Genomic DNA, 72,089 nt, shown 5'->3' on the forward strand with positions numbered 1-72,089 from the left:
AAAGAGATGTGATGGCAACTAGAAAAAAAAATGCACACTCAAGAGAATTTATTTTGTTTTATTTTGCTTTGTTTCTAGGAAAGTATGAGTCCCGAGCCTACTTGTAAGCTGAAAAGAAAGAGCCCATAGATTGAGAGATGCCAAAGATGTATGTAGGAGAGAGAATACCTGATAGAACAGGGTACCAAAATAGTCTGATGGATGTGAATTCCAAGAGCACAGATACATAAAATTTGAAATAAGACTATCCTTTGATCCAGCTTCTAGAAATTTATCTTACAGAAAGAAGTCTTACCAAAAAAACTTATAAAAATCCTCAATAAGAGGAAAAAATATACAAGATTACAAGATTCTTTAAAAGCAAAGAGATAATGTACAAGAGTGCTCAACATGGAAAATTTGAAACAATTGACATGTCTATCAGCAAAGGATTAATTAAATTCTGGAGTTGAGAGTAGCTTTAAACATGGAAAAATTTCCCCATATATGATATGATCCAGACTTCATAAATAAAAGTGTTACAGAATTGATACAAAGCAAACAGCTTCTATAGACCCCATAAACAAATAAAGACTAGAAAAAATATTTCCAGTCTACTTATTATATAAAGAATTCCTTCAAATTCATTTTTTAAAGTGACAACCTAATAGAAAAATGAACAAAAGTTATACTGGCATTTCATAGAAGACAAAAATCAAATAGTTAATAAGTACATATTTTTAATGTTTATTATTTATTTTTCAGAGAGAGAGAGAGCAAACTTGGAGGTGGAAGGAAGGGATAGAGAGAGAGAAAGACACAGAATCTGAAGCAGTTTCCAGACTCCTAGCTGTTAGCTGTCAGCTCAGGTCTTGAGCTCAGGGTCATGAATCTAAGCCCCGCTTTGGGCTCCTCACACAGCGTGGAGCCTACTTAAAAAAATAATAATGATAAAATAAAAATAAAATAATATCTTTGAGAGAGAGAATAACAGTGAATTACATTACATAGCAAGTACATGATGTAATATTCTGAAGCCAAGAAAAAGAATTAGATCTGGATCTGATAAATTATGTGAAGTAGGGTTATACTATTTAAGTAAACAAACAAACAAATACATACATATATGTGTATATAGCTAAATTCTAGGTATAGCAGGATTTCATATTTGGAAACAAAAGTTATTTCTGGTACTAGACAAAATAAGGACTGGTTAACACATCAACATGGATGAATCTCAGATGCATTAGGCTAAGTAAAAGAAGACACCGTCAAAAGGCTACACGCAGTGTAATTCCATTTATATGACCCTCTTGAAAAAGCAAAACGGGGAGCCTGGGTAGCTCAGTCGGTTGAGCGAACGACTTCGGCTCAGGTCACGATCTCGTGGTCCGTGAGTTCGAGCCCCGCGTCGGGCTCTGTGCTGACAGCTCAGAGCCTGGAGCCTGTTTCAGATTCTGTGTCTCCCTCTCTCTGACCCTCCCCCGTTCATGCTCTGTCTCTCTCTGTCTCAAAAATAAACAAACGTTAAGAAAAAAAAAAGAAAAGAAAAAGAAAAAGAAAAACCGTAGGAACAGAAAATGGATCAGTGGTTGCCAGGGCTGGAGGTCAGGAAGGAGGTCACCGTAAGGGACACAAGGGAAGTTTTTTGTGATGAAAATGTTCCATAACTTAGTTGTGGTGTTGGTTCCACAACTACATACATTTATACACTGCACAAGGCAAAGTTTACTCTATGAATTATACTTCAACATATCTTTTTTAAAAGTTTCTAAAGATTCCCAATAAACTGCCAATACTAATTACCCCTGGAAGAATGGGAGAAGAGGATCATGGGGCAGAAAGAATCTTTCACTTGTTACACTTCTGTATAATTTGGTTTATTTTTAGTAAGAATACACTACCAATTTTTGAAGAAGTTTGAATAAGTATGACATGCTCAAACAATGGAACATTAAAAAGGTAATGTTTACATGTAACTAACACATAAAGGCATTTACAATCACTGTTAAGTAGAAAAAAAAACAAATTGTATGAAATACGCAATCATAGGGTTGGAAAAATATAATAGAACAATGTGTATACATATATATTTAAGTTTATATGTGGTTGTAACTGTGTATGCAAATCAGAAGGATACCTGTCATATATTTAACAGTAATTTAACAGCATTTACTTTTGGAGAATAGTATCATTGTGGGTTTGTGGAAGGGACTACTTTTATTTTTAACTTTGGTTGAACAGTTAGGAGAGTATGTCATTTCTATAATCATAAAAAACATTATGGTTTTTACTTATTTATTTATTTTTGCCTACTTTTTTTTTAATTAGATTTTTTTTAAGTAGGCTCAACTCCCAACACGGGGCTTGAACTCACAACCCCAAGATTAAGAGTTGCATGCTTTAACCAACTGAGTCAGCCAGGCACCCCTACATTATGGTTTTCAAATAGCATAACTGAAGAGGTTGCATTGACCAAAAGGAAGACTATCCATCCTGAGAGTGGAGGCAAGACCAACAGGGATATAGAGAACTTTGTAGGTTGGGCAGCAGCTAGAAGAGTCAGTAATTCTGGCCTCAATTTTCTCAACAAAATAGGCCATCTGGTGCAGGGGAGTGGGCTTGGGGGAGAGTAAGGAGTTTAAGGAAGGTACAAAGTTCTAGAATAACTTAAGAGGTACAACAGGAAGGATTGAGGCTGAAAATTGCTACTGAGGGCGGAAGTTACAAATGCCCTCTGGGGCTTGGCCAGGAGGGGAATGTGCAAGGGGCGCTGAACAGGAGCTTCAACAAACTGGGGTGGGCAGCCTTGACCTCTGGGGCAGGCCAGATCCTGGTGACTGCCACAGCCCAAGGTCACCATGACTCCAAGAAAAGGCAGAAATACAGCTTTTTATATTAAATCATCCAACTGAAAATATCGCCAACTAGTTGAATGTTTTATTTTATTTTATTTTATTTTATTTTAATTTTTTTTCCAACGTTTATTTATTTTTGGGACAGAGAGAGACAGAGCATGAACGGGGGAGGGGCAGAGAGAGAGGGAGACACAGAATCGGAAACAGGCTCCAGGCTCCGAGCCATCAGCCCAGAGCCTGACGCGGGGCTCGAACTCACGGACCGCGAGATCGTGACCTGGCTGAAGTCGGACGCTTATCCGACTGCGCCACCCAGGCGCCCCATTAGTTGAATGTTTTAAATGCTGGCCAGGCCAAAACAAGATCTAATAGCCCATGGCGGTGGGGGGGCTATGTGTGCATGGTTTTGTGTTTTTTTCCAAATATTACCCAACGTATTTTTTTATTCCCCTATTTCTTTACAGTCTAATCCCTTTTAACTCAATAAAGCTTGTTTCAGCGGGAGGTGAGATACAGTTCAGAACAACAACAACAAAATCTCTGCTCAGTTGTGATGTTCAGTACCTACCTTTTAAAGGAACCAGCAGAAACAAGAGTTTTGAAATTCAAGCTTTCAGAGCCAAGAGCCAAACCCTTTTGAGAGAGAAAAGGGTTTCGGTATTTTAAAAACTTCCTCTCAGATATCTAGAGCAGGAGTCAGGCTTTTACAGAACTGGTGGGAGAAGGAATTCTACAAGATGTAAGAAGAGCTTACCCTCCAGGAAAGAATTTGATCACTTGGTTGGCAGGAGCACTCAGAGAGGAGAGGAGAGTGACTCCTAAATCCAGATAGGTCTGAAGGGAGGGAGAGGAGGCCAGGGGTCACTCATGTCCCGCTTCCCTCTTGGACCCCTGGGAAGAAGCCTCTTCCGAGCCACCACTGGGCAGCTGTATTAGAGTAGCAACTTGAGTAGGACAAGTCTAAACAGACAGAAGGACAGAGCTAGCCTCTCCTTTGACAAGCTTCCCTAAGAGGCTTGGATGGTACCAGAATTTCCCTCAGGCCTCAGAGAAGATGGAGAAATGAGAAGAGAGGTCTGGCCTGCAAGCCGCAGAGTCACCATGGCGAGGGCAGATCCGACCCTGTAGCTAAGAGCTTTGGAGTGAGCAGTCCACGTCACGGCAGGCCCCTGGGAGGTCCGCACGGCCAGTGGGAGCTGAGGTGGGCCATGACCCCGTCTTATTTGCAACAGGCAATGAGAGTGAGCATCGCAGGAGATTCTGAGGCATGCTAAAATGAGAGCACAATGAACTAGTGAACTGGCTGGGCAGTGGAGGACTAGTGTGCAAAAGGGATAAGAATACTCGTAAAATGATTCCAGTTACCCAATTAGCAGACTAAATCATACTTGAAGTACTGGCAATGCGGGAACACCCAGAAATCAAAAAAAAAGTTTTTTCTAAGAATATTCTTCCCTCACTTCCTCCCTACCCCTTCTCCAAAATAAACAAATCAACGAACACTAATGTAGTCACCACGAGAAACAAATCAGAGTTCCTTTTTTAATTACATCTAGGACAAGGGCACCATCACTTTTTCATTGCCTTGGGCACTAATGTGGCCCTGATTTTCAGGTGAGTACCTGAGAGATCTTATCTGTATGCGCTGAGGCGCGAGAGATACTCACAATAGAAGAACAAAAAGGGGTCAGGGTTAGAGAGGTCTCCTTAGGGTCAAGAGCTGGTGGGTGTCGTTAGAGCCCCTGTGGGCAGCCTTGGGCTGTGGCCATGGAGGTGGATAGCTAAGTGGAGGACAGGTTGAGGGGTAGAGAAGGGGACAGGTTGCTCTCAAGGTCACCAGGATAAGGAGGTTGTAGGATGGAGGAGTGAGGTGCCAGTCTTCAGTGAAAGCTGGAGAACCTCCCAACTGTGAACAGATGCCCAATGCCCTCATTTCCATAACTGGACCTTCATCTAATGTGGCCCATAGGCATGTTATATTGAATAATAGGTTTACATGGAATACTAACATAATTACACATTGATTCATAGCATCGATTATTTTTCTCAGGTTTGTCAGACTTTAGCAAAATTAGGATCCATATGTGCAACATTAGCTCTATTGTACTGCTTACTTTTTTTTTTTAATTAAACACACATATAAAAGTCTCCTTCTTCTGGAATTTTTGATTGACAAAAGGAAACACATTATCATTTGAAAATTTTGTTTTTAGGCAGTTAAAGGTGGACCTGAGCTACCAGGGCCACCTCTTCTGTGCATTTTCATTTGACATTCACAGTGAGATTGCAGAGGCAATTTTTAATTTCCCTTTTTTTTTTTTTAAGTCTCCAGAGAAAATTACTATCCAGGAATGATGGTTTTTTTTTTAACTTGTTTTCATTTTCCCTGTGCCAGACTAAGCATTCCTGAGAGAAAACAGACCTTCTCAGGGAATCCATACTCAGCACATGATCTCCAATTCTGAGTGAATAAACATTTTTCCTACCGAAATGAGTAGAACACAGGCTAGAAGGGAATCTAAGTTGACTCCTCGTTGATCTTTAGTTTTACAGCACATTAGGCTGGTCTCTTCTCCTTAATGATTTAAGTATCTGATGCTAAGCTTTCTTATCAAATAAACTCAAAGTCTGGCTTTATTCGATCTTCAAGTTTGTAGCTAAATATTTAACTAGGGTCTGAAGAAAGAGGAAAAAGTCAAGTTGGTTGTTGCAAAGGGTGATCTAATTCCTGCCATTTTAAACGCTCTGCTCTGCCAAGTAAGGGAGGTTCTTTTTGTTTTGCAGCAATGCTCACCTAACTTTCTCCAATGTGTATTTCACCTTGCTACTTGAGGCTTCTGTAAGACCTGAGGCAGCACTAGATCCAGTCTAGGAATCAGTAGGGTTAGGGAGGTCCTTGTGAAAATCAAAGTAAGCAGTGTGATGTCCTTGATGCCATGGACTACATTTTCAACTATCCATGCAGAGAGAAGGAGAAATTTTAGTGAGGAAAACGCAGATAATATGGAAATCCTTTGTATTTACTTTGGACCCTTGTCCCAGTGCGCACACATTTCTGTCAAGTGACCATGCGCCATGATTGCAAATGTACACAAGATATGGTGGGAGATACTGACTGAGTTGCTTTTGTATCTCCTTGGAATCTTAAAAATGGTAGGGAAGGCTGTGTCATGGGATGGAGACTCTTGAGGAAAAACTCTGAGATCTACTGGTCTCCTGAGTCAGAAGGTTTCTATTATACGTTATGCCAGCTGCATGATTTTCCGACTGCTGCTGTAACAGATTGCCACCAATTCAGTGGCTTTAAAAAACAAACAAAAAGACCCCACATTCGACTATCTTATAGTCCTGGAAATCAGATGTCCCAAACGGCTCTCATGGGCCAAAATAAAGGTGTTGGCAGGGCTTTGTTCCTTTCTGAAGGCTCTAGAGGAGAATCCATTTCTTTGCCTCTTCCAGTTTCTAGAACCACCATACTCCTCCATCTTCTTCTGTTGTCACATCTCCTTTCTCTGACTTGGATCCACTTGTCTCCTTCTTACAAGGAGCCTGTGAATACACTGTCCCCATGCAAAACTCCAGGTTCATCTTCGCATCTCAAGATCTAGAATTGTATCAGCAATGTCCTCTTTGCCTTGTAAGGTGACACATTCATAGGTCTCGGGGATTAGGACGTTGTTCAGCCTACCACACCAGGGCGGGCCCCGTTTCCTCAAACCTAGCACTGATCCCAGTCTTCAGTTACCACAGTAGGCTTCATCTGGGCCAGGGCTCTGCAACACCCACAGTCAGTGATCCTTCTGCTGGATCCCTCACCTACTCCATGACCTACTTCTGCTGTAATACATCCAAGCCCCCAGGAGGACTCTTGGATCACTGCACAGAGCCCACAAAATCATTTCAACCCAAATGAAATGGATATGGTGAATAAGCATGAATGATGAATTATGATATAATCAAAATACACTTTTATCTTTGTCTTCCACTGTCTTTTAAAATTTTGCTCAGGAAAGAGATGCTCCTGTCCTTGCTTCTATGAGTGTATCTCAATGCGGACACTGTTAGCATTTCAAGCAGGGCAATTTTCAGGATTTTTAGCATCCCGGGCTCTAACCTTCTAAATGCCAATAGCACTTTCTTCGCTAATTATTGTGATAATCAAAACATGCTCCCACATACTTCCTTTCTTTTTTAGTCTATTTATTTATTTTGAGAAAGAGAGCACAAGAATGAGCTGGGGAAGGGCAGAGAGAGAGAAAGGGACAGAGGATCTGAAGCAGACTCTGCACTATTAGCACAGAGCTCCATGTAGGGCTCAAACTTATGAACCATGAGATCATGACCTGAGCCAAAGTCAGACGCTTAACTGACTGAACCACCCAGGCCCCCCACTCCCATGGACTTCCTAAGGATCTTCAGGACGTGGAACTGCCCCAAACTCAGGCAGACCCCTGGCTTATCAATTCACTCTCAGGTCTCAGGAACTAATTTTTTATGGCCCCTTTAGGGCACATACTCAGTCTCTATTCGGTAATTATGATGCCTGATTAATGCAAAAAAACAAAACTCTGATAGACTTTTTTTTTTAATGTTCATTTATTTTTGAGACAGGGAGAGAGACAGAGCATGAACAGGGGAGAGGCAGAGAGCGAGGGAGACAGAGAATCCGAAGCAGGCTCCAGGCTCTGAGCTGTCAGCACAGAGCCCAATGCAGGGCTTGAAGTCACAAACCATGAGATTGTGACCGGAGCCGAAGTCGGACACTTAACCGACTGAGCCACCCAGGCGCCCCAAAACTCTGATAGACTTAAGGCTGCTGCCAGGGAAAATCTACAATAGGGGAGGGGATTTTGGTCAACTTCTCCCTTACCCCATTCAGGGCCCCAGTTTATTAATGTGACTGGGGAAGTTTCCAAGTTTCTTGTCAAAGGCTTAATCACAACCGACTTTTCCTCTTGGGGAGCTTTTGTGGGTTTTTCAAAGTTTGCCATCCAGGAATCATTTGTACAACTCTCAGGAAGTATAGAATGCATTCCATTCTCAAGGCCACACCCCCTCAGTGCCTGCACTGGTGGAGCCCCTAGGGCTCACCTCTCTCTGGGTAAAGTGTCAGGGGTCCAGCAAACTCTTCATTTTGCTTATGGTGACAAGGCCTCCCTTTGGAGTGTCAAATCTATGGTATCTTAGTATCCAGTTGAAATTTCCATTGTAACATTTTATTGTGATAAAGAAATAAGAGGATAACTTCAAAACAAATAATTCAAAAAAAATTTTTTAAGCAGGCTTCATACTCAGCCCAGAGCCCAAGGTGGGCCTTGAACTCATGACCCTGAAATCAAGACCTGAGCTGATATCAAGAGTCAGAAGCTTGGGACACCTAGGTGCTCGGTTGGTTAAGCATACGACTTTAGCTTAGGTCATGATCTTGTGGTCAGTGTGTTCAAGCCCTGCATCAGGCTCCATGCTGACAGCTCAGAGCCTGGAGCCTGCTTCAGATTCTGTGTCTCCCTCTCTCTCTGCCCATTCATGCTCTGTCTCTCCAGCTCTCAAAAATGAATAAACGTTAAAAAAAAAAAAACAAAACTTTTTTTTAAGAGTCAGAAGCTTAACCAGGTGAGTCACCCAGGTGCCCCTCAAACAAACAATTTAGAGCCAATCCCTCAACACCTGAGAGCCTCTTGGTCTCTGAGATTCTACAACATTGTAGACTACATACAATTCATTTTCATAATCCAATAGGTTTTCGAGCTGAATTTGGAAAATAGTCCTCTAAATGTCCTTTAGTCTAGAGGAATGTTTAGGCATTTCCCCCCTCCTATTAAAATGCTCTTCTTCTATTTTCTACTAATTCTTAAAGCTCTTAACCCTGATACTTTATATTCCAGCACCTTCAAAATGGAGGTTTGGGGACAGACAGATAACTTCTCATGCATGTTCTGTATTGACATTAAGGAATATCTGGAAGACAAAGGAGTGACTGACTCAAATATGATGAAAACACAATGACCTGTTTCACAATAACTACCACATGGAGAACCTCACAACCTACGAAGTGTCTACATGTACATGTTCTCCTTTGATCCTTACGAGGCAAATCCTACTTTATAGATGAAGTAAATGAAGCCCAGACACAAAAGGAAGTAGAACTAACATTTAATAAGTGTTATTATATGCTGGGTGGCTTTTTATATATTTGTCACCTCATTTAATGTCCATAATGAATATATAAGATAGGCATTATTATCATCCCAGGACACCGAGGCTCAGGAAGATGAAGTAATTTACCCCAAATCACACAGCCAGTAAGGACAACTTTTTGCTGTACCATACATTAAAAAAAAAAAGTTTAATGTTTATTCATTTTTGAGAGAGAGAGAGAGAGAGAGAGTGTGTGTGAGCAGGAGAAGGGCAGAGAGGGAGGGAGACACAGATCTGAAGCGGGCTTCAGGCTCTAAGCTGCCAGCACAGAGCCTGATGTGGGGCCTGAACTCACCAATGGTGAGATTATGACCTGAGACGAAGTCTGATGTTTAACCAACTGAGCCAGCCAGGCACCCCTGCTGTCCTGTACATTTAGTCTCCTCTGTTGAACTAGAACTTGTTCAGTTACCCATAAAATGCTTTGACATTCACCCCATACTGGCAAAAAGGGTTTAGGGTGTTTTTGTCTGGTCTGTTTTATTGGATTTTAATGCCAGTGGAAAGTCAGATGACCAAAAATAGTAGCCTTTTACAGTTCCCAATTTGGGCATTTAAGAGTGAATGAAAAGGAACGTGAATTTGAGGAAATAGCAGTACAAGGCATTGCACATCTTTGTAAAACGATTATTTTGAGACCAATCAAGCCAAGATAAACACTGAATCATTTCAAGTGAGAGCAACACCATCTTGCTCATTAGGAGCCCAGAACACAAAACTCAGGAAGCTGGTGATGGAAGGTTAAACTCTGGAGCACTCCTGTAAACATTTCCAGGACCTCCTTTACCCTTTGTCAGCTGCACATTAAACAGCGCCACGTGGGGGGCAGGGCAGCGGGGCGGGGGGGGGGGGCTTTATTGCAGACCTCCCACTGAGGGCAGGGCCTCCACCTTTGAGTTTACTCTTCACCTATTATTTTAGGAAAGCCCCGTTTGCTCCCTTTGTTGCAGTGTTCTGTACTGCCCAGAGTACTCAGGCTTCCCCAAGCACTTTGTCCCCTGAAGATTATAGAAGATCATCACTCTTCTACCTAGTGTAGCACTCACGGTGCATGGTATTCCTTGTTGCCATTATGCACATTCAAGTATTCCTATGATCATGACCTTATAAATCATTGAGTTGTGGCAAAGAACTGTGTAATACAAGTTCAGATAATGATGTTTTACTGGACACAGGAGATTCTTAAGATAAAAATGTACATAAATATTTAGAAGTGGCGATGTGGCTATCCATACCATACCACCCAAATTGAGAAAGACTGGCCAGCAAGGTTCAGAGGGCCCTATCTGAGAGGTGGTTATTGTGTGTAAATAATACATGTGAATAATGAGGGAGAATTAAGAAAAGGATAAGGCAAGCCTCAAATCTGAGTGACTCCCCAGAAAGAAACCTCTCTTCTCTAAACTCTATAACCTCACTTCAAAGCAATTTTATGGTGCCAATGATTGTATAGCTGGTCAGTAGGGTCACGATGAATTTCTTGTCTTTAGAGCAACTGGTGATGGCATAAAGCACTCTGGCATCATCCTCAGAGGCTGTTTACCATCTAAGTGGTTAAAGCACCATTGTAAGTTTACAGAAGTAGGTCTGCCCTGCCCAGGGTTGCAGTTCATGGCTGCCTCAATGAGGCTCTTTCAGGTTGTCAGGAAAAAAAGGCTCAGATGCACAGCCTTCAATGATGGGGATTATGATTAACACAGAAGGGTAAAAACCAAAAGGCTAGTATATGGCTAAAACCTCAGGCTCTGGAAATGGGCTGAATGATTCAGATACTGCCTCTCCCATCCCTATACTGTGTAGACACTACCTAACCTCATTCAGTCTTCATGTTTTTATCTGTAAAATGGGAAGATTAATATCTAACTTACAAAAATTTTGAGATCAAGTGCGGTAATGCTGATAAAGCACTTAATACAGTGCCTTCTACCCAAAACAATGTTAGTTCTTTCATCAAAAAACACCCATAAGAAAAAATTTTAACTTTTTTTTTTTTAAAGTAGGCTCCATGACCAACATGGGGCTTGAACTCACGATCCTGAGATCCAGAGTCATGTGCTCTACTGACTGAGCCAGCCAGGTACCCCAAAACAGCCATAAGAAAATTAATAGGTAAGCCACAGACTGACAAAAAAAAATATTTACAGAATATTTGTCTCAAAAAGTGTCCATATCCAGAATATAGAAAGGACTACAAGTCAACAAGGAATAGATGAACAACTCAATTTTCTTTTAATGGGCAAAAATGTTGGACAGATACTTCAAAAAAGGTGTGCTAATGGATACTAGCACATGAAACTGTGCTCAACATCACTGATGCTCAGAGAAATGCATGTTAAAACTATAATAACAACGCCTGGATGGCTCAGTTGGTTAAATGTCTGACTCTTGATTTTGGCACAGGTCACGATCTTATGGATTGTGGGATCGAGCCCCGTGTTGGGGTCCTTGCTGACAGCATGCAGCCTGTTTGGGATTCTCTCCCTCTCTCTCTGCTTTTCCCCTGCTTGCACTTTTCTCTCCCTCTCTCTCTCTCTCTCTCTCAAAATAAATAAACTTTAAAAAAAAAAAAAAAAAAAGGATTGACTGGAAAGGACCACAAGAGAACTTTCTGGATTCATGTTTTGCTTGGTGGTGACATGGGTATATACAATTTCCAAGATTCATAGAACTGAACATTTAAGATCTGTGCATATGATTGTGTTCAATTGTATATCAGCAAAAATATATATAAGAATGTTACTATTCTTGTATGATTATTACAACAATCAACCCATCAGCCACACCACAAGCCTCATGGAGAACAGGGACGTGATTTGCAGCTCTCCAGGATACACCAGCAACTCTGTGGCTCCAGCATTTTGTGGTCACATCAGAACATAGCAGCTGGTGTTCCCTAGGCACTCTGCACTCTGGTGACTCAGATTCCCCCTCAGCATCCAGTCATTTCTACTGCTGCTCTCTCTTTACTTCTCTTGGTTTTTACTGTTATTTTCTTCCTTCTTCCCTCTCTCACGCCCAAAGAGAATAAGATTGGGTGAGTTACCATTCTATCTGGGGATCTTTATTCATCTAATTTTTCATATTCAGCTACCTCAGAAACCTCTCTTCTCTTTACTTATGACATATAGAGGTGCCTTTGTCAGAACTCTATTTCTGGGTCAGTCTGTATGGCCAGGTTGACAGGGTCTGATAACACACTTCACGGGACCTTGGATGCAAGGGGCTGCGGGTGTTTGGGGACTTGGAGGTCCCTGAGCCAGACATTGTAATGACCATGTTCTACCACAGGGAAGCAGTCCCTCTGGGAATCCCCAGTTGAGAAGTCTCAAGCTCTAGTTTTGGAGCACAGGTCACTGCAGCAGGAAGGATCCACATGCATGTGTCTTACACGCATAAGACTGTTCTAAGACTGGGTCATCTTACTGATAAGGTCACAATGTCACCTCAGCTATATAGTTAAATATATGCTTAATGTCAACTGTTAACTCCAGAAAAACAGATTGATAAACACCACCTTGTAGGGCAGAATAGGTTCAGGTTTTCAAGGACCTGGGCTAAGTGATTTTTTAGGGAGATCTTGCAAGGTGAGGAAATGACTGGAATTAAGCAGAGTTTATGACACAATGGTTTTGCATACATGGGTTCAGTGAGGCAAGGGTCTTGAGGAACATTTTTGATGCACAAGTTGTTATTCTTGATTGGGAAGCTGTTTAGTGGTTTCAACTCTTATTTTCCAGGGGTAGGAATTTCCCGAGCAAGCAACTAACTTATTTTTCCTTTATCCCAGCTTTGGTTAATACAAGAACAGAGAATTCTCTTTTTCAGTTCTCGTTAATTTGCTTGTAAATTGTTAAGGCAATTTCTCATGTATTGTACTAATCTCCTGCCTTCAAATCCATCAATCACCAAACAAGTTTGCTACTGTTGGGAGACCTTGGGCAACCAGAGCACGTTGTGACAGGGTGGTTATTGTTTCTTTAATCCCGATGAGACACTAGGATGCTTTCGATATTGTATCCGTTGTTTTCATTTGATTAAGTTTATGAGCCAGGGCACTCCTGAATTTCCTCATTTATAAAATAGAGATAACAAACATGTCTACTTCACAGAATTGTTGTGAAGATTAAACGTGTTACCGAAGTGTAAAGAACCTGGAAATGATTATTATTACTGTTTCCTCTTTTCTCAGCCTGGATTCTGCAGCAATCTGTCATGCCTTGAACATATACATCCTGGCAAGTCCTTCTGTGTCCCAAGTCTTCTGCCCGCTCGCTGCTCACCCTCAGCAACCAGGAACACATGTATGGCCACAGCTATTTAATATTCTGCAAACTTCCATGCAGGTGTACAAGTCCCTCGAGCATCTCCCACCACCACCATTACCACCACCAACTCTTCTGGGACACTCCCATTTCTCTGTCAGGTAACCAAAAGGTAAACACGTTTACTGGGTTTCCAGGAAGGGACTCTGAGACCCTGCTCAGCAAAGCTGTTCCTCTACTCCCTGCCTCTGCTCTTGGTTCTAGCCCCCTGAAGACCCTTTTTGCTCTCCTGTCTCCCAGTGTTAACCTGTCCGGATAATAATCTGCAGCTTTAAAAAAAAAAAAAAAAAAAAAGTTTCTACAAGCCTCCCCCAGGCTATATTCAGCTATACAATTATAAGAATTTCAGTAGGCTAATCACTTGAGTTTGATTCCATTTAAGAATCATTTACTGAACTTGGCATTACACTGAGCTGGGGACTACCAAGCAGGAAAGTCTTCTCAAATCCTCAGCTAAAAGTGTCCTCAGCCGGTAAGGCTGCGGGAGCCCAACAGCTCAGGGTCCAGTAGGTCATCTCATCCTCTGGAGGTCAGCCAACTCTCTGGCCACAGGCCCCTGCCTGTTCCTGCAGAAATAGGCAGCAACCTTGGGGTTCACACTAATGTGACCTCTTGGTATCCAGCCGCTGCCAAAATAAAGCCTTTCTCTTCCCACTAGCTATCTTCCCGGCTTTGTACCCGGATGCCCGGTTTCTCCTGCTTTTCTTGGAACCCAGGGCAGTTTGTTTCCCCAGAAGGGATAAGAGACATTCCTCCTTTACCCAATTACTGCTACAGGTATGCACTGCCTGTGAAGCCCTAAGCGTCATCTCACGCACCCAGACCCTCCCTTACGGGGGGAGTGGGGGTAGGGGGTATTCACCACGGCCCTCGCTTTTGCTGAGCCTTCCCCACTGTTTTGAATGTCAGCGGCAGAAGTTCCATGGACTTCCGGGAGGAAGCACAGGGTGAGAGGAGGCACGGTCTGTGTGTGAGGGAGCAGATGGCTGCAGTGGGGTGGAGGCTAAACGGCTCTCCACTGCCCAGCCTGGCTGGTCCTGGCAGGCTCACTGACACAGCACAGGCCCGGGTATTACGAGAGTCACTTGCCTGGCCTCCCCACCTCTTCCACCGAAGCCGGCGTCCTCCTCTTCCACAAGGCATCCTGCCACATTTTGCTCAACAGCCTTTGTAGACTTTGTGGATCACAGGATAAAATGCCAACTCCTTAGCTTGGCCCGGGCCACCTCCCATGCTCTGCTAGTCACAGAGCGCTCCAGTCACATGACCCTTCATTCATTCCTAAGGTGATTAGAGCTGCAGTCACACTCTCTATTCTTTCCCGCCAGAATTCCTAGGACCTTCCCTCATACACTTCCCACCTGCCAAACTCCTGTCCACCCTTCAAGACCCACTCCAATACCCATTCCTCTGGAAAGCTTTCCCAAAACCTCTGTGGGAAGATAGTAGTTCCCTTGTCAGGATGCCCTTAGCTCTGGATTCGTACATCTAACACCATATGTTCCAGGTTTATTACAATTCATCTATGTGCATATCTCTTTCTCCCACTGGGCTGTAAGATCCTCAAGTACGTAATCTCTCTCCTTTAATATATTTAGTGAATAGGTTTATGAAAAATCTAATACATGCTACTTACAGTTTCTTCTTAAGCTTTAATGTGCTTCCAATATTATGGATATTCTTGTGCCCTCCCCTTTCCCTCTTGATTTACCTTTCCTGGGATTTAGGGATTATAGGAAAAGGAACATTATAATGACTGTGCAGTGGGGCAACCATGTCTCTGGAATATTCTACCTGTTCTTTTCTGTTGCCCTTTTTTCCTCCTTTAAGAGCCCTCTCCTCCTCCAGATGCCCCTAGAGAGAACAAAGCCAAATACCACAATTACTGTGCGAGCATGAGTGAGTCATTCAACATTCTAGACTGCATCTGAGAAATGAGAGGTTTGAACCAGTTGATGTCTAAGGCTATTTGTTGTTCTAGCAATCTATAAGTCATAAAGAAAGTAACTGGAATTTTAGGCATTCCCAAATAATAGTAAAATTATTTCTGTGCAGAGGGCCTTTTCAGTGTTCCAGTGTGTCTGTGAATAAGGACAATCCTGGTGACAGCTTCTTCCTTTCCTGTCTCATCCCCTCCCACCACTTCTGACTCAGAGCTACCTCCCTGGTCGCTGGCAGGGCACCTTGGGAAACTACATTTTGGGCTTATTTACTTTGATGTAACAGCATTTTCAACTGCTACAACTTGAATAGTCCAAACCCTTCCTAGCAACAATTTCTTGTGTTTTCCCTGAAAACTTCCTGAAACTTCCAAAAGCCATGACTCACACCCTGGACCATTTGTAGAGCCTCTCAGAGGAGGAGAAGCCTGGTCCTCTGCATTTTGAGAAGCTCTCTGTCAGGGACTCTTTAGCCGGTGCGGGTAGCACATCACACAACTCTAGGGGGCACCATTCATACTGAGATCACCATACAATTGTACACACATTAGAAAAATTTGCTGGCAGGTGGCAGCAGATTGTCTGAGGAAAAGCTTTCTTTTCTTACTCACGCAAGGGAACTCTGAGGGTTGGCTGCTGTGGTACCCTCCCCTTTTTCTTAAAAAGGAAACTATGCCAAAATAAGGTTATGCAAATTGTGGTGGGTCATCACTGTAACCAATCAATATTGTTTTAATTGTAATAAAATATACATAACATAAAATTTAACATCTTCACCATTTTTAAGTATGTAACTCGATAGTGTCAAACACATTCACAATGCTGTACAACCAGTCTCCAGAACTCTCTTCATCTTGCAAAACTGAAATTCGATACCCATCAAACAAAAACCCCCATGTCTCCCTCCCCCAGCCTCTGGCAACCACCCTCCTACTTCCATGTCTCAATGAGTTTGACTACTCTAGGTACCTCATATAACTGGAATCATATAACATTGGTCTTTCTGTGACTTATGTTACTTAGTGTCCTCAAGATTCATCCATGTTGCAGCATGTGACAGAACTTCCTTCCTTGTGAAGGCTGAATGATATGCCATTGTATGTGTACACCACAATTTGTTTATCTGTTCATATGATAAACAGATGAAGACACCAGTTGCTTCCACCTTTTGGTTATTGTGTGTAATGCTGGTATGAACATGAGTGTATGAATTAATGTTTTTAACACACCAAAAAAAGTTGCATGATGAAGAACTCCTTTGGGTCTTTTAGGGGATTACTTGTGTAAGCTCTTTCCTATTGTGGTTATGAGGCCAGGGTCCTACTGCTCCCATGCCCAACTACTATAGGCTCCTTTTATATAATCCCTCTAGCAGGCCTCCGTTGCGTAACTGGCAACCAAAACACATCATTGTTAAAACCCTCCTTTAAAAAACAAATTAATTTCAGATATAATTGCGAAATGAAAAAAAGTAATAATCATAGCCAGAAAAGAAATGCAGACAATATTAATTTTATTTTACTGAACTTATTTATTGGATTTATGGCGCATACTGAGAACCGAAACTGTCTACAGTCACACAACGTACTGCCTGCAGTAGTATGACTTTCCTTTTCCAGAAAATTCTTGATGAGGAAGATAGAGTTGAACTTCCTGAAAAATCTGTTAATCCAAACAGTAGTCTATCAATGTGCCCATAGTGGGGTGTCTTAGTTCAGGCTGCTACAACAAAACATTATACACTGCGTGGTTTAAACAACAGACATTTATTTCTTGGTTCTGGAGGCTGGGGAATTCAAGATAAAGGTGCCAACAGATTAGTTTCTTGGTGAGGGCCCTCTTCCTTGTTTGTAGACAGCTGTCCCCCCTCCCCAACCCCCACCCCATGATGGGCTCACAGGACCTTTCCCTCAGTACATGTGCTTGGATACAGAACTCTAGTGTCTCTTCTTTATTTTATTTTCTTTTTAATGTTTATTTATTTTAGAGAGAGAGAGATAGACTGAGTGCAGAATATAAGTGGGGGAGGAGCAGAGAGAGAGAGGGAAACACAGAATCTGCAGCAGGCTCCAGGCTCTGAGCTGTCAGCACAGAGCCAGTCACGGGGCTCTAACTTGTGAACTGCAAAGATCATGACCTGAGCCGAAGTCTGATGCTCAATTGACTGAGCCACCCAGGCATCCCAGGAGCTGTCTTCCTCTTCTTATAAAGACACTAATCCCATTTTGGGGGCCTTACTCTCATGACCTCACTTAAACCTAATTACCTCCCAAAGCCCCACCTCCAAATACCATTAGATTGAGGATTAGGAGTTTAACATGAATTTGGAGGAAACACAAACTATCAGTCCAAAACTTTGGGTAAATATCTCCTTCTCAAAGCAATAATTAGTTCAACTGTACTTAACAAATGATTGTTTACTGTTTGAAGACTCACTTCAAAATCCTAACTTTACTATATTAACCAATACTAAACAGTTATATCATAAACCTGTCCAATCCCAATCAGGCCTGACATTGAAAGACCCACCTTAAACCAGATCCCGGCAACTTGTAAATAATTCCACCTCTAATGTACCTCTTCAGAGACACTACTAAGACTTCATCAAGTTAGTTACCTCCAGAGGGCATCAGCAGTCATCAGTATAATCATCAGTAAAAACACTTTAATAAAAAAACAACCAAAATAAATGTTACAGGACACAAATGAGAACGTGTAATGATTTAAAAGTACATTACTTTCAGGATGCTGGGTGGCTCAGTTGGTTGAGCATCCAACTCTTAATTTTGGCTCAGGTCATGATCCCAGGGTCATGGGATAGAGTCCTGTACTGGGCTCCCAGGTGGGCATGGAGCCAGCTTACGATTCCCCCTCTCCCTCTGTCCTTCCTCTGCTCCATGTATGCGCACACTCTTTCTCTTGCTAAAATAAAAAAATAAAAATGCATCACTTTTTAAAATAAAAATACGTTACTTTTCTTAATTTTTAAAATTAAAAAATGTAATTTTTTAAAGGGGGAAACCTTACACCTACCTCTGCTCTGCTACAGTAATGAGTAGCATAACAGTTTCTATTTTCAAGCTTTCACCTCTTCCCATTTGCCAATGATTGTCCAAATCAACCTTCACATGTTTAATGGAAAGCATAGCTCTCTCCACTCATGTTAAACAAAGGACATTTTGAATTATTTTAATTTTTTAAATGTTTCCAATGAAGCAATAAACAGTTAAGAAAAAATCTTAACCATAAAATGAGATTGGCAGATTCATAATAATCCCATTTAATAAATCCCAGAGACTGTTATATTGTCAAGTTTCTTCAGGATGAGTTGTAGCAATTTTTAAACATCTCTGCAGGAAAAAAAAAAATCCCCTAATATATCTTCACCAAAAAATTCATCAGAAACTTCTACTGTATTTGACTAAAACTTCCCAAATTTTCATTTTGCAAAAGTCAGAGAAAGTGGTTGAATGATAGTAAACATTGATTGTATTTGATCCTTTATTTATTTATTTATTTGAGAGAGAGAGAGAGAGAGCATGCTCTCATGCACACGTGAGCATGGGGGATGCATAGAGGAGAGAGAGAGAGAGAGAGAGAGAGAGAGAGAGAGAGAGAGAATGTCACGCAGGCTCCATGCCCAGCAAAGCAGAGCCCAACTCAGGGCTCGTTCCCACAGCCATGAGATCATGCCCTGAGCTGAAATCAAGAGTCAGACACTCAACCGACTGAGCCACCCAGGCACCCCTGATCCTTTACTTTAGAATGAGGGTCTAGGTCTTGGTGAAAATGATTGAAGCATTCAAACATGTCCGTTTGATTTCTTCTGGCAATGTAAGACAAGACATCCTTGTCATTCTTCTGTGAAATGTCTGTTTCCTTATGCTTTGTTTTTGCGGAGTTGGTGTTCTCTACAGTTTCTCTGCTCCAGTCTTCAATGAATAATTTAAAGCTTACCTTTTCACTGTACATTGTGGTAGGTTGATTCTGACGGTTTGCAAATATGTTTGCATGGGCGCATGTGGACAGGATTAAAAATTGCTCTAGTTCTGTTTCTTGTCTTTATAATCACTGAGTTTTAATTGATTACTTCAGATCTATAGTTTAGACACAGGAATAAGTATTGAACTGTGCCCAAATTGAGGGCTAAATGATTCCAACTGATCATGAACTTTACTCCTGAAACAAATGGTTGGAGCTGATTCTGCTTGTGTCATAGGCCAAATGATAACTAGAAGTTCTCCAAATGAACTTCATGATGTAGAACACAATGTTTATGAAAGAATAAGTAAAAAAAGTGTTAATTGGAAATTTATGCATGTATGTATTATGTATTTATAAAAACTAAATAGAAACCAAAATAGTTGTTTAGAATTTAGACCAGAAAAAAAAAATTCAGGGAGAATTATATACCATTGTCATTTTTTAGAACTGCAGGCTGGTGGTGATAATAAAAAGCAGGCCACTTTTAGTTGGTTTTATTGTTGTTTTTAATTCCCTTTAGAACAGTGCACTCCATACTGCCTGCATGAGGATTGTTCCCACTGCCCTCCCATCTCCAGGCCTCCACCTCCTGAAGTCAGCCAGGGATGCAGAATGGGGGACAAGAGAGACCTAAGTAAGAGAGCTATGCATCCTCTAGCAGGACTTCTTCCTTGTAAACAGAAAACCAATTTTCTTTAGGTTTCTTCCTCTCAGGAAAGGGGCCTCTGTGCTCAATTCAGGAGAATATACTGATTAATCTAAGATTTTGTGTCAATTCAATTCCCTTTGCCTGTTATTGGTTTAGGTATGGGTATTTGTGGAAGTTCCAGCCAAAGAGCCTTCAAGGAAAGTCTGTTGTAAGGACTTTCAAATCCATCAATGCACCCCAGCATTGTCTAGAGCTAACACTTATAAATAAATCACACACATGCACACTTATCTATATATCTATGTATCTATCTATATCTATATCTATATCTAGGTATATGTGTGTGTATGTGTATATGTGTATGTACATGTACATTGAAAACAAGACAATATATATGTCATCTTGTTTTCAGTCTAGATGTGTATTATTGAGATGAATAAAAATCCATTCACATCAAAGGGATACCAAATTCATAGCAGCTCTTTGACTTTATATATTTTTCTCAGCCAAAAGATACTAAAAGTACAAATACTATCAATATAGGTTCATAATTTTATGTTTAAAAGGAGTCTTTTTAATGAACAACCTTCTATTTCTTTGTCACCAAATAGGCGTATCCCCAGAATTTTCTACTAACCACTAGAGGGTAGTGTAAACCAGCAAAAGGTCCAGCCATCTAGTCCGCGACAGCATAGTCCTAAGAGCAAATAACAACAACCACCTCATCAGAATGGCCAACTTAGGCAAAGCAATTCAGATCCCATTTTTCTTTAACTCAAAATGAAAATACCTTTACTAACTCTCATGACTAATATGTATATTTCAACTGGTTAGACAACCTTAGACATTAAATGTTCAGAGTCTAGAGTCAGAATGACAGGTTTACATCTCACATCTGCCCTTAACAGCAGTGCAACATTGGGAAAGTTTTTCCTACCTGTATCTGCAAAATGATAGTAATAACAGCAAATGCATGCTCCATAAGTGCTAGCTCTTATTAAAGCTTAAAGCACTTGGGCTCTACAGCTACACTGCCTGGATTCAAATATTGGCTCATATTATGGACATATTACTTTTCTTCACTTTGGTGTTCTCATCTGTAAATGGGGCTAATAATACCAACCCGATGATGACTGCTTAAAGATTAAATGCACATCAGCACCTAACACGGTGCCTGGCACATAGTAAAATGTAATACATACCATTAGTGTTACTTTTAATATTCTTTTTATAATTACTAACAATATTATTATTAGACTTGCAATGAAGAACTTGGCCCTGGTATTTGTACCATGTATTGTTTACCTTAAGGCATATTTGGAAATAGCAACACAAAGAGCATTTTCTGATTTTTCCCAAACCTAGATAGACCCCTGTCCACAGGCTGCTCACCACTATCCTGAAGCTTTGTCTCTACCAGAAATCCAAATCGGAAAGTCATGCAATTAAGTGGAGAATTTGATCTATGTCAACAGATAGTGTGTGTGGAATTTGTGCCCTTTTAAATCTTGCTTTCTTTTCAGAAGGAATTCTTTTATGTGGCTCATTCAAAAACTTTTGAGTCTCTGCTATATGGTTGTGCACAAGGTGTCATCCCTTGTTTATTTCTGGATAGACTTTTACAGATCAAAGTGAGTGTCTGCTTTCCCCACAAGCTGGTGTCAGTCCAGCCTTCCTTGTCATTGAGCAAGGATGGCAGCGTTGGCAGTCAGGCTTACCTCCCCCCATCTCCATGGAGAAGCTTGTCTTTTTAAAAAGAAAATCAGACTTCAAAATGATATAAAAACATCATCAGTCATTTTGAGTGTTTTATTATATCTGCCAGAAGATACAATAATTTGATGGTGTTGGACTGTTGCTTAGTATTATAGTCTCTTTTAGTAATAAGAAAATTTATTTTTAATGATGGCAACAAAAATGAATTGATTTTATGACCAAACCAATAGTATTGGGGGGTTTAGAGTTTGCCAAAATGAAACAAGAGGCCCAAATTGCTTATAAAGCCCACAGCTGCCAGCCAGTCTGGTCAATTCTTGGCAACAGATGGACTCCCCCATCAGTTTTGTTCCAACTCACCTCTGAACTTCCTATGCCACTGGACAGCATTGTGGCTCCTACCCCATTATGGCCAGGGCTCCAGTGGTGATATCATGGAAAGATGGAGAAAATGGCTGGGTTGGACGGCTGCAAACCCTGGATTGCTTCCAGAAGACAACTCCCCCATGTGAGCCAATGAGTCTGTTTTTACCAAGAGTTCAAAAGTCTTATCCCAAAAGTCCAGAGCTTCTGTAGTTGGGCAACTGGTGTTCCAGTGTGATCGTGTCTGCCCTTTTGATGTAAAAACTGAAGCACTTTGTAAAACCTGAACACAGTTTAAGACATTAAAAAAGACACACCCCCCTCCAAAAAAAGGAATTTTCATGCACTGTAGAAACCATTCAGAGGCAAAACATCACATCCTAGTGAATATAATAGGGTCTTGCTTCCCCCTCTTATTTGAACACAACTCTCATTGACTTAAAAGTGACATTTCAAACTGGCTGCAAGAATGATTTGTCCTCTAAACAAAGCAGGCTGCATTTGTTCTGGTAGAATGGCTTCTCTTCTTTGTCTCCGGATAATTTGATACAGCATTCATTCATTCAAGTGTGACTCTCATTTGAAAAATTTCTCAATGAGACCATTTAAAAAATATTTTTTAATCTGGAGCTTTCATGACTCACTCTAAGGCTTCGTTCAGCCTTGTCCTTGTTAGCTTAGTAGAAATGGCAAAAATTGATCTTTTGAAATAAAATTGTTCCCAGTAAATTTCAACCTGAAAGCAATCATTTTCCCCTAAGACTTTGAACTATGCATGTGCCATTTGTGTCTACAGTTTTAAGACTAGGGATTTTCTAATTGCTTCAAGGATTTTTTTTCCCCCCAGCCTTAAGACTTGGAAGGGAAGGGAAGTTACTTGAATCCAGTGTCTTCCATATGCCTGGGGCTATTTCAAGAGGAATAACAAATCTTCAAGTGTTTAAAAACAGTGCTGTGGAAATTGGAGCTACAGGTAATATTATTTTCTCTTCTGGGAAATGCAACCCATCAGGGGCCAGTCTCCATGCTTCCCACCTTCTCTAGTCTCAGGCATTTCCTGGCCTCTTAGGTCAGAATTCCCATAAATTTCAGGGCCTGCCATTTTCTCAGGGCAGAGGTGAGACCAGGGAGGAAGAGGCTCCACAATCACATCTTCATAAACTCAAACAAAGCAGACTTACAGGGTTTACATTTTAAGCCTATGAATCTGCTTCGTGATGGTTCCCATGTCTCTTGAAATAAACAGTGTGGAAAGAAAAATATAGTCTTTATTTGCCGCATTTTCTTCTGAAAATAACTTGTGCAGGAGAGAGGTGAACCAGTGGCATATGCCTGAGCAAGGCTTTCTGACTTCACTTTCACAATTGCCTCTTCCTAATAAACAACCAGCTCACAGTTACCTCAATAGCTGTGTGTACATAAGGAAGCCAAAATTAAAATATCTCTTTAATACCAAAGGTAAGATTTGTGTTAAATTTAGGGCTAACCAGAAGGCAGTCTGGTTAGTAGTTTTGTTTTGTCTTCAGCTTCTTATTTTAGCATAAAAGTAGGATTTAAAAGAATAATCAGCTTTTAAAGTCAGTATGGCCCTTTAAGACATAAATAACTGAGAACATCAATGAGATTGTTAAATATCAAAGAGGTTACTACTACATCTTAAATTTCCCCTTGAGTGAGAAGTGAATGATCAAATTCAGAAACACTTCATTTGATAAAGCTAAATGCTATCCTTCTTGCTAATCTCCTCCTGAGATTTTACTCTTCACTTGAGCAAATTAACTGAGGGTGAACAATGATCAAAAGAAAAACTTATGAAGAGCAAACTCCATAAATCACTAGTGAGACTGAAATACACATCAGAAAAAAAAAATCTTTCTTTACCCAGATAAAGATCAGAAGCAAAAGACACAGATATAAGCATGAGATGTAAAATAAATAGAACACAGACACAGGAAGGTTTGGAGCAGGGTTAAGAATGTCACTATCACAGAAGAACTTTGTGGGGCCGGGCACTTCCTCTTCCTATACCTTTCCTGGCAAGTAGAGTCTGAATCATGAGGAACTTCCAATTTATAGCCTCCCTATGCCCACTGCATTCCCACACACACATCATATATGCACACACCAATTTTCTTTTTTTTTTTTAAGTTTATTTATTTATTTTGAGACAGAGAGAAAGAGAGAGAGAGAGCAGGTGAGGGGCAGAGCAAGAGGAAAAGGGAGAAACCCAAGCAGGCTCCGTGCTTTCAGCACTAAGCCCGACTCAGGGCTCTGTGCCATCAACCCAACATCATGACCTGAGCAGAAATCCAGAGTCGGATGCTTAACTGAATGAGCCACCAGGCACCCTACACCAGTTTTATTTTTTATGAATAGGGTTCACACAAGAACCTTGAGCGGAGTTGAAATGAACAGTGGAAACTTACATACTCATTAAGATAGCCATACTTTAAGAACAGAAATCTGAAAATTATTTTTGGAATATAGCCTTACAGATATAACTGTGAGCATACCAAAGAACCTATGTACAACATTACTCATTGTATGCAGTGTTATTTGTAAAGAAATAATTGGAAACAAACATCCATCAATTGAGGACTGGTTAAATAAGCCTTACCCCATAATAGAATCATATGTCATTGTAAAGCACTCTGAGTAAGCTTTCCGGAATATACTGATGCTGGACGGTATACATAGTATGCTACTTCTGGTGTAAGGATGGAGAGATATATAGGAATATATATTTGTAGTCACATAAAGAAACTCCAGAAGGAAATATAAATTAATGAGAATGTTTTCTAGCTAAGGCTGCATAAAGGCAAAAAGATGGCACTTCCTAATGAATGACTTTTTTTTTTTAACATTTTTTGGCTTCTCAACTATGTGAATGTATTATCTATTCAGGACTTCTTATTTAAAATAATAATAATACAACTCAATAACAAAATAACCCATTTTTTTTAATGGGTAACAAATTCAAACACTTCACCAAAGAAAAGATGGGTAGCAACTAAGCACATGAAAGATGCTCAACATCATTAGTCATTAAGGAAATGCAAATTAAAACCAGAATGTCTCAAATTAAAAAACCTGAAAATACCAAGTGCTGAGGAGGATGAGGAGTCACTGGAATTCATGCATTGCTGATGGGAATGGAAAAGGATACAGCCACTTTGGAAAACAGAATATCAATTTCTTATAACATTTAACATGCATTTACTATACTATCCAGAAATCCTACTGCTACAGATCGAACCAAGAGAAATGGATATATGTCTCTCCATCCAAAAACCTAAAAAAACCTGAACACAAATGTTTATAGTAGCTTTAATTATAGTCACCAAAAATAGGAAACATCCCAAACATCTACCAACTGATGGATAAGCAGTTATATTGCTGGAATACCAGTTAGCAATAAAAAGGAAAGAACTGACGTGTGCAACTAATGAATGAATTTCAAATGCTCTCCGCTAAGTGAAAGAAACCAGATTCAAAAGGCTACATGTGGTATGATTCCATTTCTGTAACAGTGTGGAAAAGGTAATACCATAGAGACAAAAAACAGATCAGTGGCCAGGGGCTGTAGGCTGAGAAAGGTTTGCCTACAAAGGTGCTCAAGGGAACTTTTGGAGGCAATGGAATTGTTCTATATCATGCATGTGGTGTGCATTTGTTAAAATTCATAAAACTGTAAACCTTAAAGGGGTGAATTTTCCTGTATGCAAATTATACCTCAACAAACATGACTTTAAAAATTATTAATAGTAAATAGGAGGGAGATATGGTCCAACTTGTGCTTGACAAAGGTCACTTTGGTTGCTAGTTGGTAAAAACACTGGAGTGTGCAAGAGATTTAAAATTGCAGCTGTTACAGTGGTTCTGTTGGACAACTCCCCTGGGACCAGGACCAAAACAACTCTCCTGAGGGCCAGGTGGTGAAACTGGACAAAGGCAGGCCCCTTAAAGGTATATTTCAAGGAGTGAAAGTTGGGAAGACCTACTAATGGACTGGATGTGGGTTAGGAGAGACCTAGAGTTGTCAAAGGGGACTCCAAACATTCTTTTATTTCCCGTGTGTCTTAGTCCATTCAGGCTGCTATAACAAAAATAACACAGACCGGATGGCTTAAGCAACAAATATTTATTTCTCACACTTCTGGAGGCTGGGAAGTTCAAAATCAAGGTGCTGGAAGATTTGATGTCTGGTGAGGACTTGCTTCCTGGTTCATATATAGCCATCTTCTCACTGTGTCTTAACATGGCAGAAAGGGCAAGGGAGCTCCCTGGAGTCTCTTTTCTAAGGGCACTAATCCCATTCATGAGGGCTCCACTCTCATGACCTAATAATCTCCCAAAGGCCCCACTTCCAAATACCATCACATTAGGCGGTAGTTTTCAACAGATGAATTAGAGGACATACAAACATTCAATCTGTAGCACCGTGCCATATGAGGTAAGCATAGAGAAAAGATTATCAAACAGTTCTATTCCTAATGCCACCTCCGGTAGAGTCTCTAAATGTATGCTAAGGACTGGAATCATAATACAAAAACTAGAGACCATGAGACTGAGAATCCTTTAGCTGTTTGTCCTAGAAATTAAAGAGGAAAGAACCAAATCCAGGTTTTCTCAGGTAAGAAGGACTACTGGGGCGGGGGGGGGGGGGTGCACCTGGCTGGTTTAATAGGAAGAACGTTCAACTCTTGATCTCAGGGTCATGAGTTTGAGCCCCACCCAAACTCATGGGTGTAGAGATTACTTACAAAAAAGAAACTTTAAAAAAAAGGTGGGGTTGGGGGCTACTGTGAAAGAAAATGCTCCCACTCCAGAAGGGCAACTTTGTCATTTCTATTTTCTGGTCAACATAAAATGGCCTGACAAGAAAAGAAGAGAAAAAAATTGGGGGTTGAAATGTATTTTGTTTATTACTTAATAATATATCATTAAATTTACTTTTTTTTTCATATGTTAAGTTCATTTCATGTGCTTGCACGTGTATTTACCTTGGCTGATTATGAACTGACAAGTGATTGCCCATTTGCCTAGCATGGACATTCCTCACCACGCCATTAACACGCTGACCCCAATTTGGACCTAACTATCTAGAGCAAGGCAGTTGCTTTGGTCACCTCAGTTCAGAGTCATTTGGTCAAAATAGCTAAATCATATCTTAGAATGTCATGTGAAGTTCAACAGAAAATCCTTTTAGGTTTGTGCTAGTGAAACCCCTTTGTGATAAAGGTTAAGACCATAAAGAAAAGCAATGATAGAGCCCAAACCTACTATGTACAACCTCTTGTTTTATTTTACATGTATATACATACATATACATACTTTATTTTACATATATATCTACATACATATACATACTTATATACAGATATATTCTGATTATGAAAATGACACACAAATCCTATAAAACATTTCAGAAAACCCTCCCAAGTTCACATACCAGATAATCACTGTAGCTTTTTGTTACATATTTATTCCTCTAGTTTGTTTTCTCCCCAACCACATTTATGTTAGGAGTATTACTTATACAAAGATAATTTAAAGAAATTCAAGCCAAGGTTTTAGCACTGGGTATTAATACTTCTACCCTGATTAGAAAGAGGAAATTATATGAGAGGATATACCTAAATAACTCTAAAGGATATGTCTAAATAATTCATTAATTTTAAAGTACTAATCTAGGTTTTTTCCTTTGAGGGTTATTAAGAGAACATGATAGAAAATTCATGTAAAAGAGTAAAAGAAAACTACAGACTTATCTGATTCTACATAAAGATTCTTAGCAACAGTATCTCAAAAAGAGTTAACACATTTAATTTATGATAGTGACAGGGTTCAGAACACACTACCCCCAAATATGGCGCCTTGGCATATTGCATATTTTAAGCGGAAGGAATTTGGGAAATGGCAGGTTCAGGAAGGACTCTCTGGTCTTTTCTGCCCTGAAGCACATCATAAGACCCTCCTATGAGAAGAGCTCTTCCTATACCCAGAGAAAAGGAGCATTCCTTTTATCAAAGATGGAGGGACTCTGAGAGGAATTCAAACAAGTATTGCTAAGTTTCCCCCAGTTTACTACTATCAACATGTGCATTTTGTCCTCCATGTTGTTCCATGACTTTCCACTCTTCTTCAAACCCAGGATAAAACCACTAAGATTTAGCCGTTTCTTGGGATCTTCACTTCTTTATGAAGGCTCTTGCATTACATAAAATTTAGATTAAATAAATTTGTATGTTTTGCACTGCTAATCTGTCTTTTGTTATAACATCCCAATCAAGATCCTAGAAGAGTTGAAGAAACAAGATTTCTTTTCCTACCCTACAATGGAAAATTTTTACTCTGGTAGAAATGTTTTCTACATAATACAGTCAAGTGTATGTCCTAATGTATTTAGCCATTTGAATTAGGAAAATAGTGATTAATAACTATTAGGTAATTAACATCAAGATATCTTATTTGTCAACACTCAAACTATTCCAGAAAGCTTAAGAAAACTTTTAAACAAATATGTTTTGTATCCCCTTATATGCAAATTTCCAGAAGATTCCTGGAGGAAAAAAAAATGTAAAGAAAGCAACATTTTTTCAGATTTGTCTGTTAGAAAACATCTTTTTTGCTATCTTCATATTTAATAGTTTAGCTGAGCAGAGAATTGGATAGGAGAGATATTGTCTCAGAATTTTTAAGGCATTGCTTTATTAGCTTTTAGCTTCTGGTGTTGAGAGTTCAATGCTGTGGTATGTCCTCATGACTTTTCTTTTTCTTTTTGGAAGCTTTTAGATTCTTTTTCTCCCTGCTGGGGATTTTACAGTGTTGTTTTCATTTCTCGTTCTTTTTTTTAAGAAAAAAATTTTAAAGTTTATTATTTTGAGAGAGAGAGAGGGAGAGCATGCACACATGAATGGGGGAGGGGTAGAGACAGATGGAGAGAGAGAATCCCAAGCAGGCTTCACACTGCCAGGGCAGAGCCCAACTCGGGACTTGATCCCACTGTGTGAGCTCATGACCTGAGCTGAAATCAAGAGTCAGAGCCTCAGCTAGTTGAGCCACCCAAGTGCCCGCATTTCTCATTCTTAATGGGACTCTCCACATCCTTTATTCTAGGATATGTTCCTATATCTATCTATGATGGTTCATTTTATGTGTCAGCTTGATGGGGCCACAAGGTGCCCAGATATTTGGTTAAACATTATTCTGGGTGTGTCTGTGTATTTCTAGATGATATTAATATTTAAATCAGTAGACTGCATAAAGCAAATTGCCCTCAGCAATGCAGATAGACCTCATTCAATTCACTGAAGCTCCAGGAACAGAACAAAATGTTGAATTAGAGAGAATTCACTTTCTCTGCCTGACAGCCTACCACCCAGGGTGTTGTTCTCCTGCCCTTGGACTCAGACTCAAACTGGAGTTATACCATTGGCTCTCCTGGATTTCTTGCAGATTTTGGCACTAATTGGCCTCCACATTCAAGTAAGCAAATATATTACACTTATATGTATATATACTATTGGTTCTGTTTTTCTGGAAAACCCAGACTAGTTCAGTATCTGGTGATTTCTGCCTCTCTCTTTTGTCCGCTTTTTGAAATTCCTATTAGTCAGATATTGAACCTCTTGAATTGCCCTACTTTCCTTTGCTTTGCTTTGCTTTGCTTTGCTTTGCTTTGCTTTGCTTTCCTTTCCTTTCCTTTCCTAACTTTTTTGATCTACTCTTGAACAATTCCTCAACTTTATCTTTCAACCATTCTTTTGAATTTTTCACTTAACCTATTTTTAATTTCTAAAGCTCTTCCTTGTTCTTTCATTATTGCATTGTCTTAGCATACTATTTTTATCCCACGAATGCAATATCATCACTTATCTTTCAGAGGATATTAATGGTTTGTTTGAAGTTTATGTAGAGGCCACTTTTAGGCAACAGGCTTGAGCAATGGAAACCTAAGCAAGGCAAAAGGGCTCACAGCAACCACCACGTTGAATGCAAACAGGCTCATTAAGTGACCCACCTCAAAATAACCATAGGCCCTAACTGACCAATAGACTACTTACAGCCAGGCATAATTCCTAAGATTACCAAAGAAAGGAAAGATTCCACATAGTCCCTGAACCCTCTCACTCTGCCCTCTAACTATAGCCCCTCACCACCGCCCCCAACACAGTGTCCTTTGCTGTCCCGACTGCCCCCTTGCAGTATATTCAATAAACTTCTATCTCCTTTGTTCTGCCTTGGGTGAATTCTTTCATGGCCTGTGCTGCCAGCCTCCACCCAATCCGGATGCCCCACGGTTTTCTTCTGCCCTTTGCACTGCCTTGGACTCTCCTGAGTTTTATTCTGTCGTTTTACTACTTTTTTTTCTTTGTAAGAAGTTTTCCTCGAAAGTCTTCCAGTTCATATTAAAACTGAAGTGCTAAAAACCAGATTGGAAGCTTTCAGTACACAAATAGGGCTTGTAAAATGGTGAGTTCCACTGCAGGGTAATCAAGTGGAGCTTGGGTGTTTTACTGGACAACCCTAAAAGTCAATAGATCTTTTTCTTGGATCTTCTCCAAAGAGTAATTATCCAGTCTGCTGAGTGAAGGCTATAAGCTTCCCTGCCATTCTTGTGGGGACTAAGGAGGGGACAAAGCCTGGGTGTCACCATGTGGTATGCTGTGGTTCACCAGATTCCACTGTTTTCTGTCTAGTGCTTCATCCCCACCTTCAGCTGTGCCTGTCATCATCCCTGAGTCCAGAGTCTCTTGGTGTAATCTCTCCAATACCAAACCTCCCATTTCCTTCTTGGGTTGAGGGTATAATCACTGGACTTCAGGGGGTGTGGTAGAAGTTCAAGGGGCCTAATTACTCCTTATGCAAACTCTCAACTAATTTTCCTGTGTTTATCTCACATCTTGCCCTTCTTGGAAGGTCTCTAACTTCTGAGTCTTTCAGATGTTCCCCGCCCATGAATCAGTTGCTTTCCACTGGCAACCACCTCTGCAGAAACATATGCTTCCATTTTCACTGCTCTAATAATTCAGTTGCTACCTATCCTTCACATGTAAGCTTCCAAAATTTTATGGTCTCTAATCCTCTATAGCGGTCTCTGTTCTACTTCCCCTGTATTGCCTCTTTACATCTTTACTGCCATTTTGGTGAGGTCTTAGGAGAAAGCAGAAATGAACACAAAACACATGTTTGTAATGTTTATTTATTTTTGAGAGAGAGAGAGAGAGTACAAGCAGGAGAGGGGCAGAGAGAGAGGGAGACACAGAATCTGAAGCAGGCTCCAGGCTCTGAGCTGTCAGCACAGAGCCTGATGCAGGGCCTAAACTCAGGAATGGCGAGATCAGACCTGAGCCGAAGTTGGACGCTTAACCAACTGAGCTACCCAGGCGCCCCACAAAACACATGTTTTAAAAGATACATCAAGAGTCCTTTGCCTTGTGTAAGTACAGAGAACGAAACATGAAAGCACCTTCCTCCGTTCTGCCCAGGCGTTGTCTGTTGTCTGGCATGCACAGCCTCCCCAGTCTACTCTTCACAATCACACATACACAAAGCATTTGATTTTATATTTTTTATTCTGGTCTTGGTTTTGTCACTTAACAAAATGTCTTGGAGCTACTTCCATATTAGTACTTATAGGCCTACCTCATTCTTTGTGGTTTTTTTTGTTTGTTTGTTTGTTTGTTTTTAGTTAATTTTCTTGATTTTGAGAGAGAGAGAAAGCACAAGCAGGGGAGGCTCAGAGACAGAGAGAAACAGAATCCCAAGCAGGCTTTGCACTGTCAGTGCAGAGCCTGATGCAGGGCTTGAACTCATAAATGTGAGATTCTGACCTGAGCCAAAATCAAAAATCCGTTGCTGAACCAACTGGGCTACCCAGGCATCCTATGGGTCTATCTCATTCTTTTTAATGACTACATAGTATTCAACAGTATGAATCTATCATGATTTATTTAACATTTTACCACTCTTTAAATGTTATACATGCACGCAGACATACATATATACATGTACACATTTATATCTTCTTAAAAGATAAAGTAACTAAAATTGCATAAATATCAAATAATAATACTTATGCAAGAGAAGGATCAAAAGAAGGACAATATTACATGCATGGAAGTCTTCACTGTTGACTTATGTCCAATAGCCAATGAATAGAACCATCTCCAAAGCCTCCAAAATCAGAGATACTAGGATCCTCCTTCAGTTGAAGACACACCATAAATCAAGCTACAGCAGCCTTGAAACTATGTCAACCCATAGACTTAGATTTATGTCAATAAAAACTATGATTCATTTACAAGTTATATTTTTACAAAACATATAATGCATTCACCACTCATCGGATATTATGTCAATCAGAATCCTGACAGGAAATGGATGGAACTTTCAAATGGGGAACAGAGAATTTAAGGAAGGGACCATTTTCAGTGTCGTATCAGGGTTAAAGGAAACCAGAACAAGATGGTGAAGCACTTTGGGGCTACTGCAGAGACAGTCCTTGCCACTCCTGCACCTGAGCCCCGGAACTGTGGCTTTGCAGAGGGACCCAGCCAACCTTCAGCAGCCAGAGAAGGAGGAGCTGGGGGAAAACATCTGACCTTACTCTTCATCCTGCATTTTTGCTAAATCTGGCAACCCTAGGTGGGGAAGAGTAGAGGGTCAATCTGGAGGGGCTAAGAGAGAATACGCCTCTTACCTGAAGGAGCAGTGTTCTACTGTGCTCATTAGTAGCCATGTCTGTGGACCTCGGGGCAAAGCCAGTCACCAAGAACCACAATGTGTATATCCAATCACGGTAATGAATTCATTAAGTCAGCTCTGAAAGTTTACCACGTCTTGGCTTATAACTCCAATTATATAGAAAAGAGACTACATATAAAAGGAGTCAATAAAAATGAAAAAGCAAACTATTCATTAAAAGAGTCAATAAAAATGAAATAGCAAAAACGTCCCCTTGTTGCCCCCTCTCATTAATGTTTGGTTTCTTTATTATTCCAGCCCACGGGCCTGCAAATAAGATACGCCATCAGTAGCTGAATGGAATGTTTCTGTCCAGGTTAGGAGAAAAATGCTATCACGACTAGAGGCTCAACAGACCAGAGAATGCAAAAGGGATTACTTGAGCAGAGTGGGAACCATCCTTACGTTTATAATAAATATTAACCCATGACAGAAACAACATATGGATGGGGCCAGTAAAAAGACAGAGTTCCTCACAAATCAATATGGTTGAATAGTATTCTGGTAATTCTTAAGCAGCAATCTTCTTTATGAATAAAATTTATTTTAAGTTATATGCAGATAGAAAAAAATTAGAAATGGATTGTCTGCAGTTTTTCTTATCTTAAAATAATAAATATGATTAGATGGGGGGGGGGGAAGAGCCCCAAGGAAGCATTGAGATTTTATAGGTTTGGAAACTACTTTTCCTTTTAAAAAGTCTTTTTTTAACTTAAAGACAAGTTTGATTTATTCCATTTCCATAGTTCATATATTTACTACCAAAATAGACATTTTTTTATAGGTTTAACATGTTATGCTTTTTTCCCCCCTTTTTTAAAGTAAGCTACACACCCCACATGGAGTCCAAGGCGGGGCTTAAACTCATGACCCTGGGATCAAGAGTGGGATGCTTAACCGACTGAGCCACACAGGCACCCCACCCACATGTTATACTTTTCACTATAAAATTTGTTTTTTAGAAAAGTACTGAAGAGGAAAAGTTATTGTAAGTTTCTTCCATTTGGCTCAACAACTATAAGAGTTTGAACTAATTTTTAGTGATGGGTAACTACATATCTGGATGCCTGGGAAAGTCCAAGATTCTGGTTTCCAAATAATGACCCACATAGCATAGTGACCTACCTGGGATAGATCACTTTTTAACACACTCTGTCTATGTGACAAAATTATTTTCAATAATAATCACAAAATGAAAAGAAGAATAGCAAAAAAACTGAAAAATTTTTATTATAGTATTTATTTCCAAAAGTAATCAAGTCAGTAAAAAACAAAGTAAATATTATGGTACAAAAAAGGATTGGATTAATTCTGTTTAATTTCATTACAGTAGGTCATTAAAATTTTTTATTTTATTTTTTATATGTATATTTTTTATTTTTTTTTTAATTTTACATCCAAATTAGTTAGCATATAGTGCAACAATGGTTTCAGGAGTAGATTCCTTAATGCCCCTTACCCATTTAGCCCATCCCCCCTCCCACCACCCCTCCAGTAACCCTCAATTTGTTCTCCATATTTAAGAGTCTCTTCTGTTTTGTTCCCCTCCCTGTTTTTATATTATTTTTGCTTCCCTTCCCTTATGTTTATCTGTTTTGTCTCTCAAAGTCCTCATATGAGTGAAGTCATGTGATATTTGTCTTTCTCTGACTGACTAATTTCACTTAGCATAATACCCTCTAGTTCCATCCACGTAGTTGCAAATGGCAAGATTTCATTCTTTTTGATTGCTGAGTAATACTCCATTGTATATATATACCACACCTTCTTTATCCATTCATCCATCAATGGACATTTGGGCTTTTTCCATACTTTGGCTATTGTTGATAGGACTGCTATAAACATCGGGGTGCATGTGTCCTTTCGAAACAGCACACCTGTATCCCTTGGATAAATACATAGTAGTTCAATTGCTGGGTCATACGGTAGTTCTATTTTAATTTTTTGAGGAACCTCCATACTGTTTTCCAGAGTGGCTGCACCAGCTTGCATTCCCACCAGAGATCCTCTTTCTCTGCATCCTCGCCAACATCTGTTGTTGCCTGAGTTGTTAATGTTAGCCATTCTGACGGGTGTGAGGTGGTATCTCATTGTGGTTTTGATTTGTATTTCCCTGATGATGAGTGATGTTGAGCATTTTTTCATGTGTCAGTTGGCCATCTGGATGTCTTCTTTGGACAAGTGTCTATTCATGTCTTTTGCCCATTTCTTCACTGGATTATTTGTTTTTTGGGTGTTGAGTTGGATAAGTTCTTTATAGATTTTGGATACTAACCCTTTATCTAATATGTCGTTTGCAAATATCTTTTCCCATTCGGCTGCCTTTTAGTTTTGCTGGTTGTTTCCTTCGCTGTGCAGAAGCTTTTTATTTTGATGAGGTCCCAGTCATTCATTTTTGCTTTTGTTTCCCTTGCCTCCAGAGATGTGTTGAGTAAGAAGTTGCTGTAATCAAGATCCAAGAGGTTTTTGCCTGCTTTTTCCTCAAGGATTTTGATGGCTTCCTGTCTTACATTTAGGTCTTTCATCATTTTGAGTTTATTTTTGTGTATGGTGTAAGAAAGTGGTCCAGGTTCATTCTTCTGCATTATGCTGTCCAGTTTTCTCAGCACCACTTGCTGACGAGACTGTCTTTATTCCATTGGATATTCTTTCCTGCTTTGTCAAAGATTAGTTGGCCAGATGTTTGTGGGTCCATTTCTGGGTTCTCTATTCTGTTCCATTGATCTGAGTGTCTGTACTTGTGCCATAAGAAAAAAATTTTTTAATATTTATTTATTTTGGGGAGACAGAGAGACAGAGTGCAACCTGGGGAGGGGCAGAAAGAGGGGGGAGACACTGAATCTGAAGCAGGTTCCAGGCTCTGAATTGTCAGCACAGAGCCCAACTCGGGGCTCCAACCCATGGACCATGACGCTTAATCAAAGTCAGATGCTTAACCGACTGAGCCACCCAGGCACCCCTATAGTAGGTCTTTTTTAAAAGGATGGGGGACATATAAAGAAATCCTTCCAAAATTTGTGACTATAAGGGGGTCACACAAGGGTTTTTGCAGTGATGGAACAATTGTGTGTCTTGATTATGGTGGTGGTTACACAAATCCTCACCTGTGATAAAACTGTATAGAACTGTATACTCACCAACAAATGAGTACATGTAAAACTGATGAATGTGGAATGAGGGCTGTGGGTTTTACCAAGGTCAATGTCCTGGTTTTGATATTGCACTATAGTTAGGTTAAGATTCCAGCATTGGGATAACCAGGTGAAGGGTATCAGGATCTCTTTGTACTATTTTTCACAACTTTCTGTGAAACTATAAGTATTTCAAAAATTTTTAAATTCTTTGAAAGCTTACATACTGTGTGATTTCATGTTTTTGATATTATCAAAAAGCAAAAGTATGGCAGCAGAGAACAGACAGTAGCTGCCAGCAGTAGGGAAAGGATATGACTACAAAGGAGGGTGACTGCAGGGAGATTTGGTGGGAGGGTGATAGAACAGTCCTGAATCCTGATTGTAGTTGTGATTACAGCAATCTACACGTGTGTTAAAATTCATAGAACTATATGCCAACAAAATGTCAATTCTACTATATGTTAATTTTTTTTAATTTGGTCATTATCTTACATATTTTTTGAAAACCGTTGAGAGCTTTGGAATCAGTCACTTTCACTTCAATATTGGAACACTGATTTCACTTATATGAGGAATCCAGAAAACAAAACTAGCAAACAAACAATACAGAAACAGATTCATAGATACAGGAAGCAAACTGTTGCTTATCAGAGGTGGGAGAGGTTGAGGGAGAAGGGGATTAAGAGGTACAAACTTCCTGGGGCATCTGGGAGGTTCAGTCCTTTAAGCATCATATTCCTGATTTCAGCTCACGTCATGATCTCATGGTTCATGGGATCAAGCCCCAAGTCAGGCTCTAAGCTGACAGTGCAGAGCATGCTTAGGATTCTCTCTTTCTCTCTCTCTCTCTCTTTCCCTCCTCTCCCCCCACCAAAAATAAAGAAACATTAAAACAAAAAAAGAGGTACAAACTTCCAGTTATAAAATAAGTCACCAGTATATAATGTACAGCATAGGGAGTTTAGTCAATAATATTGTAATAACTTTGTATTGTGACAGATGGTATCTTTTTTTTTTTTTTTCAACGTTTATTTATTTTTGGGACAGAGAGAGACAGAGCATGAACGGGGGAGGGGCAGAGAGAGAGGGAGACACAGAATCGGAAACAGGCTCCAGGCTCTGAGCCATCAGCCCAGAGCCTGACGCGGGGCTCAAACTCACGGACGGCGAGATCGTGACCTGGCTGAAGTCAGACGCTCAACCAACTGCGCCACCCAGGCGCCCCTGTGACAGATGGTATCTTATCAAGGGGATCATTTCATAAAGCATAAAAATATCAAATCACTATGATGTACACCTGACACTAATAAGATACCGTAGGTCAATTATACTTGAATAAATAAGTAAATATTGGGATATTGGACAAGTTGGTCTCAGTTATCTTATCTGTAATATATTAATATTAATATCTACCTAATGATAATGTATATAAAGTTCTTAGTATATTGCTTAACACTGGGAAAGCACTGAGTGAATAGCATTACTTATTTTTTTTTTATTTTTTTTTAACGTTTATTTATTTTTGAGACAGGGAGAGACAGAACATGAATGGGGGAGGGTCAGAGAGAGAGGGAGATACAGAATCCGGAACAGGCTCCAGGCTCTGAGCTGTCAGCACAGCGCCCAACGCGGGGCTCAAACTCATGGACTGCGAGATCAGGACCTGAGCCGAAGTCGGACGCTTAACCGACTGAGCCACCCAGGCGCCCCTTATTTATTTTTTTTATTTTGGGAATTCATTCTGTAAGGAAATTTAGAATAAGCGAAAGAAATTACTGGATGTTTCTAATGAAAAATTGATTTCCTAGAGCCCACCCTTTGCTTTATCTGATTCAAGCTTTTCACTGAGCTATTTTATAACTCAATTTGTATATAGGTGATAGCAATGCAAAATAATTACCTATGTCATGCAGATAAAGTCCATGGTGGAATTGTGGTGTGGTGGTTTAATTTGACTTCCCCCCACACCCTTAAAATCCCCACCTAAGTGAAAAATGCCAGTTTTGTGTCCCTTTGTGAATTCATTTCAACATTTCTTTACTCCATATAAAATGGTGATTCTTAAAAAAAAAGAAAAAATGGTGTTCTTTTGACTTTTCCTTTGAACCCAGTTATAATGCATTTCCAGTTTCTTCACTAAATAATGAATTAGGTAAATTTTTAACATGGGTTCATTTTATATCTGCTCTTTTTGAGAGACGTGATTTTACTGTTTTTAGAAATCTATCCTTTAGCAATTTAAAAAAAAATGTTTATTTATGAGAGATAGAGACACCATGAGTGGGGGAGGGGCAGAGAGAGAGGGAGACACAGAATCCAAAGGAGGATCCAGGCTCTGAGCTGTCAGCACAGAGCCCAATGCAGGGCTCGAACTCACAAACCATGAGATCTTGACCTGAGCCGAAGTCGGACACTTACCGACTGAGCCACCCAAGTGCCCCTTCTTTAACAATTTTAAGGCCAGAAAATACTGAAAGGCAATGTGAAAGTGTAATAAAATCACTCTGTGCAGCATCTTATATGCTAAGTCATTTTGGCTATTCTTAATTATCTGGAATTTTAGTATCCTATAAATAAATAGTCTAGATAACCAAATAAAGTTTTTTGTTACCTTTACTAATAATGCTTTCAACAGAGAAGGTCCTTAATAAATATTTGCTAAGTGAATCAATTAAATTGGTATTTCATCTGAGATCACTCAGATGGAAAGAGCCTTTAGCTTTTGTATTCACAGGCTGAGGCAAAAATCCACAAACTCTTCATTATTTATTTATGGTCATTCTGAATTTTATCTGATAATATCATTAATCTAAACTATGGCGGGGTGGGGGGGTGCGGCCTGTGTAGCTCAGTCGGTTAGGCGTTGACCCTTGATTTCAGCTCAGGTCATGATTTCACAGTTCTGAAGATCAAGCCCAAAGTCAGTCCCAGCTTGGGATTCTCTCCTTGCTCCTCCCCACTCACACTTGCTCATGCTTTCTGTCTGGCAAAATAAAATAAACATTAAAACAAGTAAACTGTGGAGATATTAGAAGATTACTATACACTTTTGCCCCTCACAAAAACTTTTCCCCACCACTACCCCACAGGCAATCATCGTTTGCACTGTTTTTTTTTTTTTTTTCAGTTAGAGTTTAAAAAGGAAAACTTTCCTTTTTATCGTCACCATCAGAAAACCACTGAAGTTCCTGGTAGAGGTGAGGAGAATCTGTAGGCACTAACCTAACAGCAGGAAGAATCTGAATGTCTAAGGTGAAACTGAATGCTTAGAAGGAATTCAAATAAAATTTCAAAAAAAAAAAAAAAGGAGAAACGAAAAAATAGTTCTAATTGGATAAAAGAGATTTTTCAAAAAAAAAAGCAGATGGGGGGGGCGGTTTCTAAGAAAGGATTACCTGACAATCCGCCATGGGGGTGGCTGCAGAGCCCCAGTTGATTTTTGTGTACTCCTTGGTGAAGACAGAATGATTATGCCTTGGCACAGTTTTAAAACAGGAAGAATGAAGGTTTTAAATCACTGTTTTATTGAAGGAAAACCGTAGTCTGCACCAGAGGATTCAAAAAACCCAGGAAGTGAAGTGTAGCCAACTGCTGCCTGGGGGTTTGGTGGGGGGCGGGGAGTGGGCCAGGTCTGTACCTGGATCCAGACCAAGTCTGTTTCAAGTTTATTTGATTGAGAATTTCACTTTGAAAAGAGTACTTCACGGGACCTTTGGGAGCTGTCAAAGGCTGCCCCGGGGCAGAAGATTAACTACTCTGTGGACCAGCAGGGAGAAGCCTAGTAAATCAGAGGCCCCTTGTTTGTGGGTCTGTGGGCTTACAGGTGGCAATGTAACAGGCTGTGCCTCTCTGTGGGTGCCTGCGGGACTTCCCAGTTTATGGGTCAGAACTAACCGTGTGGATGGAAAGGAGCATTTGAATCCATTCTCCAAACTGCAGATTGAAAAGTGGGCTTGAATGAGGCTGCAAAAGAAAAGTTTCCTTGAATTATCTATCTTCTGGAAGGATCACCAGGAAGTGGGTAGCAGTGGTGGCTCCTGGGGAGGGGAATAGCCCTTTTGTGTCTTATTGAGGGGGGGCGGTCAAGTGTGGCAGTTAAAAAGCCTGACACTAGAAGCTTCGGTCTGTCCCTTGGTTGTTGTGTGAGTTTTCAACCTGAAGTGGTCTCAGCTGTAAAATGGGGATTATCATGAAGATTAAACAAGTTAATTATATGGGAAGTGGAACAATGAATATAGTGCTATACAACTATTGGCTTTATCATTACATGTATTTGCATATATTACTGAAAAAAATTAATTTTATGTTTTTATAAAGCATTAGAAATATTTTTATAAAGCAAATAATGGTCTCACAATCTCTGATTTCTGGGATTTCCTTTTTATGAATAACATTTTCTTACAGTTACACACAACTATAATGCTCCTTCCTCCCTCTGTCTCCCTTCTCCCTTCTTTTCATTTCTTTCTCATGATTCTGCTCTGCCAGTGCAAGGCTCCCTTTAGTTCTGTAGTGGCGTGGAAGGGTGAGAGGTCATTTTTATCAGTCAGCTCCCATAGCTTGGTTCTCCAGATATCACCTGACTACTCCCCAGAGAGCTTTCAATAGTAAAGGAAATGAAATAATATTTACTATCCCACTCAGGCAACTCCTGCATTATAGGTACCCCCAAAAGGCAGGAGGGTGCTGTTGTCCTCCATTTTATTATGCAGTTGGTAAAGGCAAGGGAATGGCTTCTCAAATTTATGCCCAAGAGCATGGATGTTAAACTAGAACTACTACCCTCCTTTCTTCATTAAAAAAAAATTTCAAATATACAAAAAGGTAGAGAGAATTGCATAATGAACCCCCATATATCTAGCACCTAGATGTAACGATGTTAACTTTGCTATATTTGCTCCTTTTTTCCCTTGTTTTAAAGAAAATTATACAGCATGGCTCTTTTCCCTTCTTTCCTGCTTTTTAAAAAACAGCTTTATTGGGGCACCTGGGTCACTCAGTTAAATGCCTGCCTCTTGATCTTGGCTCAGATCATGATCTCATCATGGTTCATGGGATCAAGACCTGCATCAGTCTCTGAGCTGACAGCGCAGAGCCTGCTTGGGATTCTGTTTCTCCCTCTCCTGCCCTCCGCGCGGGCCCCCCCCCCCCCCCGCTCACTCTCTCTGTCTCTCTCAAAATAAATAAACTCAAAATAAAAATAAAAAACAGCTTTATTGAGGTATACTTCACATAGCATATAATCACTCATTTAAAGAGCACAATTTAATGTTTTTAGTATATTTACAGATGGATATGTCCAACCATTACTAGAATCAATTTTAAAATATTTTTATTGCCCCAAAAAGAAACTTTAAATCCTCTAGCTGTCAACCCCACTTCCCTCCACATCCCCAGCCCCAGTCAACTACTAATCTACTTTCTGTCTCTATTATACATTTACATATTACATAGAGACATTTCATATAAGTGGAATCATAATTTATGGCCTTTTGTGACTGGCTGCTTTCATTTAGCATAATATTTTCAAGGTTTACTCATGTTGTGGAATGAATCAATACTTTATGGCTGAATAATATTCCATTGTTTAGATATACTATATTTTATTTATTTATTCATCAGTGGATTTTTTTTTTTCTATTTTGGAACTACTGTGAATAAGGCTGCTATGAACATTGGTCTACAAGTAAAATGACATTTTATCCCTCATTTTTTAATATTCATCTCAAAGAGATAAGGACATTTTCCCCCATAACCACAATAGTATCCAAATTACCAATCATCAAATAACTCAATTAAAATACAAATTTCTCCAACTTCCTCAAAATGGCTTAGGTTTATTTGCTTAAATCAGTATCCAGTCACTACAAAACTTCAATATATTAACATTTCATTGTTATATTTCTTGAATATCTTTTTTTTTAAGTTTATTTATTTATTTTGAGAGAGAGGGTATGCATGGGACAGGGGCAGAGAGAGAGAAGGAGAGAAAGAGAATCCCAAGCAAGCTTTGCACCATCAGAGCAGAGCCTGATGCAGGGCTCAAACTCACGAACCGTGAGATCATGACCACAGCTGAAATCAAGAGTCCGATGCTCAATTGACTAAACCACCCAGGGGTCCTTTGATTATCTTTTAGTAGAAGAGTTCCATATCTCCCGCCTTTTTTTCCTGACTGTTGGCTTGATAAACAGCCACATCTTCCTTTAAATCACCTTTTGGCAACCTATAAGAAAACAGCAGACGGGGCTTACAACAGCCTCAATTCTAGTTATCTTCATCCATTGTTCTTGTTTATTTATTTATGTTTTAATTTATTTTGAGGAAGACATAGAGAGTGTGAACAGGGGTGGGGCAGAGAGAGGGCAAAAATCTCAAGCAGGCTCTGCTGTCAGCGCGGAATTCAACTCAGGGCTTGAAGCCATGAACTGTGAGATCATGACCTAGGCCAAAGTCAAGAGTCAGAAGCTTAACCAACTGAGTCACCCAGGCACCCCCTCATTCATTGTTTTTGTAATGCATTTGAATCTCTGTCCACAAAGTGTAACTTTCTTTTTCTATATAGAACTTCCTTTGCACCCTGCCCTATTCTACTAAATGGTGGAAACTTAATCATGATGGGATGGGCTTTCATCTTTTTCCAGGGTGGTGTCCAAGTTCCTGGGAATTTACAGAGTGTGGACCCCATGTGAAGGGGTCTCTGAACTGCCATCTCTCCGTGGCATCCACTGAGACATCCATACGGCCCTCTGTCCACTCAGCTCATGCAGATCAGTGTTAGATCAGGTCCCCCTCAGCCTGGAACAAGATGTTCTTAGGTCATCTGGCTCTTTGGGCCTTGTCAATGATATTCTTGAGCACATAAAAAATATTCTATGGCTCCAGGGGCACCTGGGTGGCTCATTTGGTTAAGCATCCAACTCTTGATATTGACTCAGGTCATGATCTCGCAGTCATGGGATTGAGCTCCGCACTGATCGTGGAGCCTGCTTGGGATTTTCTCTCTCCTTCTCTCTCTCTGCACCACCCCCCCCAAATAAATAAATAAAATTTAAACATATGTATTCTATGGCTCCAATTTTCAGTTGGGATATTGGACATTCCATAGAGTTATTTTACGTTTGATTATTCAGACCTGTGCTGTGTAATGTGGCCTCCAACTACAGGTGGATACTGAACACATGACTGAAATATAGCTAATCTAAATTAGGATGTGCTATGACTGTAAAATACATACTAGATTTCAAAGACTTTGTACAAAGAATACAAAATATCTCATTAATGATTTCTATATTGATTACATGTCAAAATAATATTTTAATATATTAGGTTAAATAGAATATTTTAATAAAACTAATTTCACCAGTTTCTCTTTACTTCCTTTAATGTGGCTACTTACTAAAATATTGAAAACTATAAGTGGCTCAAATTATATTTCTGTTGGACAGTGTGCTGGTCTAGACTTTCCACATGGCCATTCCTTCCATATTCTTCTAATGCCACACTGAAGCAGGTGTTTTATTAACTGGTGTTTTATTAACTCTGCAAGCTCTATTCTGGAATTGGGATTTGGCAAGGGGGGATTCAGCAGACCCCTTGCTCTGGAGGGAACAAACACCAGTATCTCACTTGCTTCCTTTTCCTCAACTTTCCTTTCTCTTCCCAATTAGACCATGTTCAGTCAGGGAGTCAGTAAATCAGCTCTTCAGCTGGCCTTCCAAATCTGTTGTTTATACCCTACCTGAGCTTTTGAAAGGCAAAAGCCAAGTCATTTGACTTCAGTTCTATTGTGTTATTCTTACCCCAAGGCAGTCTGTGCATAGGACACCCTAGCTGCTCCCAGAATGGGGGAGCTATTACGAAGAAGCAGGAAATACTGAGAATGAAAACTGCATCAGTTACTATACCAAACATCACCCATTATCTGTCATTCCAGAAATGTGCAATGATTCTGTGTCAAATGCTGTGCTAAGATCTGGGAATATCAGGATGAATGAGATGAGACCCAGGTCCTACTATCAGAGACAGCAGGCCTAATGGATGATTTAAGAATGTAAATCCAGGGGAGCTTGGGTGGCTCTGTTCTTTGAATGACTGACTCTTGATTTTGACTCAGGTCATGATCGTAGGTTGTGGGATCAAGTCCTGGGTCAGACCCCATGTTGAGCGCGGGGCCTGCTTGGGATTCCTTATCTCTCTCTCACTCTCTCCCCCACCCCCCCCCCCCGCCCCTCCTCTGCTCACTCATGTGCATACACACGCTCTCTCAAATTAAAAAAAAATATATATATATATATATATAAATTAATTAAGTAAAATTATTGTTTAAAAAAGAATGTGAATTCATGGGTGCAGTGGAATGTTAAGAGGCGCTGCAGCTGAAATATGTTTAGGATATGGTTGGGCACGAGGAAAGGGCTAGACTAGCCACTTCTGCTGTAGGGTGGGCACAGAGCAACCAGGAAATACAAGTCAAAGCACTATGGAAACTAAACTCTTTCTTATGGACTGTTTTAGTGTCTCAGGAAAGTCTCTTTCTGGGCCTTAGTTTCCTTTACTGAGAATAATGTGGATGATTTTGAGCTGTCCTCTGTACTGCAAAGCACTGTTGTAAAGGGGAAATGTTCAACAAATATACCAAACTATTAACATGGTTTGGCTTTGGTGGTGGGATTATGGGTGACTATTATTCTATTCTTAATATTCTGAATTACCCAATTTTATATAATGAACAAGTATTACTTTTATAATCAGTAAAAAAAAAAAAAAAAAAGGAACAATTTTATTTTAAATTTTGCCTTTGCTGCCAAACTTCTTGAACTAGTGGTCTATACTGGCTCCCTCTACTTCCTCCCCAACCACTGAATCCAACCATTGTAATCTGGCTTCCACCCCCTCATCCAAAGGTCTCCAGTGACCTCCTACTTGCTAAGACCAATGACCTCTTTTCAACCCTTGTCCAACTTGACTTCTCCACAGCATTAACATAGTCCCTTAAACTTTCTGAAAAGCATTCTTTAAGTCATAGTGGTAATGTACCTATACCACAAAAAATAAAAACAAAAACAAAACCCAGCATCTGCAATGCCACCACAATAATCCAACAACGGCCATTTTGGTATATTTTCTGGTAGTCTTTTCACTTAAGCATATTTTTTATATCACTATGGCATAAATGTAAAACCAATTTTGAATTTACCACCTCCTTGAAACTCTCCTTATTTCCCCAAAACAATTCTTTCCTGGGTTTTGAATAATTCACCCATCTCTCAAGCTTGTACATGAATGCACTAACGTGTATAAAATCTCCTAAAATGTTCATTAAAATTCAGATCCCTGGACTCCATTCTATCTGTTCACTTATATCCTATTTAATTAGGATTGATTTGGCCTCAAGAGCCTATGTTTTCTGCTTTCTGTAGCATATGGCCCAAAGACCTTACTGAAAAACACTGTAGCAGACACATACACCTTCACAGCAATCAGCTAACCAAGTAACCAAAACCCAAAAACAACTTTGGAAACCCAAACCAGTGTTTCCTAATCATCAGATTCTCTAGGGCTAGAATTTGAGTATCTGTTGATTTTTTAAGCCCTCCTTGTGATTCTGATGAACCACTGCCTTAATTACAACCACGCTATTCTGTTTGCATTTCTCTGAACACTTCCAAGGCTCAGAACCTTTGTTCATGCTATTCCCTTGGCCTGAATTCAGTTCCTTCTTACATTCATCCTTGAGCCGAGCTCAAAGGTGGTCTCCTCTATAAAACTGCCAGAGGCTTCTCTTCCATCTCCTCTATCTTCCTTTTCCACTCACAAATTAAAGTTAGTTATATAATGTCTATGACTTTAGGCTGGGCAATGAGCTACCTGGATATATTTGTTACCCATTTCTGGTTACAAATTACTCCAAGACTTAATGGCTTGAGAGAAAAATAAAATTTTATGATCTCACAGATCTCACAGCACCTGCCGTTCAAGAATTGAGAAGCAGCTTAGCTGGGTAGTTCAGGCTCAAGTCTTTCACAAAGTTGTGGTCAAGGTATATGCCACAGATGTAGTCATCTGAAGGCTTCCCTAGGGCTGGAAAATCTACTTCCCAGATGGCACACTCAAGTGACTACCAAGTTGGAACTAGATGTTGGAAGAAGGCCTCAGCTCCTCTCCACAGGGATCTCCTCATGGGGCAGCATGCACATCCTCACAACATGATAGCTGGCTTCCTTCAGAGTAGGTCATCCAAGAGAGAGCAAGATAAGGGCTTGCAATATCTTTTATGACTTAGCCTTGAAGGTCATACAGCATCACTTTTGCAGGATTCTATTGGTCACACAGGCTAGCCATGATATAGTATAGAAGCTTATGCAAGGATGTAAATACCAGGAGGTAAAAATCATGTGGAGTCATCTTTGAGGCAGGCTACCACAGTGATTACCTATTCTTTGTTTCTATCTATCACCCTTTTCTTTCTGTGGGAAATGCATTTCATGTTGTACAACTGGGGTTGAACATTCATCATCTGAGGGGAAAGCAGGTAACCTAAGCATGACCAATTTGAATATTCTAGTCCTCTGGCCAGAGAGTGGTTAATCAACGGGGCATGTGATCAACTTCAGCCAATCAGAATCTTCCTTGATTTTTGATAGATGGATTCTGAGAGAGAGAAAGTCTCTATTCCTCTGCTATTTTGAGCTCTGAGAATGATTTCAGCTGGAGCTTCTTACAGCCATTGGTTCAGGTCATGTTGGAAAATTTATCTTCAGTAAGGGAAAATGAGGCCAGAACACAAAGAGAGACAAAGATGAGCAGAGATGAAAAGATGAAAGGGAGTCCTGATGAAATAATTTGAGCTCGTTGATCCATCCATGCCTGAAATTTATGCTCAGACTTCACAGTTAATGTCAATAAATTTCATTTTTTGTTTAAGTTACTTTAAATTGCTTACAAGCAACTTACTACAAGCAAAACAACTCCCAACAAATCAGCAGCATCCATATCTTTTTTCTCTTGAATTTCTAGTGTTGGGTTCAATTCTTGGTCTCAGTTCAAATTTGATGAATAAATAAATTAGTTATCATATTTTTACATAAAATCAATCTGATTATGTGAATATTGGTGATTCTTTAAAAAAGAATTTGCAACTTGCCAAGGGGTAGGCATAAGAACCCTAAAAATCCTAGACCCTTGAAGTGTTTGTGGATCTGGCGGCCCCCAGAGCCATTATGTTAGTCTGCTGAGCTCACAGTTAGTTTCCTATAGTCCTGTGATGTGGTTGAGTGAGTGGTTTGCCAGGATCCTGAGTAAACACAGAGCTAGGCTGAAAACAGAGGATAATAGGAGATACACACCATATTCCCTCCATGACAGGGAAATGGAAAAAGGCCCCAAGTAGACCTACAAACACTCACTTCTATAAGATGTGGGTAAAATTATGTTTTAGGAATTAAAGAAAGTAAATGGTAAAGGGCATCCATAGATTGCTGGCAGTGGGCTGGTGGTTTCTATGCCCTCAAAAAACCATGACCAAAGAGGAACTTTGCAAAAGCAAGATGCAAGATCAGTTTTATAGCTGCAGATAGAGAGTTTACCAAATAACTGTGTGAGTGATTGGATTATCCAGCTCTTGCCCTGCCTTAGGGATTGAAAGGAATAGAGAAAAATATGGCTTCATGAAGGAAGGTTTTGCTGTGACTGAGATCAGTAACCTCACATGTGTGAACAGTTGTTCTAGTATGGGATGATAGAGAGAGATATAAAAGGAAGGAAGTCAAATGTGGAAGAGAGAGAAACAGCTTGTCTGCTGCCTGCCTTTTTCTTCAAAGTCTCCTAATACTCGGCAGCTTTGTTGCGTCTAGGAGAACTGTTATACACATCATCAACCAAGTGACAGGTCTTTATTTTTAATTCATCGCAGAAGCCCTGCTGCCCAAATGATGCCTGACAGAAAAATCTCTTGTTGGTAAGGGCCTTTTCTCAAGCCAAGGAAAACCTCAGAATTCCTTAGTTTTCCCCCTGGGCTCTTACAGCAAATCCAGTTTTCTTTAACCCTATAGACTCCTGTGGCTCCTACTTACATAGAGACGGTTATTTTTCAGAAAAAAAATTCTGGTTTCTAGAACAGTGAGAGCCTGGATTTTGGAGTTAGACTCTCTGGGTTCAAATCACTGCTTGTCCACTTACTCACTCTGTATGATCGAGGACAAGTCACACTTTGTGCCCCTGTTTTCTGGTTGGTACAATGGAGTTAAGAATATGATTATAGTATTTATTCATCGAGCTGGGGCAAGTATTAAATGAATATATGTATATGTTTATGTATAGGGAGAGTTTAGAACACATATAATTTATATAGTAAGCCCTATATCATTTGTTTACATTATTATTGTTATGCAGACAAAATACATTTTTCTCTATGAATTTTCCTTAAATATTTGCAATTGTAAGTACATTTTCTTTTTTCTATTTGGCTTTCTCTCTATCTTTTTCTCATTAAATACATCTCATGGTAACTATTTGTGGACCAAATGTTCACTGGCTAAGCCTGTTTTGGTAGCACACAATTGTCAGTGTCTAGGTGGGGCCTCTGCCAATTTGTGCCCATAGAGCCTGGGCCTTCTCACCCTCCACAGGGCCACTGGGTAGTGAAACTGATGAAAGTCAGTGTTTCACCAAATTCCATGTGCAAATACTGATTAGCAAACAAGCAAAAGAGTCCTTATATATGCCCTGAGCTCAAGGCTCCTGATTAGAACCTTGCATGAAAATACGCACTTGAACCTGATATCATGTTGTCCTAAATCAGGATCCAGCCACACTTCTTATTGACTCAGGTGACAGAATCCTGCATTAAGTGGCAGGCACAGAACTAAACAAACACCGAAACCTAGAGCACCATTCTGGACTCATCCAAAACTTATGCCCCATTTCTTTAAAGGTGAGATTCTTGGGGCTCCTGGGTGGCTCAGTCGGTTAAGCTACTGACTTCAGCTCAGGTCATGATCTCGCAGTTTGTGAGTTCGAGCCTCATGTCAGGCTCTGTGCTGACAGCTCAGAGCCTCGAGCCTGCTTCTGATTCTGTGTCTCCCTCTCTCTCTGCCCCTCCCCCACTCATGCTCTGTCTCTCTCTGTCTCAGAAATAAATAAACACTAAAAAAAAAATTTTTTTTAAATACAGGTGAGATTCTTGTTCAGTACACGTACCTCAAAAAATCATGTGTTTCACTAATAAAAATTATTTCTAGCATCTCTTATGTTAAAGAATAAATCCTCTAGTGTAGATTCAGAAATGAATAGTTCAAGGAGCTGTAGTAGCCACAGATTCCAAGTCCAAGTTCTGATTAGAGCCCTTTGGTGCTCACAAACCACCCCCTGGAGTTTGTATTCCCCATTAGAGCACTTTAAAATGTTCATTAACAACTCCTAGGGTGAATATTAAAACTAATTTTTAAAATACTCACATATATCTTGCTGCCTAAACTGAAGTATTTAAATTATGATAATAATCACTAAATGCTTGTGAAACCTTCAGACCAAAACTTGATTTTTTTTTTTAGGTGACAGTCTACCTATTAATTTTGAATTTTTGAAGACAATTCATAGATTCCTCATTAAAGATGAATAATTAAAATAACACTAGCTAATGAAATACTCTCTTTGCAAGAAATATTCACAGCTTTTGATTTTATAATCACTGAAAAATGTGTTTTCAGACACATGGGTGGGTTGGAAGCAATTCTACATGTGATTCAGGCACTTCAGAGGTGACACTAACTAGAGTTCTTTAATACCAGGATTATCAGTGGGAAGTGACCCTCAAAGAAATAGATATTTGATGAGGCAAGTGGAATTCTGGAACTTGAATATCAATGTATTGACACAGAAGATCTTTTAAACTTTTACTGTCTACAGAACAACTTTGGTTTATGGTAAAAAGCCATGCAGCCAAAACGGTGGAACAGAGCTCAATGCCATGTTTATTTAGGACACACTTCACTCCCTTGCTTTTGAAATTGAACTAAAAGTAGGTCACAGTAGGCAAAATATTAAAAGAAAATATAGATATTTATTTTTAGTGTCCTTGATGGTACATAAGTTTGGCTCTAGTTAATTGCACAGAGGGCAGCAGGGGGGCACAGCTTTTCTGCAGGATAAGGGAGAGAAGGCAGAAGGGAGGAAAGATTAAGAAGGGCAATTGCCAAAGACAAGATTTGTCTAGTTTGAAACAGATGGCATAGGGGCCCTGGCTGGCTCAGTCAGTAAAGCATGCAACTCTTGATATCCGGGTTGTGAGTTCAAGCCCCATGTTGGGTATAGAGCTTACTTAAAAAAAAAAAAAAAAAAGGAAAATCTTAAAAAAAAAAAATCTGAAGTGAATGGTGTATCACTAAAAATCTGAACCATAGTTTTTTGGTTTTGCTTTTTGTTGTTGCATTGTTAGGGTTAATGAAGGAACCTAATTATTGAGCCATAACAATTCATTGGGGTGGAAGCATGAAGCTGTTTACCTGTTTCCAGCTTCCTCTGGTGGAATCCCTGAGCAGTGGGTTCCCTTCATATCTGAATGACGTCCCCATCCAATTGTAAAACTTCCCAGTCCCATTGCTAATGCTCAGTCCTACTCATTTCTCAACTTTAGTCTCAAGAACAAAACAACACAAAGCTTCAATGTCAATCTAGTGGGAATGGGGGTGGGACATGTGTCTGCCTTCATACACCCATCTTCTTTCCCAGAGACGACAACCCTAGTTTTAGGGGATGGAATGAGAGGTGGGATCTCTTTACTTGACTCCTTTGGGAGTCAACCCATCAAGGTTGCTGCTGCCTCTCTAAATGTCCACAGATTTTCTTCCCCACCACAGCTGCCCATCTTTGCCCTCCAGGGGATCACATGTGCTGCCACATAGTCTCTTGCAATGGGGTCTGACTCAGGCTCAGCCTCTTTTTCTTTCTTTCAGCTCAGGCCTCTCCCTACCCAAGTGGTCTGCTTGTACAATACTCTCTCGGACGTGATACTGGCAAGGTGGCTCAAGCGCAGTTAGTTTGTCTACTCCACTTACAGGAAATTCTATCCTTGCAGGACAAATGGTGGAAATGCAGTCTGGAGCCTCGTGAAGAGTGAATTAGAGCACTTTGTAGGAGACAAGGGGAACAATAGAAAATCATCTGTCATTAACTCAAAGGAATGCATCATTCCTAGAAGTAATGCAGTTTAGGCTGAGGCAGGGAGTGGATAGATCAAGCGCCCAACCCATCTCCTAATTGTAAGCAGTAACTTAATGCCCAGTATACAGGCAGAGAAAACATCGGATGCTTTTAATTGGTGAGAAGAGATACTGCTTTTGATTTTAGCTAATAGGCACAGAAGAGATAATGGTTCTACTTAAACCACACCTTTCCCTTTCACACTTGAGGCGGAAGCTACCACCTCCAGAGCTCCCCACATCTCTCCAGTGCTCTGAATCTTGCCCTGATATTGCTCTGAATTGTTAAAATGCTCCTGAAGAAAAATCTTTCTCGTCAGAAATGATTAGTTTTGGGGAGCCTGGGTGGCTCAGTCGGTTGGGCAGCCGACTTCGGCTCAGGTCATGATCTCACGGTCTGTGAGTTTGAGCCCTGCGTCGGGCTCTGTGCTGACGGCTCAGAGCCTGGAGCCTCTTTCAGATTCTGTGTCTCCCTCTCTCTCTGACCTTCCCCCATTCATGCTCTGTCTCTCTCTGTCTCAAAAATGAATAAACGTTAAAAAAAATTAAAAAAAAAAAAGAAATGATTACTTTTGATATGTTCTTCCTGAGACCTGATTCAAACACCTCGTTTGTGTACTAACTCACTAACTGAATTGCTCAGCTCCATCCTCCCAGCTCCCATATTTTCTGTACCTCCCTGGGAGTCAAGGGACAACTCTGGGACTCAAGTCGATAGACTATTTTTGTTAACTTATTACTATGGGAAAATTCCAAATTGTAGTAATCAAATTTCTACAATGGTTTCATATATTGAGATGCTAATGAGATTTATCTGTTTTATTTGACTGAAACATTTCTTGCATGAGTCAGATTACACTAAGCTATGCTGTGGTAGCAGACAGCTCCAAAATCACAGTGGTTTGCTACAACTCAGATTTATTTCTTCCTCACGTGAATTTCCACTGTAAGTCAGCTTCGCACACGCTTCACTCCAGGCCCTGGGCTGAAGAAATAGTCCCTATTTGGGAAACACCCACTGCCTGGCAGATGGAAATGAGAAATGGTTAAAACACAATGACTTTTACTTATTTATTCAACATTTATTTATTTTTGAGAGACAGCGAGTGAGTAGGGGTGGGGCAGAGAGAGGAGGATAGAAGATCCAAAGCGGACTCTACACTGACAGCAGAGAGCCTGATGCAGAACTCTAACTAATGAACCATGAGATCATGACCTGAGCCAAAGTCAGACACTTAACCGACTGAGTCACCCAGGTCCCCTGTCTGACTTGTAATCAGGTCATGATCTCACAGTTGGTGAGTTTGAGCCCTGCGTTGGGTTCTATGCTGACAGCTCAGAGCCTGGAGCCCGTTTCTGATTCTTTGTCTCCCTCTCTCTCTCTCTGCCCCTGCCCAGCTTGTGCTTGCTTGCTCTCTCACTCTCTCTCTCAAATATAAATAAATAACCTTAAAAATGTTTTTTGCTCAGAGGTAGCAAATATCACATCTGCTCACATTTCATTGGTCCAAGAAAATCAAATGGCCAAAGCTGATGTCAGTGTGGAAAAGGGAAGCATAATTCTGCCAAAAAAGAGGGCCACATATATTGGGAATAATGCAATCTATCATACCTTCTAAGTACCTTTTAATGTTATATTCTCCTCACTGCTCTCCACCCTGCAATTTACTAGTTGAAGGAATTGAGTCATTTATGCTGTAGAATTTTCTGGATTCTGGATTCTGCTAATCTCATCCTTGTGGGGCACTTGTTTAACACATTCCTTGGTCCTTCTATTTCTTCTAAACCTATAGTTAGATACACAGGCATATTCAGATTCAGGTTCAACTTTTTGGCAAGGATACTTCCTAGGTGGTCATGTGTGTCATTATTATCTCTTGCTGTGTAACAATCATCCCAGAATGTGGTGACTTAAAACATTATTATCTCATGGTTCTGTGGATCAGGAATTCAGACAGGGAGCAGGGGATGGCTTGTCTGCCTAATGATTTCTGGGGTCTAGCTGGAAAACCCAAAGACAGGACTGAAATCACCGAAGGCTTGACTGAGTCCAAAGATTCCTTGTTCAAGCTGGTGCAATCACTTGGTTGGCAAGTTGCTATTAGTAAATGGGTTCTTTTCTATGTGGGCTTGTCCATAGGGCTGCTTGAGTATCCTGACAACATGGTGACTGACTTCCCCCAGTGTGACTGATCCAAAAGACCAGTGTTGAAGCAGCAATGTCTTTTATTAACTAGCTTGTGAATTCATACACTGACACTTTAATTGGTCAAAAAAAATCAGCCTTTATTCAGTGTAGGAAGTCTATACAAAGGCATAAATACCAAGAGAGAAGGTAAATTAGGGGCACTTTGGATGCTGGATACTATATGCATCGAATGGCTTTTGATGTTAAGACAAGTAGGAACAATCTCTAGCATACTGTGTAGGACAATGGTTTCCTAGCATTTGCGATGTCATGGTCCAGTAGAATTTCAAGGGAAAAATCAGGCCAAAATGGAACTACTAGATCTTTATTTTGCCATGTAAAGTCACTCAAAAAGAGTAACCTGTTAATTATACCACCATTATTTTTTTTCATTTTCTTGAAAGCCTTTTTTTTATATAGAAATACATTATCTCAGAGTACAAATTATCATTTTTGATGTGGAGCAAGGAGAACCGCTTCCCAAATGTACATTGAGAATCCACTTGGAAAACATTCTGTACTCAAGTTGAGGATTCCATACTCTGTCATCTAAAATTTCCACTCCCAGCTGTACCCCCTAATGAAAGGCATACATGCACACACCAGGAATCATGCACAAGAGTGTTCATAACAGTATGTTAATCATAGCCCTGCATTGGAAACAAACCAAATGCCATCAACAGTAATATAAACAAATTGATATGCTTCCATTTACATTAAGTCCCCAAACAAGCAATACTAAAGTGTAGTGCTTTAGGGCACATACTTAGATGAAAAAAGTGGAGAAAAAAAAAACAAGCAAGAGTGTGATTGTGATAAAGATCAAGTTATGGTTACCTTTGTGGGAAGGGATTGTTTTCTGATTTTGAAGAGACATGGGTGGAGACTGCTGAGGTGCTGGCAATGTTTAATTTATTGACTTTAGTGATGGCTACACAGGTATTGCCTTGATAATTCATTAGGCTGCACATTTTATGTTTTTCTGTGTGCTATATTTTACTATAAAAAGGGCATTTTAAAAAGGAAAAAAAATTAGTCTTTTTAATTAAAAATTGTAGCTTTAGGAGAAACTTCTTTTTAAAAAGACCATCTATTCTTGGAGTGCCTGGCTGGCTCAGTCAGTTAGCATCCAACTTCGGCTCAGGTCATGATCTCACAGTTCATGGGTTCGAGCCCCTTGTCAGGCTTTGTGCTGACAGCTCAGAGCCTGTGCCTGTTTCAGATTCTGTCTCTCTTTCTCTCTCTGTCTCTCTCTCTCTCTTTCTGCTCCTCCTCTGCTCGTGCTCTGTCTCCCTCTCTCAAAAATAAATAAACATTAAAAAAAATTTTAAAGACCATCTGTTCTTTCCCAGCTCCATCATCCCTCTCCCACCCCTTTCTCCACACGGGATGTCAGCAGGATCTCTGCTAGTTCCAGCGCTGGCAGCTTCACACTAGAGATTCTCATACACCCCTGACTCAGCGGAGCGGGAGTGGATGTGGTTATGCACACACACGCACACACGCAGGAGCTTCCCTCCCTATGCTTCAAGAAGAGGAAGTACCTTTGCTCCTTTGTACCAGGTTGGCAAGAAGAGGGAATAGCCTTTCCTCAAGAACTCTGCAGTTCCCCAAAGGCATGCCCTAAAAGCTCCCCACTTCTTCCTCCAGGGCCTTGTGGGCAAGAATGAGGGCAGACCTGGGGCGCCTGGGTGGCGCAGTCGGTTGAGCGTCCGACTTCAGCCAGGTCACGATCTCGCGGTCCGTGAGTTCGAGCCCCGCGTCAGGCTCTGGGCTGATGGCTCGGAGCCTGGAGCCTGTTTCCGATTCTGTGTCTCCCTCTCTCTCTGCCCCTCCCCCGTTCATGCTCTGTCTCTCTCTGTCCCAAAAATAAATAAACGTTGAAAAAAAAAAATTAAAAAAAAAAAAAAAAGAATGAGGGCAGACTTGCTGGCTCTTCTGACAGGCATTGTCAGCAAGCCCCTGCAGGCAGCCCTCGTATCGGAAAGTGCTGGACTAAGACCTGTGTAGTGCTTAATGTTGTAGTTCTTAGCAGTGGACCTGAAGAGCCCATTTTGGTACTGGGCACTTTATAGCATCCTGTTACACTCATACACGGTTGATGGAACATCTATTACATGCCAGGCATTCTGCTAGTTGTTTACATTGTGCAATGCCTTATAATTTACAATATTTGATTTCATTTTCATAACAATCCCATGAAATAGATGAGTGCTATCCAATCATTTCCACTCTCAAAGAGGCCATTGAGGCTCCTAAGGTTTCAGTATCTTATCTGAAATCACTATAAAGGGCTAGCCATACCTCTGAATGCTTGCTGTACCCAAAGCCCACTTGGCAGAAAAGAAACCCTGTGTGGTTCCTCAGGCAAAGTCTGTTTGATGTTATCTCCCGACCCACCCCCTACTCCCGGTCCACCGCTGATTTTGCCAGAAGAAGAGTGGCCTGAGAAAAGACCTGCCCAAACAGGAATGATGGTGATTAGATAGATTATTAGATTATGTCAGAAACATTTTGTGAAAAATACAAGGAAGCCGTTGTTATGATAGAAAAAGCTAAAAGACCCCAGAGATGAGAAAGTTGTGCACAGATACCATTAGGCAGTAGAAATCATCAATAAACAGGAGTATGAGTACAAGTAACGTTGACTGTGAACAGAAAATGAATTATCTATTTGATACCAACAGAAAACGAGTTACTTGAATGGTACTGGCAGGAACATTGAAACAAAGATTTCAGTGGACTAAGTTCCCATAATGATGGGGAGCAACACTCTTGTTGCCAGGTGGACTTCCTCAGGCCTCTGTTGTTCAGTTCCCTCTCGTTTTTGTTGTTGGTTGGTTTGTTTGTTTGTTGAAAGACTGAGCAGACGTGGGCAGGTCAGATCTGAACTTTGTACTTCTGGTGCCTGGAAGCCACTGCCACCCCGCTGGGCCCCGGTGGCTCTGATCCAGGGCCACCTGTGGAGGGCCGGGCAGCGGGCTGCCTCCCAAGCCTGACAAGCACCAGCACCCCCGGGGCCCCGAGATGGGCTGCTACAGGTAGCGCTTCCTGTTTGGCTTCAACATTGTCTTCCGGGTGCTGGAATCCTGGTTCTGGGCAACAGCCTCTGGGCCTGGGGTGAGAAGTGGGTTCTCTCCAAAAGCTCGGTGCTGACAGATCTGGGAAGCCTGCACTCCGTGTGGCTGTTTGTAGTGATTAGAGGCGTCATGGCAGTGGGCTGTGCCCGCTGCATCTGGGCACTGCGGGAGAACACCTTCCTGCTCAACTTTTTCTGCGTTCCTAGTCCCCATCTTCTTCCTGGAGCTGAAAACAGGGATCCTAGTCTTCGTTTTCAAGGACTGGATTCAAGACCAGCTCGATTTCCTCGTAAACAAAAACATCAAGGCCTATCGGGACAACACTGATCTCCAGAACCTCATTTACTTTGCTCAGGAATATTGGTCTTGCTGTGGAACCTGAGGGCCTAATGACTGGAACCTCAATATCTATTTCAACTGCACCGACTTGAACCCCAGCCAGGAGCGCTGCGAGGTGCCCTTCTCCTGCTGCATCAGGGACTCTGCGGAAGATGTCCTCAATGTACAGTGTGACTAGGATGTACTGCTCAGACTGGAGCTGGAGCAGCAGAGCTCCATCCATACCAAAGGCTGCATTGGCCAATTTGAGAAGTGGCCACAGAACAACCTGATCGTCGTGGCTGGGCTCTTTGTGAGCATCGCCCTCCTCCAGATCTTTGGTCTGGCCCAGAGCCTTGTGAGTGACATCAAGCAGTGGAGGCCAACTGGTGAGGCTGCCACAGTGGCCATGGCCACTTGCCTGGCCTCCCCAGGGATACCCCCGCTTTCCCTGACACTGTGCCCATGATGGGCATGGCCACAGACGTTTCTGCTTGGACCTGAGTTCCATAGGGAGCTTGAGTGTGGGTATGCTGGGCATATGTGGAGAAAGCTGTGTGCCTCTGCCTGTGCTGCCTGTCCTGGAGCTGTGTGCACAGAGGGTGGGTATGTTTATGTGAATGTGCACAGGGAGCCACCATCTCAGCTATTATTGTGTGGTGGGCTCTCCCGGAGACCAGGAATGGCACAGCTCAGAGGGTGTGGACTAGTGGGGTGGGAGGGGTCTGCGGTGTCCAGCCAGGCTGGGGCACACCTCTCTGTGCATGGCTATGTGGGGCAGGCCTGGCGCCTACTGTCGCTTGGAACACACCCTCATGCAGCTTCAGAGCTGTCTTCTCTACTTGTGTGACTTTGACCCTGCCAGGAACCCACTTCAGCCTCACGTGTCAGATTCTAAAATAGATCCAAGAGGGGCGCCTGGGTAGCTCAGTCCGTCAAGCATCAGACTCTGGCTCAGGCCATGGTCTTCTGGTTCATGAGCTCCAGCCCGCATCGGGCTCTGTGCTGACAGTGCAGAGCCTGCCTGGGATTCTCTCCCTCTGCCCCTCCCCTATTTGCACACTTCCACGTGTGTGCTTTCTCTCTCTCAAAATAAATAAACTTAAAAAAATAAATAAAACAGATCCAAGAATTTCCTCTCCCTTCCTTGTCTCTCAGTGATGGCTACAAACTACTACTCAAATAAAAATAAACAAAACCTTGAAAACCAAAAACAAACAAGCAAGGTTTGAGCAGATGACCAAGCTGTGAAGACAATGATCAAGGAAGCTTGAGTCTACTATATATATAGCAACTAATATATCTTATCAGATGACAAGAGGAAAGCCTTTCTTCCAAAGTACTGATGGAAAGTAACACGGAAGATAAGAAAGTTAGAGAGTCAATCTAGGAAGTCTATCATCTGATTAACAGGAAAGAGAGATTAAAAAAAGAGAGATACGTATGGCATATCTGCACATAGGCCAAGAACACCAAGGAAAAAGAGAAGAGTCTAAAAGCTTTAAGGAAGAAAAAACAGGGATGCCTGGGGGGTGCTGAGTCAGTTAAGCATCCGACTTTGGCTCAGGTCATGATACCATGGTTCATGGGTTCGAGTCCTGCCTCAGGCTCTGAGCTGACAGCTTGGAGCCTGGAAACTGTTTCCGATTCTCTCTCTCTCTCTCTCTCTCTCTCTCTCTCTCTCTCTGCCCCTCCCCCACTCACACTTTCTCTCTGTCTCTCAAAACATGATGTTAAAAAAAATTTTTTTTAAAGAAAGAGAAACCAGGTGACACACAATGGAACAGATAGGAGATGGCACTAAACCTCTTAACAGCAACGCTGGATGCCAGAAGAATATATATATATATATATATATATATATATATATATATATATACAAAATATATCAGTTAACTTCCAGCTAAACTGTCAATCAAACTTGAAGGAGGAATAAAAGTATCTTTAGTATCTTTAATCATAGAAGGTCTTGAAAGATTCACCTTCCAGGTGCCCTGTCTCAGGAAACCACTAACAGTTGGGCTCCAGCAAAATCAGTGTGTAGACCAAGAAAAAAGATAGCATGGAAGGAAATAGAAGTCACAAAGGGAATCCCTCCGCATGGGGGACACCTAGAGAGCAATTACTCTACCTTGAAGCAGGATGATGGCAGACTTGGAGAGGGTGGTCTCCAGAAAAATTATGATTAATACAGTTGAGAGTTTGGCAGAATTTGTAGCTTTATAAATTCTCATTGATCTATTCCTTTGTATTTCATTATCTTAATTACTATACCTTCATGTTATGCTTTGATATCTAGTAACATAAGAACATCCTCATTATTTTTCCTTTTCAAAATTTTCTCATTTGGGTAAGCTAGACATTTTTTTTTATGTTTATTTATTTTTGAGAGAGAGAGTTGAGTGGGGGAGGAGCAGAGAGACAGAGACACAGAACCCGAAGCAGGCTCCAGGCTCTGAGCTGTCAGCACAGAGCTGGATGTAGGGCTCAAACCCATGAATGGTGAGATCAACCTGAGCTGAAGTCTGAAGCTTAACTGACTGAGCCATGCAGGTGCTCCTGGAGAGGCTAAACATTTAAATTGTAAAACAAAATACACTTTTGGGGTGATTGGGTGGCCCATTTGGTTAAGCATCTGACTCTGGATTTTGTCTCAGATCACTTCACACTTCTGAGATCGAGTCCCACAGCTTGGAGCCTGCTTGGGATTCTCTCTTTCTCCCTCTCTGCTCTCTCTTGTGCGTGCTCTCTCTCTCTCTCTCTCTCAAAAATAAATAAACATTAAAACAAACAAAATACACTTTTGAGTCCATGAAAAATGTTATTGAGATTTTTATTTTCAATTTTTCATGGCAGTGTAATAGGATTAATGTTTAGCTGGTAGGTACTGCTGGGTTCTTCTGGTTGTTTTTGATTAACAACCATTTTGATTACTTGACATCCATGACATACCAACTTTAAATATTTTAAAGTCTCTGTGGCAGAGAATTGTAGCTGGCCATATAGTTTCTCAACTTTACTATATTTCCCAGTATGTTCTGCGGGTCTCTTAAATGAAATGCAAGCAGAAGCAATGAATGCCACTCCTAGGCCTGGCCAATGAAAGTTTCTAGGCTTATCCCTTCATGCTCTCTCCTCCCTCCTCATTGCTTAGAATGGTGATGGCAACAACCCGAGTCACCTTAGGATATTATACAAATGGCAGAGACCCTATAATCCTGAATCCCTGAAGAACTATGTAGATAACGGCTATGTGGGCAAACACTTCCCATCCCTCTAGTCCCACCACTATTGACGGGGAAATCTGCTTTGAACTGTGACAGAACAGAAAGAAACTTACTGTCCTTTTTTGTTAATTTTTTTTTAATGTTTGTTTATTTTTGAGAGAGAGAGAGAGAGAGAGAGAGACAGAGCACAAGAGGTAGAGGGGTAGAGAGAGAGGGACAGAATCTGAAGCAGGTTCACTGTCAGCGCAGAGCCCAATACGGGGCTTAAACCCACAGACTGTGAGATCATGACTGGAGCTAAAGTCAGACGCCCAACTGACTGAGCCACCCCGGTGCCCCATGAACTTATTGTCTTTAAACCATGGAAAATTTTTAGCTCTATTTAGCCTACCCTACCCAATATGATGACTAGATAAATGTTACACTTTTAGGGGCAATTTTATAGTAACCTATCAAAATAGTAAAAGCAGAAATATTTTGATGCAACAGTTTCATTTATGAGAATATATCATACAGAAATACTTAAATAAGCAGGTAAGGTTTTATGTACTAGGATGTCCACTGCAACATATTCACAGTAACAAAAAACTAAAGATAACTCAAAGGTACATCTTTATTTTATTTTTAGATAGAGCACAAGTTGGGGAGAGTGACAGAGAGAGAGAGAGAGAGAGAGAGAGAGAGAGAAACTTAAGCAGGCTCCACAATCAGTACGGTGCCCAATGTGGGGCTCTATCCCACAACCCTGGGATCATGACCTGAGCCAAAATAAAAGAATCTGACGCCCAATTGATTGAGCCACCCAGGCACCACTGAAAGTTACATCTTTAGGGAAATGCTTATACAAATTATGTTGTAAGTATCCAATGAAATGCTAGCAGCTATTAAAAAGAACAAGCTATGGGGTATGAGGATAAATTATGTCCTTTATATATTAGTAAATAATAATTTGCCAACAATATCCATAAATTTTCTGGGTTTTATAAAATAAGTATATAAACATATCTAGTGAATAAAAATTTATATGTTCATTATATATATTTATATGTACATAGAAAATGGCCCGGAAAGTTACATATTAATCTATTAATAGTGATTACCTTTAAATATCAGTAGCACTGTGGTGATTTTAAACAATGTCCACAAGTACTTCATTATTCCTCTTTACAAATGTGTGGCCCAATTTCCATCCCCTCAAATGTGGCCGGATTTAGTGTGCATGATTCCAGAGATGAGGTTATAAAAGACATTTGACTGCCTCCTTACTCTGTCTTTTGGATCATTTGCCCTTGACACAACTAGCTTCTACCTAATGGAAACACCTAGCAGCTCTAAGGTGAGGTATTGACAAACTGAGACCCACCGACAACCAGCACTGATTTGCCAGGTGTGTGAGTAGATCCCACCTAGGTAGTGGACCCTTCAACCCCAGGCAAGCCTTCAGGTTACTACAATCCCTGCTGGCATCCTCATGGCAATGTGTGAGAAACTCTGAGCCAAGAACCACCCAACTAAGCTATTCTGGATTTCTGATCCACAGAAGCTGGAAAGATAATAAATGTTTATTGCTTGAGGCTCCTAAGTTTTGGGGGTAGTTTTTTTATGCAATAATAGATCACTAAAATGAGTATGAAGAGAAGGGGAGGGAATAACATTATTTAAAATTTTTTATATTAAAACAGTTTTTTAATATTCCTGTTCATTGTTACATTTTTATAATTAACATTTGGAATTTTTAAATAAAAGCATTTTAAGTTTAAAAAGGCAACCTTTAAGGAAAAGTAGTAGCCCATCATTTGCTGGACCCAGAAAGAATACAGGTTTCAAAAAACATGTTGGAAACTCTTTCCATGACTAGCAGAAGTGACTGTATAATGTAGAGAAATGGGCCAAAAATATAAAATATCTGCTTCTAGTGATATAAAATATAAGACTTTGTCAGTGATCAATCATTATTATGTTTTTCTGCTTGAAAATTACCCCGTCATCCCTGACTTGCAAAGGAGAAAACCACAGAAGAGCATTTCTCTCTGTTGTACAAATGTTTGTGCTTGTGTTAACAAAGGACAAAGAGCCCCTTTCTGATTTTTTTCCTTAGAGAACCAGTACTTAAACTTGCTTCTTTGATTTTAATGCTAATGCCCCTAGTTAAAACGCCAGTTAAAAAAGTTAAGTATTTAACATCTGCCACTAGCTCATCACCTCCATAGGCTTCCTCTGGGTTCTACCCATTTGAACTTTAGTATGTTTTTTGCTCACATCATTTCTTCTCTTCTTCCTAACTATTTTATCTCTGTACTCCTTGGGTAAACCCAACAAATCAGTCCAACCAGGTTGCAAAACAAAGACTCCCTAACAAAACCATTGAGTTAATGACTTCTCCTGTTCATAGTTACATTTAATTCCTATTGAGCTAATGGCACCAGGGGACTGATGTCTGCATCCTGTGGCAAATATTCCCATCATTTCTTTGTCTCCACTTAAAAACATTCTTTAGCGCTTACTAGAGTTAAGGACCCCAGAGTTCTGTATGTGAGTATTGTATGTATTGTTATGTGGATTTTATTCATGTACCAGATTTTTTAAAAAGTGAGTGTTAATCTTTTCTGTTGTATAAAGTAAACCTCCGCAATTTTCCATATGTAGTGATACCATCAAGGGAGAAAGGAGTGTAAGAGAAGAAGGGGAAAAGTCATTAAAAAGAGAATGTTAGGCTATGACAAAGGAATCTGGACCTAGCCTGACTGTCTGAAAAGCTAAAGTAATTGTTCAACTTGAATTACATCATCAACCCAAGTTGGGGTGCTCAGGACATTCCAGTCATGGCTATTCCAACTAACCACCCAAGTAGTATAAAAACTGCTCTCAACCTGTTCTTGTTTTTTTTTTTTTTTTAGTATCCAGGCCTAATTAGCGTTCAGGCAGGAACTTGACACCTATTTGAGTCACTTAAAATATGTTGGTAAAATTATTGTCCCGACATCCTCCCCTACACCTCTTTGCTAACATAGTCAAAGCATCCACTATAACATTCCCGAAAGAGAGTGGAGATCTTTACTGTTTTGACTGTGGAAAGCAGGCCTTTTGGATACTGACTCCTTTATGGTATCATTTGGATTATGGTGGGTAAATAAGAATGAGATGAAGTCCAAATAAACTGACTCTCAAATCCCCATGCTTGTATGGATTTATTTGGTCCTTTGATGTATTTTTTGTTTCTCTGTGGAATGTTTCAAATATACACTTAAATCACCCATAGAAAAGGCTGCTGATGTAAATGGACATGTATTTAGAATGGGCTGTCATCTTAACCTTCCCAGGGATGCAAAACCCATAAAGCACAAAGGGTCAATTGGAATTACCTCTCCTGTTTCTTCTTTTAAATATGAGAGGTTGCAGAGTTCAGAGTGCCCTTTCCCTCTCGGCTCTCTATTTATTCAGGTGACTCAAATTTTGGCTGTTATAAGGAGGGGTTGACCCTCAACTCTAGGACACTCTTCTTCAAATTGAGTTTTAACTTTCATGGCTTACTTTCATGATTATTTTAAGACTACTAGTTGAGTCTTTGATACTTTATCTTCACAGTGTTTTCCATTAAAAAAAATCTATAGGAATATAGGAGTGTGTAATCTGAAGTATTTGAACTCATATTGTAAACGCTCTTTAAGCTAAAAAAATTTTATCAGAAAAGTAACACTAAAGACAAATTGAAAAGTGGAGGGGAGAAATCATCTGTAATGATTGAAATACAAGTGCTCGGGGCGCCTGGGTGGCGCAGTCTGTTAAGCGTCCGACTTCAGCCAGGTCACGATCTCGCGGTCCGTGAGTTTGAGCCCCGCATCGGGCTCTGGGCTGATGGCTCAGAGCCTGGAGCCTGTTTCCGATTCTGTGTCTCCCTCTCTCTCTGCTCCTCCCCCATTCATGCTCTGTCTCTCTCTGTCCCAAAAATGAATAAACGTTGAAATACAAGTGCTGCTAAAAATAGACCTACCTAGAGGTGAGGTAGGGTCTTGACCCAGCCAAGCACATCGAGGTTGGTATATTGAAACTGGTGCATACTGGCTGCTTAACAGCCCTAGAACCAAAGCCTCTGAAAAACTGTACAGATTGCCTTTTACATGTAACATTTTATGACAAGCATTTTCAAGTAAAGTCTTCATAAGAGAAGGAATGATATTCCTTCAGGTTTATAATTTTTTTTTTAGAGTGTGCTTAGAAAAGTCAAAATCTAGCTATATTATATCAACAGCTTCAACTCTGGTTGAATACTTAAGGTCTTATGGTTAGCTATGTAGGAGAAATGAGACACAATGTGAAAACTATTTTAAAAGCTTAAAGGATCATCCTCTCTTTGCTGAAAATTACAGCCCTCAAAGAACCAGGTCAGCTCATCATTCTCTGCCTGAGACTTCTAGGTTGAATCAGCCTCTCTGGCATGCTTGAGTGCATACTTCACTGCAAAATGGGAGTCCTTCCCAAAATTACTATATTCAGAGAGGTAACAAAAAATATATAATGCTTATAATGAACTTAACAAAATTACTCCCACTTTAGGGATTAAAGAGTAAGATTTATGTAGTAGCAAATAGAGCCCTCTAAAGCAGTTGGGCATCACCCTGAGTAATAGGAGGCATTCTGGAGTGATTACTTGAAGGAACAGAAATAGCATAATGCTGCCTGTCAATTTTATGGCAATGTCTGTATGACCCACTTGGCGTCCCTAATATCTCCTTCTCCATAATCTAATTTTAGTAACTTCGGCTTCTGGTCTTGTGGGATTGAGCTGCAGATCCTTGGTCAGGTTAGTTCACTTTGTCACCTCATTGTGACAAAGAATGAGGCCACAGAAGTATGGACAATTTGGCTTTGTGGAGAGAAATATCTCTTAACAATAAATCTTTTCTTCGCTCTCTGTTCTCCTGTTCCATCTGACCCCCCGCCCCCAAGGCTTGGAGGTTGTAAGCAACTGAACATGTTATATCGGGAGGCTTAGGGAAATAATGGAAAAAGCACCGATTCTGGAATCAGACAAAACTGAAATCAAGTCCACACATTAAATGGGATTCTTGGAAAAATTACTTGATCTGTGTAAGCCTCAGATTTCTCATCTAAAAACTAAAGTTAAACAATATCAAGGTTTGTTGTGAGAATTAGGTGACAGGTATACGACACACAGCTGTAGGCGGGTAGTCCTGTCAGTAATACTCTCTCTCTAGTGTCATTAGTGCCAGCACATGGTAGGGTTGCACTTCGTGGCCCACTTTTGGTTGTATGGGGCCGTGAAACTGGTTCTAGCTAAAGAATTGTGAACAAAAGTGACGCATATTGGAAATTGCCAGGGTAAGGCCCTTTCCTTTCAACACGGTGACAGATAATGTTCAAGGTGAAAGCTGTTCTCACGGCTTGGGTTCAATGGCTATCATGAGAAGAATGTCCCTGCTGACCTATCAAGGGTGAATAGAATAAACAAGGAACAAATTTTGGCAATTTTAGCCACTGAACTTTTGGTACTATTACTGCATCATAAGCCAGCCTGTCTTGTTGCTTTCCTCTACTTGAACAACAAAGTAGAAAAACTGAGAGGGGCATAATTTAGGATTGTGGAGATGTCTGACAGGTTTTCTGACTTCTCCCTGGTCTTATGTAGAAATTGTATTTTCAGACTGAAGCTAGAAATAGCTTTTCTCGTGTTGGGGATGGATCCATGTTTCAGTCCAAGTAGAGGAAGCAGAGCTTTGAGGGCAAGCTATTTATGGTGTCATAACTGACACTTGGGGAAATCTTGAGAAATCTCCTAGGACTTTGATGTATTGCACATTTACTTACGGGCAAATCAACAAGGTTGTACTCTTCCTACCCCTACTGCCAGTCTTCCTTAGAAAGCATTAAAATGTTGTTGGGGCGCCTAGGTGGCTCAGTCAGTTAAGCATCTGACTTCAGCTCAGCTAGTGATCTTGTGGTTCATGAGTTTGCACCCCGTGTCTGGCTCTGTGCTGACAGCTCAGAGCCTGGAGCCTGCTTTGGATTCTGTGTCTTTCTCTCTCTCTGCTCCTCTGTCTGTCTGTCTTTCAAAAATAACATCAAAAAAAAATATTTTAAAGCATTAAAATGGGGCACCTGGGTGGCTCAGTCAGTTAAATGTCCAACTTTGGCTCAGGTCATGATCTCATGGTTTGTGGGATCGAGCCCTGCGTTGGGCTCTGTGCTGACAGCTCAGAGCCTGAAGCCTGCTTTGGATTCTGTATCTCCCTCTCTCTCTGCCCCTTGCCTGCTCACACTCTGTCTCTCTTGCTCTCTCAAAAATAAATAAACATTAACATTTTTTTTAAAAAGCCTTAAAATGTTGTTGAGTTCCAAAGAAACAAATCTATTCATAAATAAAATAAAGACAGTATCTCTTGGAAAGGAACATTTCTTTTAACAAAATAAAATTTAATTTTGAAAAAAAATGTTAGCCAAAATATTTAAATGTCCTATTTCCTTCCCCTTCATACAATTACTACATTTATCAATAAAATCATCTCTTCAGAGGGATAGTTGAATATAGCCTAGTAGCAATAAAAAAAACTGCAATAGACTGGCAAATTTTATTTTAACAAACGTTATTACAGCCAGTGTCTCTGAATAATGAGAATGTTACCAGCCCTCGTTGATAATGGAGGATTTTATGCATTATTTACCTATTAACTAAATTCCAGAATAATAATGGTGAACCTCTCTTAGTGCTCAATGTAATACAGCTGATTCAAAACCATGATACTTTTTAGAAAAATAAAAGGTAACCTTTATTAAGGTATTACTATTGGCAGGCAGTATGCTGAATTTTTTTTTTTTAAGTTTATTTTATTTTGAGAGAGAGTATGTGAACAGGGGAGGGGCAGAGAGAGAGGGAGAGCATTCCAAGCAGGCTCCTTGCTTGCCCAATGGGGTGGGGGTGGTGCTTGATCCATTGATCCATGATCGATCTCATGGACTGTGAAATCATGACCTGAGCCGAGATCAAGAGTCAGACGCTTAAATGACTGAGTCACCCAGATGCCCCATGCTGAGTGTTATGATCAGGATTGCATTCATCTTCATGCAACAGAATCCCAACCACAGTGGCCTGGCCAAATGGAGTTCATTTTTCCATGTAACAAGAAGTTCAGAAGTAGGTAGTTGACTTCCGGCACAGCTGCTTAAGAAAATCTTAAGGACCCAGAAACCTCCTAGCTTCCTGATCTACCATCCTTAGCTTTTGTTCTCTTGGTTGCAAGATGGCTGCTTTTCTCCCAGGTATTCTCATTTTGTCCAGAATGAAAAAGGAAGAGCAAAAAGCAAAATACACATCCTGGCTGGCTCTCTCTTCCCCCCCCCCCCCCTTTTTTTTAAATCAGAAACTATTGCTTTCCTGGGAGCCCCTCCCTATAGAACAGAAACATATGGTCACCATAGCTGTAAGGCAGTCTGTGGAGGGAGTATTTTAGCTGGGCATATTGCTACCCCAAACGAAATCATGTTTCTGTTAATAAAAAAAAGAAAGGTAAGGGGCGCCTGGGTGGCTCAGTCAGTTAAGCGTCCGACTTCGGCTCAGGTCATGATCTCACAGTCTGTGGGTTTGAGCCCCGCATCGGGCTCTGTGCTGACAGCTCAGAGCCTGGAGCCTGTTTCGGATTCTGTGTCTCCCTCTTTCTCTGACCCTCCCTGTTCATGCTCTCTCTCTCTCTGTCTCACAAATAAATAAATGTTAAAAAAAAAAATTAAAAAAAAAATAAATACATAAATAAAAAAGAAAGGTAGAATGGATCTTGGGTAAACAACTAGCAATTCCTCCATTAAGCCTCAAGGGCTTTATCCCGGATTTTTCAAGAAACTATGAAGTAGCTACTATTATTTTTCCATTTTAAACACTAGGAAATAGAGGCACAGAGGCTGAAGTTACTTACCTAGGGTTGCACAGGTGGTAGGTGGTAAAACTGGAATATGAAAGAGGATTCTCAAGCACTCACAAAAGGCAAAGATGGCAAGCTGATTAAGTTTGGAGCTTGGTTCTCCTGCGAGTCCTCTCACTGCCTAATCAATCACACAGAGAGCCAGCTCGGGGCATGGCCAAGGTCTCTTGGGCAATTTGCCAGCAGGTCCCTATGGGAGGCAGTTATGCTGTCATACTTTCCCTGATGTAACCACATACCCTCAGACTCCAAACAGTCTTGAGGCAGCTGTGACAAGCATCAGTATGAGCCTGCTAATGAGGCAGAGTTCACGAGTGCAAAAAACTTCTTGGCACATCATGATTCTGGGAAGCAACATGGTTTGGGGGAGGGGTGATTCAAAGGTGTGGCCTAATGCCCTCTGGGTTTAGGGAGTTTTGGTTCAGGAATGGTATAAGGCACTTGGGCTCAGGGAGAGAACAAATCATTTTGAAGCAACAAATATCGACAAAAACTTAAATAGTCATTAAAATGCAGGGTGGGGGGCGGTTTGTACTAGCCCTGTTTTATCTTTATTCATTGCTTTAGTTAACTTTAACAACTCCTGGCCTGTAGTAAAATACGTGAAGTATAGCAACAGAAAAAAGTCTCAGCTCAGGGCAAGCCAGCAGAGGCACTGGGAGCCAGCCAGTGTTCTCAGGTTGTAAAATAAAATCTCTAGACCAATCGGACACTGGCCTCCGGCCATGGCAGTGATTAATGCCAGAGTTGTAAAAAGTGCTATGGTGGGAATGGTTAGCCAGGTTGTAGTGCGCGCGCGCGTGTGTGTGTGTGTGTGTGTGTGTGTGTTGGTTTTTTTCTTTAAAGCAGCTTAACATGAAACACACAATTTTTAGTTGGTTTGGAATCTAAAAATAAAGATTTGTTTACTTTTCTTTTTTAATTAAGAACTTAAGTAACATTATAGAAGAAAAGAAGCCTAAGAAACATTAAGCTCTAAACTAGTTCCATGAATCCAGTTCTCTCTTGATCTTTGTTCAGATTCTTTCATACATTTTTACCCAATTGTAATTATTATGGTAGACCTACAATTCTTGGTTCTATTTTTTTCACATAAATGTATTTTTATGAACATTTTCATACTTATTTGAAATATATATGTCTTTTTTTAAGCTTTAGAGTATTTTGTTAACATCAGTCTGCTATGGGTTTGCTTAATCATCTCCCTATTGTTGAGCATATGGCCATTTTCATGGTTTTGCAGTTATAAATGATGCCACTTCCAACATCTTCGTATAAATTCTTTCTTTTTTTTCCTTGAGGTTACTTCTTTCTTTCTTTTGGTTATGTTCCCCAGAGTGGTATTATTTAGTCAATGGGTATGAAGAGTTACTTGTTTCAGTGCTCTGACTTACAGCATCGTCAGCAATGTCACTGGGTGTGCTGATTATTTGCCTGCTGTTTTCTTAGCCCCGCATCTACCCTTCCACACAATCAGCTTCGGAATGCTGGGGATGGGAGCCTGCAAACCTCATTTCCCAGGCTTTATTTCTAGCTGGGTTTCTGTTAGGTTCTGCCAATAGAAGGTTCCAGCAGAAAATTAGGAGGCATTCTAAGGAAAGAGGGGAGAAGTCATAGTTCTCTTTCTTTCTGTTTCTGGCAGTATCTCTGGAAGTGACTTCATTTCTGGATGCCCTCTCCCTGGTATTCCCAGCATCCTGTTTAGCATTCCCAGTGACACAGTATGAAGTGCAGTCTTATTCCTATAATGCTACCTCCTCCTTTTTGTTCCCTCAGCTGCTGTCTATCTTTCTGTGCTTACTAATCTCACAGTTACCTACCTTTCCCTTTTTGACCTTTCAGCTCTCCCAACTACATAATTTCCTATATTAAATGCTGTCTCTTTGAAATTCCTAGTTTGGTTTCTCTCTCTCTCTCTCTCTCTCTCTCTCATTTAAGGTTTATTTATATTTGAGAGAGAGACAGAGAGAGAGAGAGAGAGAGAGAGAGAAAGTGGGGGAGGGGCAGAGAAAGAGAGGGACACAGGATCCAAAACTGCGCTGACAGCACAGAGCCCAATGTGGGGTTCAAACTCATGAACTGCGAGATCAGGACCTGAGCTGAAGTCAGATGCTCAACCAACTGAGCCACCCAGGTGCCCCCCTAGTTTGGTTTCTATTTTCCTGACTAGGCTCTGATTTATAAGATGGGTCTTATAATTCTAATATATATCTTATTAAGGTAATATGTGTATGATGGCTCCCAAAGTATTATTTTCATTTTTAAAATTTCCTAGTGGAAATGGATTTTCTTAAAACTGTAAACATTTCACCCATTTGTCATCAACCTAATTGCTCTGCATGTCTCTACAATGATAAGGATCTCTAGATGACTACATATACGTGCATTACTTAAATACGACCAAATACTTGCATTTAACTGAGAAAATAAAAAATGTACACATTTCATTAGCAAATATAATTGATTTGTAGATTTAAGTCTAGTCTTAGAATCTTTATGCAATTTTGTTAGCTTATTTTTCCGTTTTAACAAATACTACAGTGGATTGAGTGGTGGCCCCCAGAAGATATGTCCACATACCTGGAACTTGTGAATGCTACCTTATTTGGGAAAAGGGTCTGTCGATGTGATTAAATTAGGGATTTGGGGATTCGATCATCCTGGATTGTCTGGGTAGGTGCCTGAAATCTAATGCCAAGTGTCCTTGTAAAAGAAAGGCAGAGGGAGATTTGGGCCAGACAGAAGAGGAGGAGAAGGACGTGTGCAGTTGGAGGCAGAAACTGGAGTTATGGGGCCACAGCCAAGAAGTGCTGGGACGTCAGAAGCTGGAAGAGGTAAGGAAGGATTCTCCCCCACAGCCTCTGGAGGGAGCGGAGAAGCCTGCTCTCCTGACACCCTTATTTTAGACTATTGGCCTCCAGAATTGTGAGAGGGGAAATCCCTGTTGCTTTAAACCACAGAGACTGTGGCAATTGGCTATAGTGGCCACAGGAAACTAATACAAATATTACGTAATTTCAATATCTATTGTTTAAAACTATTTTTCTTTATTCTGTTTGTAGTATTCAAAGTATGTACATGTTAAAAGGGAAAAAGAGTACCTATTGTGATTAGATAATTGGGTCTCAGATGCTTCTTTACTTGTAACCATCTCTTATTTAGTATTTGTTCCCATCTTTTTTAGGTGAGATTTATTACAAGTTGTTCTTTTCTGTTCCATTTTGCTGATGACTCTAATAAACCTGATAATTAGGCCTCTGTGTCATTCACATTCAAGGGGAAAAAGAAACCTAACAGCTTTTTATTGAGCCAAGACTATTATAATTAATTTATCTTTGTCTATCAGATGTTCCTTGTCTTACAGGGGCTACGTCTTAATAAACCCATTGTAAATTGAAAATATCTTAAGTAAAAAATGCATTTAATACACCTAACCTACCAAACAGCATCACTTAGCCTAGCCTACCTTAAACATGCTCAGAACACTTCCATTAGCCTACAGTTGGGCAAAATCATCAAACACAAAGCCCATTTTTTTTTTTTTTAAAGAGTGTGGAAAATCTCATGTAAAGTATTGGATACAGTACTGAAAGTGAAACACCGTGAAACACAGAATGGGTACAGAAGGGTGGTAAGTGAATTGGTGGTTCACCCCCGTGATGGCGTGGCTGACTGGGAGCTGCAGCTTGCTGTCATGGCCCAGTGTCAGGAGAGAGGATTGTACCACATAGGACTCACCTGGGAAAAGATCAAAGTTCAAAATTTGAAGTACAGCTTCTATGGAATGTGTATCACTTTCCTACCATTATAAAGTTGAAAAACTGTAAATAAACTATCAGTCAGGGACCATCTGTGTGTTTTTCCTTCTAATCCTTTTTTTTTTAAATTTTTGATCCATCTATTTAATTCTGTTCTCCTCCCCTTCTTTTGTTTCTTCTTATACATGTGATTGCCAACCTGTTTTTTTTAACTTTAGTAAAACACACATGCTTGTTTTTTAATCACCAAAGATCCCCTTGATTATTACCATCCCCGCCCGACCCTTTTAGTTCACAACTTAAAGGATTTTTGTCTCTAACTTATATTTGCCACTTGCAGTGGATATTTGTTGGCTTGCTACTCCCTAATCAGATATTCATTTAGGAACTTACCTTTCTTCATGTAGCCCACATGCTTCAAGGCAAACCAACGTCTCCTCTAATGCCAGAGATAGGCCATAGTTGACTTAGGCAGTCAGCACATTGCAGCCCCAT

The 72,089-nt window shown here is 40.4% G+C and overlaps 1 non-coding gene and 1 pseudogene across 1 annotated transcript; one reads left to right on the forward strand and one right to left on the reverse strand.

Annotated features, from left to right (window-relative positions):
- Positions 1-32,751: 32,751 nt before the first annotated feature.
- Positions 32,752-57,354, forward strand: LOC121030328 (tetraspanin-17-like; annotated as a pseudogene).
- On the reverse strand, positions 51,069-51,260 carry LOC121031191 (U2 spliceosomal RNA). The gene has a single exon (XR_005790607.1). It is a non-coding gene; the product is annotated as a U2 spliceosomal RNA (small nuclear RNA).
- Positions 57,355-72,089: the final 14,735 nt, after the last annotated feature.

Source organism: Herpailurus yagouaroundi, unplaced genomic scaffold, assembly GCF_014898765.1.
Source record: "Herpailurus yagouaroundi ecotype Mexico unplaced genomic scaffold, PumYag 140, whole genome shotgun sequence".
NCBI classification, from domain to species: domain Eukaryota; kingdom Metazoa; phylum Chordata; class Mammalia; order Carnivora; family Felidae; genus Herpailurus; species Herpailurus yagouaroundi.